This window comes from Ruditapes philippinarum, unplaced genomic scaffold (assembly GCF_026571515.1).
Source record: "Ruditapes philippinarum isolate M1 unplaced genomic scaffold, ASM2657151v2 ctg2150_1_1_1_1, whole genome shotgun sequence".
Lineage (NCBI taxonomy): Eukaryota > Metazoa > Mollusca > Bivalvia > Venerida > Veneridae > Ruditapes > Ruditapes philippinarum.
The window spans coordinates 193,712-265,800 of NW_026865590.1; the positions used below are offsets into that span (position 1 = coordinate 193,712).

Consider the following 72,089-nt stretch of genomic DNA (forward strand, 5'->3'; position numbering starts at 1 on the left):
GATATGTGTTCTCATATTTCTATAAAAAGATGACAATGCATTCGAAATAAAAAGAAATCAGATAGTATTTTATGAAATTTAATGTACTCACAAGAAATGGGAGGCGATTTTGATATTGAAATGATAGCGTATCTCTAGTGTGATAAGAAAATTGTAATTTCTGCATCTTTAGTCGTAAGCCCACTTTAAGTAATGACACCTCTCGGTAAATGATAATTCATTCTGTTTCTTGTTTAAGAATTCCATATATGGTAATTGTAGAGAAAAACACTACTTGTAAGAACGCTTGTCAAACAGACAAACACTCGTGTTACGAAGGGATAAAAAATCAAAGTAGAATTACGGTGCCATTTCTTTTTCACTAACAACTAACTTATATACTAACAGTACAGACATTTTAGATTTTTTTTGTTCTTTACATTAAATGATCACATATTGCAAGGATCAGGAAATATCAGTTTTCAATACGTAAACGTCAGAAACAAGACAACCCAACAGCAAAAAATTATGTTAAATGAAATATCGCTGATGATCAATTTATTTCCGTCTATTATTTTGTTATCCTTTTAAAACGAGAATAAAACAAAAACACACCTTAAAAACTCAAATATACTTGCTATTATTAGTGCAGTTGTGTACACAAATTATCAAAAAAATATATAACTAAATTTTTGTCTTATCTATAAATGTATAACATTTCTGCTGTTCTTCGGATATTGTTCATGCATCTTCTCTGCACATACTTTGGAGTTATTTATGACTTTGGCGTAAACCCTACATATGTAGTCAGGAAATTGTTTCCTTCCATAGACTTACTCTGGTTGTTTCTCTGCCCTTTTGGTCTTCTTAAAATATCAGCAACAATTAATACCATTACTTCACTTAAGCATTTTAGTTCATGTTGTATTTGGATGCAAATAAATAAATAATTAAAATCAAAAGTGTAGTTATAAACAATGTATATAAAGTTACTAAGAAAGTGTATTTTGACCCTCTAGATGTAGTTTTTGCATGATACTAATAAGACATCCGTTAAACATCACATTGTGCAAAAACATTTCCAGTGTTCCTTTACCAACTAATGCATTTTAAGGTATTCACTTCCATGACATCAAAATGTGTGTTTTAATGTCTAACTGCCTGAGGTAAGTAGTCAGTGATTATGTCTTTTTTTCTGATTCTCCATTATGTACAATTTGTGCAGCTTTTAGAATATCAATGAAATAAATAAAATAAAACTCATTTTTTAACTTAAGATTATTCATCGATGTTTGTTAGAATCAGTGAAAATTGAAATATTATCTAAAACATGCTACACATAATTTCAATTTCATTTTTATAACAAAACTTTAATAAAATGGTAGATCTAAGCTAAAGAACGATCATTAGAAGTAATCAATCTACAAACATTTTACGGCTATAAATTTAAATTTCCAAAACTTCATGTCGGTAACGCCTGTAAACTCAGTTTTCATTATTGCCAAGAAAGATAAACACCAGACAGTGTTTATCGCAGTAAGATTTGATCTCTAGCATGAATATGTCATAGTTGACATACCACATTAATTTCTGTAAAAATAATACGTGTGTGATCTTAAAATTAAAATTACTGTTAGGCAGAATGAAGCAAAGAGGGTTAAGTTAAAGAAAATAAATGTTGTAAAGAAATCATGTTATAAAAGGACGAGTCTTGCATAATTACATGAATGTAGGACATTTAAAATAACTGAAATATTGAAATATGAAATTATTTATTTTATACTAATCCCCCAGTTTCCTTTTTGCCACGCCAGATTTTGACCAATTCAATCCATATTTCTATTCGCTTAATATTTTGTTTGTTTGATCGGGTTTTACGACACACCGACACATTATCGGTCATATTGCGACGTTCCAGCTTTACTGGTTGAGGAAGACCTCAGGTGCCCTTCCGTGCATTATTTCATGCACAAACCTGCACCTGAGTAGAACACCGACGTTCCGTAAGCTAGCTGGATAGCTTCGTCACATGAAATTATCCAAAGTCCCTGTCGGGATTCGAACCCACAGGGGCAAGTGGTTTGAAGTCAACGACCTTAACCACTCGGCCACGGACGCCCCGTTAAAGTTGTTATATGATTTAAAAGGTTCTAGAGTGAATGTTTTTCAATTTTCAATCTTCACTATTATTTTGGTAAGATACATGCAAGCGTAATTGGACACAACGTAAACACCATGTTCCCTTTAACATTTTTTATATCGACTGGGTTGACATATTGTTTTTTTAAATCTCCTGTACATACTGTGGAATATCATCTGTTATAATTGTGTAAATTTATACATATATCATGTTTGATTTGTATAATACGTAGTACCCGCAAACGTTAGAAATACATACTATCATTTTATGACTATAACTCGTCCAACGATTTCTATCACTAACCCCTAGCAACATGTTCAAATAAAAATGTGTATTTAATTTTACAGTGTTCAGAGAGTCGCAAAAAATTATATAAAAGTAATGTTATTTAATAAAGTGAAAACTGAATGGGTTATAAGGTTATTCTAATACAGTGAAAGATTATGCTCTTTTAAGTCATTGAATAAGTCGGCTGGATTGTGTCGGGGGCCGCGTCTTGTGAACGTTGCATTTGCCTTGTTGATCTCTGCTCTCATTTTGTTAAATCAACGAATTAACCATCGGCAGGTTCAAGAGTGAATGTTTTTCAATTTTCTATCTTGTAAAGATACATGCAAAATCTGAAAGCGTAATTTGGACTTCAATTTACAAACATGAAATTCCGGGCTTTATGAATTTCCTGCAAAATCATATCATTTTACCTAAACGCTTATCACTTTCGATTCGTTCCAGAGGGAAGGGTAAGAAACGATGTCACCAAAAACATTTATCAGATTTTTTTTGTAAAACTTAACAAATTGTATTTGAAAAAAGACACATCATAATAACGGACGTTTCGGTAACTATACATGGCTTAAAATCAGATCTAGCATATATCCCGATATATATTCATTTTGTTTAATGAAACAAAAGCACCGTATGCCCTTTTAACGCTCGTCTGTTAAAATGACCACATAAGACAAAACTTCTGTGCCCAAAACGGGGCATTACCAAATAATATAGCTTTCAGAACCATGCCCCTTTTCTAACAACTGCTCCTTGTAAAGATTACAAGTATTCCTTGTTCTGTAGCGATCACAAAAGCTTGACTTTTTCTCCCAAACAGGAGGAAAGTGTTTCAGATAGTGACAAATATGTGTGCTCAATTGATCTTGATTTTGTACAGATTTTTTTTAACAGAACTTTTGAATCTAATTGGTTGATTTCTTTCCGTAACAATCTATTTTTGAACCCTAAATTAAAAGGTTTGTACTTTTAGGAACGTTTGCTTGATAGAGAAAAATTTGAGTCGTCAAAGCACCTGCCAAATACACTTGACACGAATTAATGATTAATGTCATTTGCAAACAAAAAGTAAAGAAACAAATGTTAATGGTAATGTTAATTATCGAATATGCTAAAGCTTTATGGGTTATAAGTCGTTGATAAACTTGTAAAATGAAATGTACTTAAAACATTTTGTTGTTTCACAATATGTAGAACTGTAAAAGTATGTACAAAATATTTACTACAAGAATCAATAATCTAAAAACAACAACAACAATAGGAAATTTTGGTGCAGACAGTTTTGAAAAGGGAATGTACAGGTCAACCATACAACCAATATTTAGGGTATTGTGAGTGATGCGACCAAAGAATGTGCCCGCTTAAAATGTTGCAGTATATGAATAATAAGACATTATCAATAAATATTTTTGTACATTGATTCTGTATTTTGTATATATTTTGGGACTACAAATCATCAGGTGACTGTCTGTTTGTCAGGAAAAATATAAGAGCTTGTTTAGAATAACTATTTACTTGTTTATTGTTAAAATGAGTAACATATGGAGATTGTTTGCTTTCTCTACGACAATCGATCTGTACTCATTACATGTAGCTAACATTATTAAGTATCGGTGCATTTCTACTGATAATGAATTTGACCCAGTACTTCATTTATGACATCTATTCCGTTTTTCAATAAAAGTTTTCGCTTGCATTTGACAAATGATACGTTAATCTGAGATGACATATATTCTACTATCTAGACATTGCACACCGTAGCAATGTTTGCATCTGTTAATTTATAAACTTTACTCCTACATTAGATTTAAAATTAGTCAATTTGACTTCAAAAATATATATTTCAATATTTCCAAATTTAGATCTTGTAGTAGCATTAACCATGGAGCATCACAAAGTGTCATTAAACTTAGATTATCATACCATATCAATCATAAATAAGTTTTCATTCCTAAAGCAAACTTCCCTTAAGAGATATTGATGCGTTCGTAGTTATATTTGATATGCTATGCAATAACTACTTACTTAAAAAAGGTAATGAACGTTTGATCTATATATGAGTTGATGTGTGTGAACAAATCAGAAATAAGAGTTAATCCGATCAAACGTTAACAATTTCAATAGGTACCTTTCTAGTTTCAAACTCAAACGTTTATGGCATAAGCTTTGAATAATGTGTTATGATGTTCTTATAAATTGTTCAGTACAATACTGGATTCTTTTGGACGAATAAATAACTATCAAACTTATATTGTACGAGGCGCAAATAGACTCTGATAAAGCTTTTACAACTGTGTACCAGTCCAATAGAATCAGTATTGTTCTCAGCAATTTATAACGACTTTTTTATTTCACACAACCATGTTTTGACATTTTTACAGACATTGCAAATTCTAATTTAAAGTATTTGTTTTTTTATTTGAACTTTTTGGACTCTGAAAATAACATCGAGGCTATAATGAACATGATATATTTTAATATAAATATTTTGGAATCTGAAAATGAGACTAGAAATAGAAACGAAGCTTAACTGCTAAGATTTGAACCAAAAACGATTATTATTGGAATTGTTTCAAATGCTAAAGGTTCATTGGATATATTTACTAGGTGTGAAATAAAATAATATATACACTGCTTAATGTATGACAGGATTTTAAAGAAACTCCACTTAGATCTTACTTTGGTTCTTTGTTCATAATAAGAATAGGTATTCTGGAAATACGGAATGAGCAAATGATCTTTTTTGATTACAAATCATTGGTGTAGACCTACTAGTTTATCAAATGGAGTATTAATTCCGATTGTTGTCCAACAAAAACAAATAAACAAAACAAAAACTGAAAACACTTAAGGATTATATTTATTATAGATAATCAAAATCCGTATTTTTTCTATACAGAATGTTTGTCGTTATTTTTCTTTTTAAATACAAAATAGAAATATTCTGTTCCGTTAAACAATTGTTTTCCAGTATTATCAATCATAAAGTTAATTAACATTTGATTTTATAATATGACAACATTTTAGCAATAATATTTAGTTGCATTTTGCTAGTAAAGAAAATGTGATAATCATGATTTTTTAATGCAAAAAATAAAAAAGTTTCATATAGCACAAGATAAAAATATTGAAAATGACACCGCTGTGCCACCGTGTATTGACTTAACACTGTTTTAAACAATGATTTTGATGGAGTAAGGCTATTTTCATATTTTAAGGAAATTTATGCAATAATTTAAATAAACCTTGGCTCTCCAAATTCACTATTTTTGTACAATTATCATATTTTTTTAATATTAAATTTCACGAAAGTTTACATCAGTCTGAAGGCATGCTGCTTTACATGTATATTTTGTTTGTTTGGTTTTTACGGCTCACTAACACAGTTTAGCCTACATGTTGCCGAGACTGATAAGATGATTTGGGCTTACCTCGGGTGTTACTAAAAGGAACATCAGGGGTCAAAACCAACTCACCTGCTGATGCTGAGAGATGCATTGCCTCCAGTAATTCAAACCCATTTAGACGTCTCTTACGATAACTTAGGGTTACACGGTGAATGAAATCAAAGTCTGGGACCTCAACCTTCTCCGCCACAAGAGGCATTATTTTTATAAAAAGTATAATGAGCAAGAAAAGGTGTTTATCGTTTATAGATATTTCATTAACTTACAATTTATATATGCATACTAAATATATTAACACTGAATAATTTCCAAAAAAAAATCGGGAAAATGGGTTACCCGTCGGAAGCATTAAACACTAAAAAAACCCATCAAAATTGAAAAATTGGTTTAAATGAGTCGGTACATGACGGATAATGAATACATGCAACATCTCTTACTCCTCCTAGCGCCGACTTTGGCGGTACTGAATTTTTTAACACTCAAATTGAAGGTTACAATCGGAATGGCACCCATCAAAGATCGGGTTATCAAAATGACAAATACAAGAATGTAAACATTTCATAAATCATAGATAATTTTTTTTTTAATTTTGATATTTCAAACTAATCTACCTCATCTAAAAGATATATTATCATTGCAAGAGTTCAATGTATTGGTGAAGAAAAATTCAGTGTCCAACTGGGTACCATACCGGTGCAGACGATGACTGCATTCTGTAAAAGTCGACAATTAAGTGTTGAGAACTGAGAACCGCTCAAGTCGTATGTCGGGAGATTGAGGGATGTCGCAATTTATCAATATCCCTCATGTACAGACCCAATCAAACCGAGTCTGCAATTGTCATGTAATTTTGTTCTGATTAATGCTTCCGAGGGATCATCACAGGGATTCCAGATTTTAACCTTGTTGTTTTTTGTTCTTTGTTTCTTTTATAAGAAAAGGCCAAATCAATAATGTTCTGTGTTACTGAAGCAACCATAACCTCACAGATAATCTAAGGCAAGTTAATACTGAGCGTCTCTGAAGTGTGACAAGAAAATTGTTACTTCTGCAATATTTAGTCGTAGGCACACTTAATGTAATGATACCTCTTGTTTAATGATAATTCATTCTGTTTCTTATTTAAGGATTTCATATTTGGAAATTATAGGCAAAAACATCACTTGTAAGAACACTTGTCAAACAGACACTTGTCAAACAGACAGACACTTATGTCACGAATGCTAAAAAAATCAATGTAGTATTACGGCGACATCTCCTTTTATTACTAACAATGTAAATATAGGAAATAGCAATGACAGGGCAACAGCACAGACATTTTAAGATAAGTTCCTTACGAATAATCACACAATGTTAGGGTCAGAAAATATCATAACATATAAATATGTAAACAGTCCTAGTAAAAAGTGACATTGAAAATTCTGGTTTCAGATAACTGCACTTTCTATAAAGTCCACTTTTTTCTAGAGACAATGATTCTAAACTTCTTTCTTGTATTTAAAGCACCACAAGTCAAGAACATTTGTCAAAACATTTCTTTAGGGATTTAAAGTTACTGTTATAATACTTGCCCATATACCAAAAGCAAAAAAAAACAACAAAAAAAAAAACAACCTAACTATAAATCAATAAACATAAACTTGTTAACTTAAAATGATTTCATTATGATAATAAGAATATCGAAATTCAATGACTACATAGTTTATCTGTTGAAACATAAAACAGTTTTTTTAACAATTAACGAACTACTACACAACTGAATCTTTTCTGTCATTTACTCATTTTATGCAGACAAATTAATCAACACATAAAACATAAAATAAAAGAATGTGAGTTTTTCATCTTAACTTTATTCTCAAATAATGTAAAACAGGATTATTTACTTCATATTCATCATGCTAGAAAGCTTTTCTTTTAAAGTTCGATTTTTAGTAGAGTACATGCTCATTTATAATCTTTTATTTTTAGACAAGAACAGTGAACTTTTAAAATCTTCTTTTTTAACCTGTCCATTAAAGTCTTACTATTTAGTTAATTCATCCATCCTTTTACTAACCTTTCTCTTTGATTATCTTCTTTTCAGATCAACAATATATCACACATTTATGATTCCGGTAGATGAGCTTAACAATATCTACAATTTCATTTGACAGATTTCGGAAACCATAAAAGTGTAATTACGGCTATAAATACATTCAAAGACGTTTTTCTCTTTCATCTTATTGTCTTAAGATTTCATGTTTATCGATAATGCTTTCATGATGAATACTATTGTTTCATGTTACATTTTTCTTTTTGTTCAGATCTACTCTCAGAATACAAGATAGAGCTTATTGTGCTTTGAATCTCTCCCATTTGAGAGAAGCATTTTTGCAGATGATTCAAAACAAATCCTGGAAAATATGTATTTTGTTTTAATCTCAAACTGTTCTTTTGAAAAAATAAAATACTAATTAATTGGAAATATTTGTTGCAATTAATTTTATGCTTATATAAATGTTCTGCTTATTAAAAATCAATGAAGTTTAGTGTTATTGTAAGGTTAAGCTGTCTCCAGATTTTTATCAAAATTCTGGAAACAAAGTGATCCCTCGGAAGCATTAATCACAACAAAATAACATAAGAATTGCAGACTCGGTTTGATTGAGTCTGTACATGAGGGATAATGTATAAGCGCAACATCCCTCACGCCCCCTAGCACCGGCTTGAGCGGTACTCAATTCTCAACACTTTATAGTGTTGGCAAAGCCATACCAGCGTTTAGATGACCGCTAGTTAAATTCCCGCTTTTGCCTGAAATAATACATAAGGAGAAACCTGAGGCTTACCTCAGCCCATAAAGCATTAAAGTTGTCATAAAGTCTTAACAATATAGGTCTTCCATGAATCAAACCAAACAAACCATCGACATTATCATGACTAATTATTCTAATTATTGCTTTCATTTTTTGGGGGTTTCCTTTGTTTGAACTATTATTGTTTTCTAAACAGCTTGTTTAAAATATTATTTTTTTGTTTATTTGTTTTAAATATTATTGTTTTCTTTCTCTCGAAAACATCACTTCCCTCAACTGACCCATATGTATTTTAATTCAACCGTTTGCAATGTTTTTCTAACTATTATTGCTTTCAATATATATGTTTTTAAATTTTTTTTAAAGATTTAATTGTCTCAGCCCTGCATACCCAAAATGTTATTTTTAAAAATTAATTTTTTATCAAATTTAAAAATAAATTAAATTTTTTTCCTTAAAGGGGAATTAAAGCTCATTTTTTTCTTCCCAAATTGAGTGAATTGGGCTTTAATTTTAAAAGATTGATTGTAAAAGGTTTTTTGCCAAAAAATTTTATATTGGAAAAAATTTAGGATAAAATTATAAATTTTGGTTAATAAAAAAAGACTTCTTTTTTTATAAAATTGGGTTTTTTAAGGGTTTTAAAGGAAATTTAAAAAATTTTGTGATGGGTTGTGCTTATTTATGTTTATGTGAGGTTTTTATTATTAAATTTTAAAAAAATTGGCAAAAAAGAAAAACTTTAATTAATTTTAAAATTTTTTAAAACCCAAGGTTTCCAACCCTTTCCCCCCAAAAGTTTCCCCCCTTTGGGGGGGGGGGGGATAAAGTCACTTTAAGCGGAATTCCCTTTTAAAAAATATTGAAAAGGTTGTAAACTATATTTTATATGCTTGCAAAAAATTTAATAACTTAAAAAAGGTAATTTAAAATTTTTATTATTGAAATTTTGGTTTTGAAAAATTTAGTAAAAGGGTTTAAAGATAAAAGTTAAAAAATTTTTAGGGGATTTCTAGTTTCAACTCAAAAGTTTATTTTTATAAAACTTTGAAAAAATTTTTATATTTCTTTAAAATTATTCAGTACAATACTGAATTTTTATTGGGAAGAATAAAAAAAACTATCCAAAACCTAATTTTTAAAGGGGAAAAAAACTTTTGAAAGCCTTTTTCAGCTGTTTTACCAGTCCCCAAAAAAATCAGTATTGTTTCAGCAATTTTTTAAAAGGGCTTCTTTTTTTTCACACAAAACCCTGTTTTTGGATTTTTTTTAGACATTGCCCAAAATTTTAATTGAAAATTTTTTTGCCCCTTTTTTTTTTTGAACTTTTTGGATCTGAAAAAAAATCGAGGCCTTTTTATAAATGAAATTTTTTTAAAATAATATTTTAAACTGAAAAGGATTTGAAATAAAAAGAAGGTTAATGTAAAATTTTTCAAAACGATTTTATTGGAAATTTTTTCAAATGGTAAAAGGGTTTAAAGGATATTTTACTAGGGGTGAAATTAAAAAAATTTTATACACTGCTTTTAAAGAAAATTTACAGATTTTAAAGAAATCCACTTAGATCTTTCCCTTTATTCTTTTTTTATTAAGGGAAAAGAATTCTGGAAAAACGTAATGGGGCAAATGATCTGAAATTTTTATCCAAAACATTTTGGGCTAGACCCATAGGGAAAATCAAAAGGGATATTAACCCCTTTTGTCCAAAAACAAACAAAAAAACAAAAAAAAAACTGAAAAATTTTAAAGGGTTTATTTATTAAAAAAGAAGAAGAAAAGAAGAAAAAATTTTTTAACTTTATACCATAAAGTTTCGTTTAAATTAATAATATAAAAATTTTGTGGTTTTGGGAAATTTTAAAAAAGGGGGTATTAAAAGTTTCGTTTATACAATTTTGGAGAAAAAAGCCTTATTAACTGAATTTTGATATTGAAAACGGGAATTGTTCACTAAAAAGTGGGCTAAAAGTTTTAATATTTAAAAGAATATAATTATAGTCCTTTTAAAATCTAGGATTTTGAATTCAATAAAACGTTTTTTTCTTTTGGCTAAATAAAAAAAATTTTTTAAGGGTTGGGTTTAAAAACAAAATTTTTTGTTTTTATTAACCCTTTCTAAAGGGGGTTTTAATATGGGTCATAAAAAAAATAAAAATTTAATTAATCGAATTCTTAATTAATGGGTAAACACTGCATAAAAAAAATTAAAAAAGATACTTTGTCTTAATCTCAGGGGGATTGACACACTTGGGTAATCTTTCCCGTCTATCTATTTTATTCCCAACCTTTCCCCACCCGTTTGAAATTTTGATTATGCGGGAAAAAATTTTTAAAAGGTTTTACTTCCCTTAAAAAATTTTTGAAATTTTATAGTATTTAAAAAAATTTTTAAAATTTAAAACTGATTTTTGTTTAATTTTAAAAAAGTGTTTAAAAAACCCTTTTTTTTTTGTTGCCTTTTTTTTTAAAACAATCCAAAATCTTTGTTTAAAGTACCAAAAAAGATTTATATTAATTTTATTTGGTTTTAAAAAAACATCTCAAAAAATTTTAAATTTTTAATATTAGTTTAACTTGTATGTCCCAAAAATTTTTACCCATTTTTAAACCCTTTTTTTAATGAGTTTTTATGTATTTTAAAAAAAATATTATTTGTATTTTAAAATTTTTCCCTTTTTTTCATTTTTTAAAATTCTGTTTATATATTTAAAAGGGGATCTTCCCAATTTTCCGTATTTTCAGACTATTGTGGGAAATTTTTTTAAAGCCTTTAAAAAATATTTTTCAAAAAAATTTGGGTGTACCTTTTTTTAAAATTTTTGACTTGAAATTTCCCCTTTCAGGGCATGTTTCTTGAGCCCAAAAAAGAATAAAATTAAATTTTAAAAAAATATTTGGTGTAAAATTCTACCCTTTTTATTTTTTTGTTTTGAAAGGTTTCATTTCTTTTAGGCTTTTCCCAAAAATATATTTATTATTTTAAAAAAAATGAACCCCCATAATTTTGAATACTCCTTGTTAATTTATTTCTTGTTTAAATTTTTATTTTTATAAAAAAATTTTTTTGTTCGTTTCAAGGGGGCCCCCTTTTTTTAAAAATAACGACTTTTTTTTTTGAAATATTAATTTTAAACCCCAGTATTACAAAAATTCTATAAAAACGTTTAGAATGGTTGTAATTTTTCTATTGAATTCCTTGTAAAACCCCTTCATCGCAAAGATTTAAAAATGTGAACCCAAAATTCAAAAATTTTAAAAAATTTATTTGTTTTTTAAATTAATTTTTAAATCCTTAAAAAAATGCAAAAAACCCGGGGAAATTTTTCGGCCCTTTAGGAGAACCCAAAATTTTAAATTTCCAAAAAAAAATCTGAAAATGGTTTTCTTAATTTAAAACATGAAATTTAAAAAAGTATACTTTGCCTGGGAAATTTTTTAAAATTTTTTCATAAACCCCTGTTAAACCTTTAAACCCTAAAAAGGGTTTTTATTAAAAAAGTCCAAAAGTTTTGTTTAATCCCATAAAAAACGATTTGGCCCCGGCATTTTTTGAGGGGAAAACATGTTTTATCACGTTTGTAAACAAATACCGCGTTTTTACTGTTTCTACTACCCCACGAAAGCCAAAATGTGATCTGATAAAAATTTTTTTCAAAATTTTTTTTTTTTAAAAACCCAAAAAAAGTTTTCCAAATTTATAGGGTTATTCCCAATTTTTATTTGGGGTATTTTTTTGGGCCCTTTTTTTTTGTTTAAAGGCAAAAGCCTTTTGGGCCCAAAATTTTGGGGAAATGACCAGAATAAATTTTTTATTTAAAAATCTGAAATTTCTCCAAGAGATATTTTTTGTAGAGATTAAAAAATTTTGGGTTTAAAAAATTTTCCCTTCGGGAATGATTTTTTACTTTTAAGGGCGTTTAATTTTCTTACAGTTTCCTCATTAATGTAAAGGGGAAATTTTAAATTCCCCGAAGTTTTCATTATTGAATTGAATTTTTGTTGCTATTTTAAAATTTTTTTGTTTTGAAAAAGTGTTTGGGGTTTTCAGTAAAAAACCCTTTTAAAAAATTGCGGGTTTTCCCTAAATTTTTGGCGGTTTTCCCCCGCTTTTTTTTAAAAATTCCCAAAAAGGGTTTTTTGTTTTTGACGGGTAAGTTCTCTGCCCTTTAATTTTATTGCGCGTTTTTTTTTTACGTTTCAAATTTTTTTAAGATTTTTTTTTATTCAAAGGGAAAAACCCAGAATTCCCCCTGTTTATTATTATTAAATAAAACAAGCATCTTTTTTTATTCGTTTTTGCCCTTTAAAAATAAACAAATCCGTATTATTTCTATACGGAATGTTTGTCGTTATTTTTCTTTTCAAATACAAAATAGAAATATTTTGTTCCGTTAAAATGATTTCTGAAAACAATTGTTTTCCAGTATAATCAATCTTAAAATAAACTAACATTTGATTTATAATTAGACAACATTTTAGCAATAATATTTAGTTGCTAGTAAAGAAAATGTGATAATCATGATTTTTTAAAAAATAAAAAAGTTTCATATAGCACAAGATAAAAATATTGAAAATGACACCGCTATGCCACCTTGTATAGGCTTAACACAACTGTTTTAAACAATGCTTTTGATGGAGTAAGGCTAATTTTCATATTTTAAGGAAATTAATACATTTATGTAAATAGACATTGGCTCTCCAAATTCAATATTTTTGTACAATTCTCAAATTTTTTATATTAAATATCACGAAAGTTTACATCAGTCTGAAGGCATGCTGCTTTATATGTATATTTTGTTTGTTTGGTTTTCACGGCTCACTAACACAGTTTACCCTACATGATGCCGAGACAGATAAGTTGATTTGGGCTTACCTCGGGTGTTGTTAAAGAAACATCAGAGGTCAAAACCAACTCACCTGCTGAAGCTGAGAGATGCATTGCCTCCAGTAATTCAAACCCATTTAGACGTCTCTTACGATAACTTACATAGGGTTACACGGTGGATGAAGTCAAAGTCTGGGACCTCAACCTTCTCCGCCACAAGAGGCATTACTTTGATGAAATAGTACATTATAATGATCAAGAAAAGGTGTTTATCATGTTTATAAATATCTCATAAACTAACAACTTATATATGTATACTAAATATACTAACACTGTAAAATTTCTTTAAAAAAATCTGGAAAATGGGTTAGCCGTCGGAGGCATTAAACACAAAAAAAAAAACCATCAAAATTGAAAAATTGGTTTGATTGAGTCTGTACATGACGGATAATGAATACGTGCAACATCTCTTACTCCTCTTAGCACCGATTTTGGCGGTACTGATGTTTTAACACTCAAATTGAAGGTTACAATCGGAATGGCAACCATCAAAGATCGGGTTATCAAAATGACAAAATAAAAGAATGTAAACATTTCATAAATCATAGATAAATGTTTTGTCTTTTAATTTGATATTTCCAACTAATCTACCTAATCTAATATGCAAGAGTTCAATATATTGGTGAAGAAAATTCAGTGCCCAACTGGGTACCATGCCAAAATTGAGTCGATGACTGCTTTCCTGTAAAAGTCGAAAATTTTAAGTTTTTGAAAAATTGAGAACCCCCTCAAGTCGTATGTCGGGAGATTGGGGGAAATTTTCGAAATTTTTATCAATTTTCCCTCATTACAGACCCAATCAAACCGGTTGAAATTTTTCCATGAAAATTTTTTTTTTCTGTTTTTAGGTTTTCCGGGGGATCATCACAGGGATTCCAGTTTTTAAAACCTTTTGTTTTTTTTTGTTCTTTGTTTTTTTTATAAGAAAAGGCCAAATAATTTAATTTTTTCTGTGTTACTTGAAAAAACCCAAACCTCACAGATAATTTTAAGGAAAATTTAAATTTACTGAGCGTTTTCTGAAGTGTTGACAAGAAAACTTTTCCCTTTTGCAAAAAATTTAGTCAAAGGCAAAATTTAAATTTGTAATGATCCCCTCTTTTTTAATGAAAAATTCATTATGTTTCTTTTTGGGGATTTCATTTTTGGAAAATTTTGGAGAAAAAAAACATCACTTGTAAGACCATTTTGTCAAACAGCCCATTTTGCCCAAAACAGACGGGCACTTATTCACAAAATGCAAAAAAAAAATCAATGTAGTATTACGGCGACATCCCTTTTTTTACTAAAAATTTGAAAAATTATAGGAAATAGAAATGACAGGGCAACAGCACAGACTTTTTTAAGATAATTTTCCTTCGAATAATCACACAATGTTAGGGTCAAAAATTCATAACATAAAAATATTTTAAACAGCCCCTAGTAAAAATTTGACATTAAAAATTTTTGGGTTTTCGAAATAACTCCCTAACTTTCTATAAAAGTCCACCTTTTTTCTAGAGACAATGATTTTTAAAACTTCTTTCTTGTATTTAAACCCAACCAAAAATTTCAAGAACTTTTTGGTCAAACATTTCTTTGGGGATTTAAAGTTACTGTTAAAAATTACTTGCCCATAAAACCAAAAGCAAAAAAAAAAAAACCAAAACTATAAATCAAAAAAACATAAACTTTTTTAATTTAAAATGATTTCTTTAAATAAATAATAAAAAATATCAAAATTTCAATGACTACATAGTTTATCTGTTGAAACATAAAACATTTTTTGGTAACAATTCCCGAAAAATACTACAAACTGAATTTTTTTTTGTCTTTTAAACTCTTTTTATGAAAGAAAAATTAATCAAAAACAAAAAAATTAAAATAAAAGAATGTGATTTTTTTTCCATCTTAACTTTATTCTCAAATAAGAAAAACCCGGGAAATTTTTTACTTCATATTCATAAAATGCAAAGAAAGCTTTTCTTTTTAAAGTTCGTTTTTTAGTAGAACATGCTCATTTATAATCTTTTAAATTTTTAGACAAAAACAGTTAATTTTTAAAAAATCTTTTTTTTTAAACCTGCCCATTAAAGTTTTTACTTTTTTAGTTAATTCACCCATCCTTTTACAAAACCTTTTTTCTTTGATTACCCTTCTTTTTCAAAATCAACAATATATTCAAAATTTAGGGATTCCGGTACATAAAGCTTAACAATATCTTACAATTTCATTTAAACAGATTTGGGGAAACCATAAAAGTGAAAATTACGGCTAAAAATACAAAAAAAAGACGTTTTTTTTCTTTCATTTTATTGTTTTAAGATTTTTTTTGTTTATCGAAAATTTGTTTTTCATGATGAATACAAATTTTTTAAAATGTTCATGTTTCTTTTTTTTCCAGATCTACTCTCAGAATACAAGATAGAAGCTTATTGCTTTAATCTCAAACTGTTTTTTTTGAAAAAAAAAAATTTGCTGATAAATTAAAAAATTTTTGGGTTGCAATTAATTTTATCTTAAAATTAAATGTTCTGCTTATTTAAAAATAAAAAATTTTTAGTGTTTTTTTGAAAAGGGATAAGCTATTTTCCAGAGTTAATCAAGCCATACCAGCGTTTAGATAAACCGCTAATTAAATTCCCAAGTTCGCCTGAAATAATACAAAAAGGAAAAAAACCTGAGGCTTACCTCAGCCCTTTTTTTAAAAAAGCTTAAAGTTGTCATAAAGTCTTTACAATTTAGGTTTTCCCTTTGAATCAAACCAAAAAAAACCATCGAAAATTATCATGAAAAATTTTATTCAAATTTAAATTATTGCTTTCTTTTCTCTTTTGAATTTTTCCCTATTGGCGGTATTTTTATGTTTTTTTTTTTAAATACATTTAGTATTTTGTTTTGAATAGGCCTGGGTTTTGGCGTAAATTTTTAAAATGCGAAGGGGTATCTCTATGCTTTTTTGTTTGCAAGAACAAAACGGTTGGAATTCAGATGTGCAGAATGAAACCCCTGCACGCCGAATAATTTTACAAAAAAATTAGTTATAAAAAGGCATTTTTTGTATTTTAAACCCAAACGGAAAAAAAAAAGTAAAAATATATTTCAATTCAAAAACATGTTTACCCCCTCTAAAATGGGAAATTGTAAAACATCTTTTAAAATACATTGCGAGCATAAGTAAATGTAATGACGTTATTTGATCTATTTGCGTCACATCTGATATCGTATATTAGCGTTCTTCGTTCTGTACAACTTTGTGTTATTATGTAGAAATCCGTTTATAGAAGTTATAATACATTTTATTTTTCATTTCTTTGTTAACATTTTCGTTTTAAATGTTAAAAAGTTGATTTTTTCTTCAAAAAATTGAAATTTACAAAAATTTTTTATTAAATGGAAAAAATTTATTTTGACTGATAACCTTTTCAAATTTTTTTGTTCAAATTTTTTAAATTTTTCTGAGGACATGCCATTTCACTATCTTTAAATTGGGTTTTTTTTTCATTCTTGTATTAGAATTTTTTGGGAAAATTTTTTTGTTATCCTTTTTTAAAAATAAAAGCGTTTAAAAAAAAAGCTCTGCGGGCAATATTTGGGAAATTTAAAAATTGCAAAAATCCTTACCCAACCCCATTCCCGCGATAAATTTAAAAAATTTAAAATTTTTTATTAAGTGCTTGTTTAGATACGCAAAGCCGTGAATTTAAATTTAAATTTCGTTTTTTCTTTTTTTGCCATTTGAAAAAAAAATTTAGTTTAAAAAAAAAAAGGTATGTTTATAAACGTATTTGGTTTAATTTTTTTCCAAATATCGTAGAAAAGAAAATTTTAATCTTAAAAGGGAAACCGATTTTTTGTAAAAACAGGTCACCAAATTTTTTGGGAAATACAAAAGAAAAATTTTTTTCATTATAAAAAATTTTTTTTTGGCAAGAATTTTTGGTTTCCAATAAATTTAATAAGGTGTTCCCAAATGATTTAAATCCTCACTAAATGCATAACATGTTTGATGCATCTTTCGCTGCAATACAAATACCTGAAAATGACTATATTTTTATTTAATTGAAACAAAAAATGAAACAAAATATAAAATTTGCAATGTCATATCACAACACAAACACACACGCACGCACATAAAACAAACAAACAAAAAACATACCAATTTCATGGAGTGTTATTTGATTAAGTCGATAAATAATTTAAACGTGATTATATAACATATGATGTCAAGTATAAATTAAGTAAATTTAATAAGATTTAATAATTTAATATTACAGATACAATGACATGTGCTAGTTCATCAGCTTTAAAATAATTATATCATATTGCAATATGAGAATCAAAAGTAAAATGTAGATACTCAGACGATCATAAACAAAAAACACGAACTTAACAGGCACTTCTGTTCTTTTTTAAATTTCGGAGAAGCTCCCGCAAGCCATAATATCCTTGAATATTTTATTGTATGGGAAACTTTTTGTTGTAGATGACCAACTGAACAAACTTGTTTTGATATCGTTTGTTTAAAAAATTGAAATTTAGCAAAATGTACCATTTACTAAAATTTTCAAAAAAGTTTTAATTTTAAATTTGATAGATGTGGTATTTATAAAATGTGCACTTCTGTGAACTGTCATGAGAAATTTATAAAAAGAAAACAACTTTGCCTTTGCGTCATTAAGATGCATATATCTTTATTTGTCGTAATATGTTCGCAAATAAGAAATGTCAATGACAACCTTAGTGACGAACATAACATTTAAGAATATGACTTATACATACAGTTTAAATTGCATTTGTTATATTACATTAACAACCCTAGAAACCATTGCTATGAAAATGGGCAACTTAAAACCTTATTAATGAAATGATATAATGTTTTAAAGCGTATTTCCTTTGAATCAGCTAGAAAGGATCGAAACATTGGATCAACTGATCTCACCAATCGTTTGTTCTCCGGAAATGATAACAAAAAAGCATTTTGTATTGTGGTCAGCGTTTACTTGCTTACCTTCAGTATATTCTATTTCGGGATATAATTGTGAAATAAGTTTTCACTATAAAAAATTCTTCCACTTTGAAATAGAGCTTCAAAAATATAGTTGTGCCATTGTTGAATACAGTGTTTATTGTAAGCGTTATTTTTAAATTTTATTTTCAATACTTAAACAATATGATAATTTCTTTTTATTATTATATCTGCATATGATTATCAATATTCTACAATTAATACTGCATTACAAATTCGAAAGGTGGACTTTGTGTATACAAATTTTTCTAATCACTTACATAATTATTTCAAATTTTAATACATTTATATTATATTATGATGAACTCATTTATATGAAATGAATATTATGTAATTAGCAAATGCGGCTCCTTATATATGCTGGTTATCAAATAAACAAACGCTCCCACCAGAATCTCGTAGGTTGAGCAACCATGACCTAGCAAAAAAGTAATATATGTTTTGTAACTTTTAAGGAACGTAATAAGTATACTTCTGCATGCTTTTCTTCGCATATTTAAAAGACTGACACTTCTTTTGATAATGGTTTTTCACATTTTTCTTCCTCAAATGTTTCATTATAGACATTAGGAAGATAGGCCCTACTTTAACAAAGCACTTGTTAAAAACAGTTGTCTCGAAGGGATTACAAATCATCGTAGAATAACGACGCCATCCTGTTTTGCGAAACAAACCAAAGACATAATTATCGATCGTGTAACTTAAGCACGAAGGTTGTTAATCTTGTTTCCAAAAATTATCACAATTGAATTGTCAGAAAAAAAATCATCGTTTGAATTCTTTCAATCATTACGAAAGATGTGTAGGTAACATTGTGTTCAATAAGTCATTGCAAATGATCACAAATTTGTCCTTCCGTTCCTTTGTCAATTGCTTTGTTACGTTACATTTGTTTACTTTAGAACAAAGATGATATTCACTATACTTCTCAGTAATATTCTTTTATCTTTTAACAACTTTCGAAATCAATAGCACTATAATTACAGTTATTATTACATGTAAAGACTTTTCATAGATACAACGTCTCTTTCATCTTGTTTTTTTTAACTTTACCGATAATGCATCCGTGACTGATAGATGTATAATTTTCTGGGAAATTTTCTACTTTATGCTTTACAGCTTATCATATTTTGCTAAATTCTTAATAAATAAATCCTTCTTGAAATACGACAGTATAACATTGATTGAAATGTTTTGTCTCTTTTGTGATAATTATAGCAATGTTTAACTTTATTAACAGATGATGTAACGCTCACAAATTCTTTGCTTCTGAAGCCTTCATCATACAATTTAATCATGATACATGACAACACTAGTAAATGCTTGGTAAAACAGTTAAATTAATAATACAATTACTTAAAATAATATGGAAGCTGGAAAGTCGCCATGTGATAATGTTGGTTTGACGTTAAACCCAACAATAAAAGTAAACTTTTAAATATTCGCAAGTTTATATTAAGATACTTTTTTAATTGAAAGCGCTAATATTATTTTGGTATACATTATTAATTGTGCACGTTTTCACAACTCTCTTTACTCAAATTATCTATATGACGTCAACATTATTGTTCTTTTCATAAACAAAATATTTCTAAAAATAGATTACCTTTGAAATGAAAAGTTTGCGTCACACAACTACCGGGCAAACGTCATCATGATTCATCTTAGTAAAATTTCATATGAATTTATGCAAGGTTACGATAGTTTGCTGAATGTCATCAAAAAGATTCAAAGTAATATTAGGAAAAAATTACGTTTACCCTAATTTCTTTCTAAAATTAAAATGATTCGTTTAAGGAGAGCGTTGGCCTAGTTGTTAAGGTGTCTGCCTTTCAACCAAGGTATCATGGGTTCGTGCCCTAATCAGCTTACCACAGTGTTTGAACATTACATAACATGTTAAGCCTATTATAGCATTCAGCACGATATGGACATTTATGTGTTGACGTGCCGTAAAAAATCCAAACAAACAAACAAACAAACATATGAAACCAGTGCTAGTTGGTTCCGGGAAGCGGACTCGACAGTGCAAGAACTTTTTGGCAATCGAGCTTCAAAAATATGTTCAAACCAAACCAAATGGTGAGCCCAGATTAAAAGATTGATACGTCAGTTTAAGGTGGCAAGGTTACAATATACAAATCAGATATAAATTCCAAGCAGTTGTAAAATCGTGTCCAATTATTGTAGGCTAATGTCATATCTTTGTTCAGTGTACCTATTATTTGTATCAAATAATTGCCCGGACTGACGTATCGATTTCTGAATCCACTCGAACCATTATGAAGCATTATCTGGTACAATATGTGATTGTATTTGTTCTAGGATGGGTGTAATCACTTAATGTTTTCTATAAATCTTACCACGATAGTTCTTGAACCTACAGATGTATTTGTTCATTTGTATAAAAGGTACACCTACATTGAAATACCTTTTGGATAGGAATAATTATAGAAGATTGCATTTAACCTTCTCCGATGCATCGTTCAATCAGAATGTAGAATTCATTTACGTCGGTATGCTATTGTCAATAAGACTTGTAATGTCTTCCATAATAGAAAAAAATCTTATATATTAAAAAGATTGATACTTTAATAAATATAAGTTAACATTTATAAAATACATGACACGAAAATTAACAAGGACTTTGAAAATTAATATATCAATGACGTTTTTTCAGTATACTGACAGTAATAGTGAGACTTCTGAGATCTTTTATAGATATATATTGTTTCTTTGGGATTACGGCTCCCTTACACAATATTGCTTGTATGACGCCGAAAGAGAAATGATGGTTTTGGCTAATCTCGGGTTTACATGCTTAAAGCAAATCAAGGGGCAAAACTACTTCACCTGCTGGAGCTATGAGATGCATAGACCCAAGTAGTTTGAACCCATGTAGTCGCCTATTACTATCACGCAGGGTTAAACTGTGGCTGAAATTCTGAGGCCCCAAACCATTTAGGCAAACCGTCACCCAAAAACGGCTTGAAGTTTATAGGTATGAAAAACATGATGATCAATATTAATGTTTTTTAACATATGTTTATGAACGTGTTTATGAGAGTCTTACAAAAATGCTTCTGAAACTAACGTATTATTTCTGCATACTAAATATACTAACATTGTAATTGCAAAAAAGAAATCTGGAAAAAAGGAAGCATTAATCACAACAAAAATTGCAGGCTTGCTATGATTGTCTGTATATGACGGATAATGAAAACGCGCCATATCTCTTACTTCCCCTAGCACCGACTTCAGCTACATATAAAAGAACGTATACTTTTCAAAAATCATAGATAATCTTTTTTTAATTTGATATTTCAAACAAATCTACCTAATCAAATAGATATTTTATCCTTGCAAGAGGTTAATGTATTGGTTAAAATCTTCAGTGCCCTACTGGGTACCTTGCCGATGCGACTGGGTTATATCAAGGACTGTATTCTGTGAACGTCGATTTGGCTTGTTGATATTTGTTTCATGTTTTTAATAGAAAAGGACAGTTCAATAATTTTCTGTGTTACTGAAGCAAGCAACCATAGCCTCACAGAGAATCTAAGGCAAGTTTATACCGAGCGTCTCTGAAGTGTGACAAGAAAATTGTTACTTCTGCAATATTTAGTCGTAGGCACGCTTAATGTAATGATACCTCTTAAATGATAATTCATTCTGTTTCTTATTTAAGGATTTCATATTTGGAAATTGCAGAGAAAAACATCACTTGTTAGATCACTTGTCAAACAGACAGACACTCATGTCACGAATGGCAAAAAATCAATGTAGAATTACAGCGATATCTCTTTCTTTAACTTGCAATGTAAATATAGGAAAAAGCAATGACAGAGGAACAGCACAGATATTTTAACATATTATAAGTTCCTTACGAATGATCACACAATGTTAGGGTCAGAAAATGTCATAAAGTATAAATAATCAAATAGTTCTAGTAAAACGTGACATAAATTTTTTTTCAGTATAACTGCTGATTTTCTATAAAATCAACTTTTTTACAAACAATATCTACAATATCATTTGACAGCTTTCGGAAACCATTAAAGTGTAATTCCTGCTATAACATACATGCAAAGACTTTTTCTCTTTCATCTTTTTTGTCTTAAAACTCCATGTATATCGATAATGCTTTCACGGTGTCTGCTATTGTCATGTTTCATTTTGGTCAGATCTACTCTCAGAATACAGTTAAAGCTTTTTGTGCTTTGAATCTCTTCCATTTGAGAGAAGCTTTTTTGCAGCTGATTATTAACAAATCCTGGAAAATATGTATTTTGTTTTAATATCAAATTGTTCTTTAGAAAATAATAAAATACTTATAAATTGGAAATATTGGTTGCAATTAATTTTAGGCTTACATAAATGCTCTGCTTATTAAAATTAATGACGTTTATTGTTATTGTAAGAATTAGTTGTATCGCATTTTATATCCAGCCAGACCCGCTTTTGCCTGAATAAAGAGAAACATGAGGCTTACCTCAGCCCATGAAGCAGTAAAGTTGTCATGAAGTCTTAACAATATAGGTTTTCCATGAACCAAACAAACCATTGACATTATTATGACTAATTATTCCAATTATTATTGTTTTTATTTCTCTATATTTTTCTATAAGGGGTTAAAAATTATGTTCTGTTTTTATACATTAAGTATCTTGTTCTTGAATAGGCCTATGTTTGACATTTTTGTAAAAACTGCTTATTGTGTCTCTTGTGCCTGCAAAAAAAACGAAAGGTTAAAATCCAGATTATGGTAATGTAACTACGCACGCCGATAATATACAAAACATTTGAGTTATAAAACAGGCATTATTGTACTTCAACGGAACGGAATAAAAACGTGTAATATATATTTCAATTCTTACATGCTTACGCTCTAAGAATGGGTATTGTGAAACATCTGTTAAAATACATTGCGAGCATAAGTAAATGTCATGACGTTATTTGATCTATTGGCGTCACATCTGATATCGTATATTAGCGTTCTTCGTTCTGTACAATTTTGTGTTATTATGTAGAAATCCGTTTATAGAAGTTATAATACACTTTATGTCACTTCGTGTTAATATATCGTTTTAAATGTTAATAAGTTGATGTTCTTCAAAACTTGAAATCACAAATTTGTTATTAAGTGAATAATTTATTTTGACTGATAACTTACAATTATTGTTTCATTTTTCAGTATTGCTGAGGACTATGCCATACACTATGTGATTGGTTTCTATTTCATTCTTGTATTAGAATTTTCGGAAGATGTTTTGTATATCGTTATTAAAACTAAATGCGTTACAAAAAGCTCTGACGTGTCAATATTGTAAATTGAAAGTTACAAAAATCCTTACCTAACACCATTCTGCCATATTAAAAGATAAATTGTTTATTAGAGTGCTTGTCAGATACGCATGCCGTGAATTAATTAATTACGTTTACTTTCTTGCCATTTGAAAACAAATGAGTTATAAAAAGGTATCGTTATATAAACGTATGGTAATTTTATCAGTATCGTAGAAAAGAAATGTCAAAAATGTTTTATTTGACTCTTAAAAGAATCCGATTTGTTGTAAAAGCAGGTCACCAAATTTCTTGGTAAATACAGAGAAAGTTAACATTATAAACATTTTTTTCTGTGCAAGACCTGGTATTCCAGTAAACGGAATAAGTGTCAAATGATTTAATCCTCACTAAATGCATAACACATTTGATGCATTTTCGCTGCAATACAAATACCTGAAAATGACTATATTTTTTATTAATTAAAATGAAACAAAATATAAAAATTTGCAATGTCATATCACACACAAACACACACGCACGCACATAAAACAAACAAACAAAAAACATACCAATTTCATGGAGTGTTATTTGATTAAGTCGATAAATAATTTAAACGTGATAATATAACATATGATGTCAGGTATAAATTAAGTAAATTTAATAAGATTTAATAATTAAATATTACAGATACAATGAACTGTTCTTGTTCATCGATTAAAAATAATTGTATCACATTCGAATATGAGAATCAAAAGAAAAATGACAATACTAAGACGATCACAGACAAAATATCAGGTACTTCTGTTTTTTTTTTTTTAAATTTTTGACAAGCTCCCGCAAGCCATGATATCCGTGAATATTTTATTCTTTGGGACAACGTTTTGTAACAAATGACCAACTGAACAGATTTGTTTTGATACCGTTTGTTTTACAAAAATAAAATTTAGCAAAATGTTACTTTTACTAAAATTTGCAAAAACAAATTTTCATTTTAGAGTTGATAGATGTGGTATTTATAAAACGTGCTCTTCTGTAAACCATGCCGTGAACTGTCATGAGAAATTTATACAAGGAAAACTACTTTGCGTCATTAAGATGCATATATCTTTATTTGCCGTAATATGTACACAAATAAGAAATGTCAATGACAGCCTTAGTGACGAACATAACATTTGAGAATATGACTTGTACTAACAGTTTTAATTACATTTGTTATATTAAATAAACAACTGCTATATTCATGGAATATAGGCAACTTAAAACGTAACTAATGAAAGATATAATGTTTTGAAACGTATTTCCATTAAATCATCTAGAAAAGATCGTTTTGTTGGATGAACTAATCTCGCCAATCGTTTGTTCTCCGGAAATGATAACAAAAGAGCATCAAAGCATCTTGTATTGTGGTCAGCGTTTACTTGCTTACCTTCTGTATATTCTATTTCGGGGTATAATTGTTAAATATCTTTTCAAAGACATAATCAAACTTCACCATACAATTTCTTTCACTTTGAAATAGAACTTCAAATATATTGTTTAGCCATTTTGAATACAGTGTTTCTTGTAAGCGTTATTTTTTCAATTTTATATTCCATATTCCAACAATATGTTTATGATTTTTAATATTATATCAGCATATGATTACATGTATCAATATTTTATAATGTTATACTGCATTACAAGTTCAAAAGATGGACTTTGTATATACAAGTATATCTTATTTACATACATATTTCAAATTAAAAATTATATCTTGTTATGCTCGACTCATTTATATGAAATGGGTGTTATGTAATTAGCAAATGCAGCTCCTTATATATGCTTGTTATTTAATAAACAAACGCTCCCACCAGAATATCGTAGGTTGAGCAATCATGTCGTAGCAAAAAGTCTTATATATGTTTTGTTATTCTCAAGGAACGTAACACGTATACTTCTGCATATTTTCTTTAACACATACAAAGGACTGGCACTTCTTTTGTACATGGTTTCCTCAAAGGTTTCATTATAGACATTGTGAAGATAGGCCCTACTTTAAAAAAGCACTTGTTAAAAACACTTGTCTCGAAGGGATAACGAAGAATTATCGATCGTGTAACTTAAGCGCGAAGCTTGTTAATCTTGTTTCCAAAAATTATCACAATTGAATGTCAGAAAAAAATTCATCGTTTGAATTCTTTAGATCATTACGAAAGCTGCGTAGGTAACATTATGTTCAATGAGGTATTGCAAATGATCACAAGTTTGTCCGTCTGTTCTCTTTGTCATATTGCTTTGTTACGTAACATTTATTTATTTAAGAACAAAGGTGATATTTACTATACTTCTGAGTAACATTCTTTTATCTTCTAACAACTCTCGATATCAATAGCTGTATAATTACAGTTATTATTACATGCAAAGACTTTTCATAGTTACAATGTCTCTTTTATCTTGTTGTTTTAAACTTTACCGATAATGCATCCGTGATTGATACGTGTATATTTTTCAAGGAAATTCTCTACTTTACAGGGTACAGCTTATTATATTTTGCTAAATGCTTATTAAATCCTTGTTTTAATACGTCAGTATAACATTGATTGAAATGTTTCTCTCTTTTATGATAATAATAGCAATGTTTAACTTTATTAACAGATAATGTAACGCTCACAAAGTCTTTGCTTCTGAAGCCTTCATCATACAAACTCAGTTCTGATACGTGACAACACTAAAAAATACTGGGTAAAATTATAAATACTATTACTTAAAATAAGATTGAAGGTATGACGTTTACAATGTTCGCAAGTTTATATATACATGTAGATACTTAATACTTGTTAACGCGGTGAAACCTGTGAATTGTATAATTCAGTTATTTTACTCAAAACTTTTCATAGTACAATTCTCTTTTATCTTGTATTTTAAAAAAAATTTACCGAAAAAAATATCGTAAATTGGTTTTCACGCGCTATATTTTTCAAGGAATTCATATGATTTACAGGACAGTAAATTTCTAAATCTTATTAAATCCTTGTGTTTAATACGCAGTTAAATTTGAATTGAAATGAGTTCTCTCATTTTTTAATAATTGAATGTTTGTTTATTTAACGTTGGTAAGGTCAAAGTCTTTGTTCTGCCTCATCTACAAACTCAGTTGATACGCGCGCCTAATCGGTTTACGACATGTTTCTTCATATGACCCCAGTTCTGATTGGATACAGGAAGCGGACTCGAAATTGGTTAATCAAAGTTGCATGAACTTGTTTCGTTATCGAACTTAAAAAATATGTTTAAACCAAACCAAATGGTTTGTCCTGATAAAAAATGGAATTTAGGAGTCAGATTAAGGTGGCAAAGGTTAAAATGTACATATCAAATAGAAACTCTAAGCAGTTGTGAAATCATGTCCAATTATTGTAGGCTAATGTCATATCTTTGTTCAGTGTACCAATTATTTGTATCAAATAATTGCCCGGGCTGACGTATCGATTTCTGAATCTACTCGAACCATTATGAAGCATTATCTGGTACAATATGTGATTGTATTTGTTCTAGGATCGGTGTAATCACTTAATGTTTACAATAAATCTTTCCACGATAGTTCTTGAACCTACCGATGTTTTCGCTCATTTGTATAAAAGGTACACCTACATTGAAATACTTTTTGGATAGAAATAGTTATAAAAGATAACACTTGATATTGTTCAGTGCATTGTTAAATCAACCATATGTCCTGGCATGCTATTGTCAATTAGAGTTGTAAAGTCTACTATAATACATTAACAAATCCATATATATTTAAAAAATGGTACTTAAATTAATATAATTATAAATATTAGGTAACATTGATAAACTATGTTTTGTAATTTTAAGAAACGCGATAAAGAATTTAAAAATGAATATGCGGTTTGAAAGTATACTGTTTGTAAAAGAGATATTTTATAAAATTCATAGCATTTAAAATTAAGGGCACATAATACAATATGGTTACGCAACAAAACAACATAACTAAAAAAAAGGAAACAAAATATCTCATCACGATTTTTGTATTTGTATAAAATTGTTTGCATTTTTTTCACATTTAGGGATATGTTATAATATACGAGTATTTGTTTTAAAGTCACACAATTGTCGCTAAAATCATAAATTAAACACCTAACCTTTATTTTTATTTTTTTATCATTTTTTTTATTTCTCGAACAATGAATGTTAGAATAGGTATATACTTATATACTATAGCATCTACATATACTCTTATAATAGTTGAATTCAATATTGATTGATTGATTGATTGATTGATTGAATGCTTGATTATTTTGATTGCTCGTTTTACTGACGGATTATTTTTACAAACAAATACCTACTCATTTGAAATACAAGAATAGTTTTTATGTTTTCTTAAACAATTTCAAATATAATGCCACAGAAAGAACATATAATTAGATCTCTTTGAAAAGAGACCAAAAAATCAGTTCGGTTTCATTTCGTAAACATATGAAATTTAATAGTTTTACATTAAGACACATGTGTCATAACGTAATTGTCAAAAAATTTTGGCGGGAAAATAACTCCCTCAACAATAATTTATTGACATTGTTAATTTCAATGGAACAGAGGAATGTAAGCAAAAACAATCGGATATAAATAAAAATTCCTAATAACCTTTCACATTTTGATGTTGGCAGATGTTGAAATGATTCATATGATAATGTATGTAGATATATTTACATAACTTATAGATAGTAAAATTACAGGGTGGTGCAATGAACGCGCAGATATTATTAATAATTGAATCTTTGCATCGCGACGTTTACTCTGAAAGTGACTCTAAAATAATTTCAGAGAATACATACAGCGTCCGGTTTTCACAACTTTCACTGTACATGTATATTTTAACCGCTTTTTCCAAATTAAATTATATGAAAATTGCCTTTTTATGGACACCGAATATTATCAATTATTGTGCAGTTGAAAATATAAATGGCGAAAGAGTGGCAATCATTTGCATATTAAATACAATAATAATATTTCTCATTTTAAAATATGTAACACAAAATATACAAAAGATCAAATATATCTTAAATAAAATGATATTAAGAAACATATATACATAACTTTCAGAGACAAAAAGAAAGAGAGTAAGAATCAGCTTAGTTATAGGTTTAATATTCAACAAGTGAAGGAAATAAATAGCTTCTTTCAATTCGCTGTTAACTGTGAAGTAAATAGTATATTCTATTTTTAACAATCAATCTATCTGATACGTGATATAAAGGATATTTCTTTCATTCCATTCTTTAAAGGCAGTTGCTGTTTGATTATTCTTCCCGTATAATCTCTATCGTTCATAGGATCGACCGGAAGTTAATTCTTATCTCGTATTGAAAATTGTAGGAGTAAACTGGCCAATCATAAATACTAATCCGCGCTCAAAAGTAGTTCGCCTCATGCCAATTGCTTGGTATAAATACGTCGTAAAACTGATCGGCTAATGGTCATAACTTGTGAGAAATTCCGATAAATTCTATTAATTTAATACGGATTCACTTAATTGTTTTTTGTTCCTTTCGTGTTTTGTTTCTTGTAACGGCTTAACAATCTATTTCATCGGAGAAGGTCAAGAGTATCTTCAAATATTTGGATAGAGAAGAAGCAACGTTTAATGAAAATACCAGGTGCTGTTTATTTCTTTTATTTTTTCTAAATATTTTGCTTTATTGCATGTTTTACTATATGTTAGCGACATTTTTGCTTGTTAAAAGTTAGTTTTTTTTATTTTATATCGTATTATTATAATTATCGAACAATGCAAAGTAAAATATAAATTTTGTTTTGATTTCTGCCTTTTTGTGACGTTAAAATGCAATTGAAATAAAAAATTGCCAGCGTGTCTTTTTTTAATGCAGTCTGTAAATTTGGACTTTTTTGTTTGCTAAAGGTATAAAATCTTTCATTTATTCTTGTAAAATTAATATTTTCTCAGGTGTTTATATGGATAATATTTGTCAAGAAAAAAAGTTAAGTTTTCTAGATAAGATATTAATTTTCTGTAAGGAAAATACGTCTCGTCTCCAAGCAACTGTATTTTTTGAGGACACAAGGAGCTATTAAAGTAAAATGTTGAAATCGATGCCAGAATATTGACATCTCCGTGGTTGTAATAAAAGATGCCAATAAAATAGATTATTAGTGTCAATATTAAAATAAATCAAATATTAAATAAACATATTAAACCTCAACATTAGGAAATGTTCGGTAAAGTTAATTATGGTTTATGTTAAGTTGTTTTTGCTATATCAATAAATGTCTTTTTACCAAAATATATTCTAAACGAAAACGTTCAAACGAAAGTGGTCGTAATGAAAGATCGTCATATCTATTAAATGATACATTCTTTAACCGTTTGTTTTTATGGATATTTTTGTTTTGCTTTTATGCACTCAACTTATCATTGTCAAAGGATAAACGTATTTATGTAAAAAAATCTTGTTGGAAAATAAGGCATGAACTAAAAAAAATTGTCATTCTCGTTAGAACTTTATAATTACTTTTAACTCAAGTAAGGAAACTTTATTAATTTTTCGATCTTTTATAAATGCAAAATTATTCATTTGCGTTTTATACATATCTATATAGACACTTAATTCATCATTTTATAAGTTTAGCTAAAGGTATGATATTATACCGATATGCTAAATAATTACTGAAACAAAAATTAGCAATTTTCAAATTAGTCTAATGGTCATATGTTAACACTATTTCATCAATCATGTAGGGATTAGTAGCCGTTCACTTGTAAATAAGTGGATAATTACTGGCTAGTTTTCTAGGAAAGGCGGTTAACTAAACTGGCCCAAAATTATGAATAAAAGAGAGAGAAAATGTGATAATAAGGATAATATAATCTTGAATTGTATTCAGCAAATAGATAAACTATATATTTTTTTAACATTATCATCATTTATTAAACGATGTCTTAAAATCGACGTAACACCAAATAAATCAAATTTGATAGAAAAAAGTGTTTGACAATTAAGAAAATAAAAATGAATAAAGACTGCGCTATTCTTCTATATTTTCTATGTATCTAATAAATTGAATGTCTATGTGAACTTGTATTCAAGTGCAGTACATTAATATAAGAGTGTAAACTGAAGCTGCAGTCGAAGTAAAGTAGACAGAACATAAATTTAGATCAAATAACAACTACCAGATATAGCTTTATAAACGTATTTTATTTAACACACCGTTTAGCAGAGTCATTAGATAGATTGTCAGTATAAGTGATTTATCTCGATTTTTTGTTCGTTATCAATACTCGCAAGAAATTGTCGATGTTAAAAAAGGTATTATTTACAATAATGTGATTATAATCATAACAAAAGTGTCTATAAAACGTTAAAATAATGTTCACAAATGTAATAATTCTGTTAATTGGTATTATACAGTAAATGATTACGATAATACAATGTACCACAAATAACACACCTTAACATTGGAGCAGAGTGAAACTGTCAAAGAAGATATTTACCTTTATCATAATAATTTTAAATTTATCGTTCAAATGTTCATTTTGTTATCGTCCATGGCCTCTAATTATCTAACACCATTCAGTTATTCTAAATAAGTTTTCATTTTATAACAAAACAAAAATAATATTAATAACTAAAGAAAAAAGCAAAATATTCAAATAATGATGATTAAGAAACAAGTTGAATTAAAAAAATGATAATAAAATCTTAAAATGTATTCAGCAAATAAATACTATATATTTTTTTAACATTATCATTATTTATTAAACGATGTCTTCAAATAAAACAGTTTTAAGGCGAATTTTGCATTGAATACTGAAAAATAATCACACAAAAAAAAAACAAAAAACAAAACAAACCAAAAAACAAAAAAAAAAAACGGTTGGTAATTTTCAAAAGAAATTATATTTAATTTATAGCATGGATAAAGTGTGATATTAGTAAATGGACGAATTGTTAATTGTTTTAAATTGACAGTAATCTGTTCTTTATTAACATCTCTTTGAATTGTTTCTAACACGTATTGTCTGAAATATATCAAACGCTGTGTGAATTCGTCACGCCGACTGTTACCTTTTCATTTAGGTATAATCGCAGTCAAAGCCTTGTACAGATGTACAAAAATGAATAAATGTGATTAAAAAATACAGAAATTACAGACGGACTTCACGTGTCAGCTGGTCATTACTTTTTCTACTTTGATCTTTGCCGCTATCAGGAAGCATTTATGCGATATTCCTCGATTGAAAACCTTTATGCCTGATCAAATGGTTTTGACGCTGTCACTTAATACATAGCTTTGTCGGAATCGATTACTGCGACTATGATTAAAAGAACACTTCTCTAAAAACTATTGTCTAACAAGACAATTATTACATAATTAAGTTCAAATGTAATGAAAAGTCGATTGTGACATATGTTCTATGTAGGTGTTCAAAAGTGTCGGTCCCATTTGTTTCATCAAAACATTTTGAAATAGACTCATGACGTTTAACAAAGTTGTAAAATAACGAAAATAGGATTAAACGCTTTAACTTATTTATCGACTTTTCAATAAAAAGTCAATTTAAGTTATTTTATAAAGTTCATTGCTGCCAAATAACAATTTATTTTCATCATAAAAATGAACATAACTAACAGCTTAAAAGACAAAAAACAATAAAGGTGCATATGATGTGAGAAAATACACTTTAATAAGACAGGAAGACATTCTGATATATCTAGGCAATGTTAAAATCAGCATTGGGATTGAAAAAGTGAAATATGTGGCAATGATTGCCAAATCGAAAATATAATAGATAAAACTTGGCCGTTCTTGAATGAATTTATGAATATTCTATTCGTTATCAATATTCTTTAACGCAGACATATAACGGTTCTAAAATCTACTTGCAAATTTTATCGTATATCTGTAAAACTTACTGAACGTCTTTGTTTCTTTGCTTAATGTGTTTACAATATAACAGCTAAATATCTTTAAAACATCTTAGGTTCTATTCATTTTGTACAAAATGTAATTGATTTATACCAAACAAGATGTACTGATGGATAAAACAGTATATTTTCAACACGTTAAATTAAATGGTCGTGGGATGTAACTGCTGCAAGTACTGACATGATCATATTCAAAGATATTCAATATAATTTGAAACAAAAATCAGGAAGAGTCCTTGAAAACAATATAGAAATGAAAAGGTGAATTTGATTGAGTCTGGTTAGGGTTTAACACCTTTCATGTCGCATATTAGTTTTTGACTTAACCCATTACTGCATGAGCATTTTGTGAAAAATGGCTACTTTCATTGAAAAGTCTCCCGTTTCATGTTCAAATTTCTATAAAACTATAAAAACTGCTTTAATACTTAACAAACTTGGCACAAATGTTGCCTTTGTAACAACATGCTCAGTCTTAAAATTTCCTGTTACCATGGCAACGAGGGGACATCTCAAAAATGCAAAAAAAACACTTTTTGCGTTGATTTTTTTCATCAAAATTAATTTCAAAGTGCTGCAACTTCTCAGTGGATTGAGATAGAGTCAAAGACTTTTCAGCGTTGGTTACACGTTACCTTATGATCGACCTGGGGTCATTTTTAGTCTTTCACAAGTCCAAAATTTTCTTTGCGATGAGGTGGGCTACCGCCCCCTTCAAACCCCCAAACAGAAAGGGGCAACCTCCTTTCTGGCAACCCCATGATGTATCATTTCGATAAGGGACGGCGCCGAAAACGTGGTAACTTTTTTAAACAACATTTCTCAAACAAAAATAAGTGTTTGGGGTCTAAATAAGGCATTTTTTCACCATTTGAGGCAACAAAAAGGGTTGGCGTCAAAAAGGCGTTAAAAGGCGTGTATATCTGGTAATGGATTAAGTACAAACGGGTTCGAACCAATTACATATTCCGGAGCACAAAGAAGCGGAATAAAACCTGAATGTACGGTGCAACTTTATTATAACTACCACTCAATACTCAACGCATACCATAATCATTATTAAAACCATTAATCATGTTATTTTATAGAATGACATGTTAAGACCTCCATCAAATGATAAAAAAATCTCAAAACGTTATTTTCAGTCCCGTCATGTCAAAAAACCTTAGTGGAGTACTTTGGGGAAAAAAAACAAAAGTAGGTCAACGTGCATGCCCGTTTGCTCATTTGTTAGGATTTTCTATGGTATCACTGTCTGCAAAAAAGTCGTTATTTAAAGGCATGAGGAACACAACAAATTGAAATCAGTAGGATCTGAATGTAACATTAGTGTTTTAAATACAGATCGTATTAATGACAAAACATTGAATAGACATCCAGATTGCGCCGTGAATTAATAAATAACAATCACTATCTTGTCTATGCACTTCCTTTGGCGAAGAAGGATTGCTGCATGTTAGTATTGGCGAATGAGAATCAAATGTTCGTGACAATGTAATGTTTCTGATTTAACGTCAACTGATAATAAAATTAATGTTACAGAATTAATTCGAAAACCCATTCTCTCCTAAGTTGATAGTGTAAAAGTTAAACAACACATTTGTTGGAAATTAAGGATCGATTCAGTCTGCCACGATCAATGGGTGTTAAATTAATGGTTAATGTTGACAAACTCTTCAGAGATTTTTTTATGATTTCTAACATATCAAGTTCAAAAGAAAAAGGCGTAATTACACCAAATTTATAGCATTGTGGTGACAACTTAATAAGTCTATGATTCTTAAGACCAGTGCGAAATTGGCGCATTTCTGGCTTAAACGATTTCAAATAAAGTGTGGTGTTTATTCCTTTTTAAATTAATACAACGAACAAAAAATTTTTTTAATAACTAGTTGATTTTAACAAAGAAGGTTTATGTTAAATAAGATACGAAGACAAACACCAGACAAAATATATTTATTGTAGATATTATTTCATTTATTATTTTGACGCCACAAAGATAAAAGTTATTAAAATATAGCAATAGTATCTATTCAATTTAAGTGAATTTCTTATCTTTTTACGATATGATAATCCTTATTTGAATTGATACTTCATATTCCTGACAACTGATCATGGTATGCACTTGTTGCATTTCAGTAAGTTCTTTTTAAAAATTGATGAATAATCTTATCTTGATTGAAAGATGGAAGGTTGAAGTGGCTGCATGTCCGAGAGGTTCACGCGTCGGGCTTGTGATTAAAGGATCGTCAAGGGCAAACCGTTATTTCCTTGAGCAAGAACTACACTCATTGTTTAGTACTGGTTAGTTCAAAGATCGGATTTGAGAGTGTGTCTATAAGCTTATAGCCTACACAATCGATATATAATAAATTCTGTAAAAGATTAAACGAAATATGAAAGATTAGCAGATGAACAAGGCATTTATGATATTTTGCCTCGTAAGGTGTATTTAATTATATTCTAGGAAATATTTACAACCAATACTTGTGTCCTCCTTGTACAGAAGTTCAAGTAGAGCTAATAAACACAGCTGCTATTATTTGCCAATTTCTCTCAAAATGTTACATTATTGTGTAGCAATATATCAGAGCCATGACTTCATATTAATCGACGTCACGTGAAGCTAATGAAAAAAAACTTGATTTTCCCTTTTATTCTCAGAATTCCGTAATTATGCTTCGCAAAACCTTTGCGATACATCATTTCAAATAATGATATTTATACTGTGAAGGGGTATCACGAACAATTTACTTTAATTGAATTAATATAGTTCACAAAAAGAAACTATAAATCATTCCTACATAATATTTACAAGGGAAACAAGATGTATAATCTACAATATAAAAGCTTTTTTGTGACTAACGTCAAATAGATACATTATCCATCAAGAGTTATCACATTGTCCAAGTATGCGTCAGTTAATCTGGATGCAGTATATTAAGATAACATTAATATTAACATAAACTAATTCATCATTTTTGCATGTTTATTAACATAAACTAATTCATCATTTTCAAATAGAATTAACATTTGATACCGGTAGTCTATGACTGACATATATTCCCTAAGCGTTATTACGTAACTCAGATACATTAGTATTTAATTAATTCAAATGCTAATAGAACCGATTCATTTATCTATAAGAATTACATTGTTGAAATCGGTAAATTGGAAACGTGTAAAATTGACTGTAAGAACTAAAACACTTTACAATTACAATTGCTTTAATGTTTTTTCTAGTCGTAACTGGTAAGAAAGCATTCGAAAAATTCAGATTTGTTGTAAAAAACTTATACCCTTTAAGGTCAAGAAAATTTTATACTTACATATATGAAATAAAATGTAATTAAACCTGTAATTAAAGAGGCAGCGATTATCCTATTTTTATATTTATATCACTGTTCTACAAACTTGTTCTTAATACGTGTTTTAATAAAAAAATTGTTTTTGTATTGTTCCAAATAATGATTTTTCAAGAATATGAATGCAAATCGTATGGTATATAATTAACACGTATATCCATCGGTCAAAAGCCGGTCAAAAGTTCTTCCACATTGACAAAAATAATGGGATATAGAGGACATATAAAGACTTTTTTCTTCCTTTGCATTGTTAGGCTCTTCTAAAGATAATGACAAATAAATGAATTTCTTTGATTTGTTAATAACTATATGAAATATTTGTTTCTTAAAGAGTGTTATCTTTTATTTACTTTCTTCTTACTTGTCCTACTTAGAAATGCAAAGGCAACCTAAAATTGAATTTCATGATGATATTTCTTTGCTTATTTGCTCGTGCCTCTTGTATTAACCTGACTTTATAAGGGCATAAGTTACGTCGCAAAAGACACTAACATTTTTTAAGAATATATTAGTATTTTTCATTAGAAAAAGAGAAAAGTTTCAATACTTGATATAGCGTATGGTAATAAATCGACATGCTCATAAATTTTTATCAAATACCAGAACGTCCTCAACTGTTCGTTTCCATATATTGTAAGCTAATACTTTAACGATATTTATATCTCAAATAAGTTTCATTTCATATAATGAAAACAGTGTTAGCAGCTGATGCTCAAATAGATTTAGTATTGCATATCTTCTGTTAGAATGAGGACTGTGAGGTGAAAACAATGTGAGATTTATATGAAAGCACATGTTTCACATTAAAAGCAAATAAGTTTACATTACATTGTTCGATGTTTTTGCATTCCTTTTTTTATTTTTTAATCATTGTCATCTTAAACGGGTATTATCTATGAATCATATTTTTTTACAATTTGACCCTTTTGTAGTTGACTGTCAATCGAAAGGTGTATATTTTTGTTAAAAATAACATCTTTTAAATGTGCGCTTTTAAAGCATTTTAATCACTGCAACACATATTTTGTAAATCTATGATTTAAGCCGCGCTATAACAAAACCAACGTTATGCGTTTGAGACCACCATAGATCCAGATCAGAGGATTCATTCTGTTCACTATCAGTTTCCCTACTAAGGGTTTGTAAGCGAACAACATGGATCCTGATCATTCTGCGTGGATGCGCATGCTGGTCTGGATCCATGCCGATCGTTGGTATTTACTATAAAAACACTAGTTAATGTATCGTCATGGAACAAAATAAATAAAATCGTCATACCGCCATTTTAGCAATTAATAATTTATTGTTCACTGACATTGCATGCGGAGCAAATTTCGCAAAAAGCACTGGGAAAAGAATTGCCAATTACCCGTATATTTTTCTATATTATATTCTATCTGGCAAAGAGCTTGTTAATATACCGGAAATCAAGTAAAAAACAATGATAGGTCAAACATATGTTAACCTTTGGCATTCGTTTGTTTGGTGCAAATAAAAATGCCTTATCAACATTTCAGAATAGATTTCAATTTGTTTATTTATTAGACCCAACTAATTATAGTTTAGTATCTACATGTTTTGTTTGAATTACTTGTCAAATTGTTAAATGTTTCTGTGTGATTTATAAATTGACATACCTTTGTAAACAAAAATAATACAATTTCAAATTTCAATTTAATATTAAATTAATTATTTACAAATGAGAAGGAACAAATGATATCTCGCCAAAATATGTGGCTTGCTCCAAATCATTCTTTTCACTATGAGCACAATTAAAACGGATGGGAATGGCAGTATTAAAAGTAAATTTATATTGCTATAATTTGACAATTTGAGCAAAAATATTATTCAATAATTATTCCTTCTGTAAGAAAAAATGATATATTTAGAGTGCATTATCCAAAAATATTGCAAGATTCTTGGCCAGAAGCGTAGTAAAATCATAACAGAGGCCTAAGTCTTGATTACAAATCACATATTTCATTTATAAACAGTTTTATCTTATTAAAATGTTATAACATTAATGTTTCTATATATACACGTAGTGGTAAGAATCAATATGTTATCTCATATTTACCATATTCTTTTTTATATTACAGTAATTTGTTCAACAAAGTAGTCAATAGCAGTTATAACAAACCATTAGTCTATTTATTAAATCTTAACTTACTCATAAAACTCCTCGAACATAATTGAAAATATACAGTAAGTTTCATTTCCATTACAAGATTCATATATATCAATTCGTAAAAAGGAATGATCCATTTAGGAAAAAAAGGTTGGGTAAACGTAACCTCAAAAGACGTATCAAGATTGCCAACATGTGGGGTTGTTCTTTGTTGTTTTGATCTAGCAGTTTTAAGAATCTACCTATAAAGCATTTCAATTTTACTTACATGTATCTTAAAGACTACTAAATCATCAAAATGTGCTTTCCCAGCTAAAATATTATAAGTCAAGAATGCATGTACGTTAACAATGTTTGATTTTCATTTAGTTTGCAATGTAAATTTCACCTTTGTTTCAAAAGTTTTCTTTTTTCTACTCCTTCTAGTTAATAATGGGGCCAATGTGTTCACTTTCACTGCCAAACTTAATACATTAGGCATTTGATATGCACTTTAAACTGACAAAAAATAGAAATAATGTTGCCATTGTAATTCTGAACCATGTCAAGTTAGGATCTGTCGAGGTGAAAAATTGGGTATAACAAATACATGATGATTTATAAATTTCCCTTAACTTATGCAATGTGTGATGCATAGATTTGGTGTGATTTAAGATTAATTTGATTAATATACACTTTGATTATTTGGTGACTATCACAAACCAAAACATTCAACATAAATTATTGTTATTAAGCATAATTATTCATCACTTTCACTGAGCATGATGTAGTGCATTAATGAAATGATACTATTTGTAATGCAACAAATGCATTTGTTGAAGGCTGATGCACGCTGATCTTGTCATTAGAGTATTGAATGTAACGTGGAATGTATGAACATTTACGATCACATGATACGATGACCAACATTTCCCTTTTATCTCTGTGTGATCTTTTTATGCTCGAGGTGATGAGGTAAATCGGGGTGTAGATAAGACAATATGCTTGACTTGACAACACACAAATTGGTGTACTAATGATTCCCAGATTTCCTGCAATAGGTGTGCTTATCAACGGGTTAAAAATAACTCGTCTGGGCAAATCAAATGTGGATATTTTTTTTAAACAATTTATATCAATTTTATATGGAAGTCTTGTCAAGTATGATCTGCTTGATATTTTATTGTCTAAGTTTAATCACTTTAATTTTTGTATGTCAACGTGGAAAACGTTGAATGTGTCTGGTATAACTTCCACTTTTCTCATTTTCTGTCTATTCTTAGGATTTAAGTTAAGCGGAATTATAAAAATAACAAATACTGTAATCTCTTTGCGCGGAAATAATTTACCATAAACATGTATGTACAAAAGTATATATAAAGGAATTTGTTGCCTACTTACTAATGCAATTCATGTGTATCACTGGCATAATTTGAAAAAAAAATAACTCATTCATGTGCATGTATATAGATTATATGAAATTTGGTGTGAACCTAATACCAAATATACGGACATGTGTTATTACGCACAAACACACGTTTCTGTTATTCTCCGCTTTTCATTTTCTCTCTATGCATTTATTTATTCGTATTAGTGCATTATCTGCATCCATCATCAAGAACATGAATTGTCAAGTCAAACGTAAATCATGTATATAGTTTGTGTTTTTATTGATTTTTCACTTAAGAAGAGAGTATTGTGAAGGCGGCCGGATAGTTAAGGTACAGCCGCAGAACGGTAGCTGTGAGGGTCCCCTGTGACAATAATAAACGCTCACGAATATAATCATGAGCAAATTTTTATCTATGCAAACCACATTCAGTTTTTAAAGAAATTGTATTTTTTATGCTTGATTAACTTCACACACACACACGCATGAACACGCCCGCACATGAAGAACACATGTTAGAATCAAAGGTTATTGACATTATCGCTTATTCTGAGCCGTCAAGATACCCTTTGAAATGTCAGCCATAAAGTAATTGATAAATGTAGTTAAACCGTCCGTTACTGATAATGCATCCGAACGGAAGAACCAGAAATATCCGTGCTGATAAATCACGCCGGGTCGATCGCCAAAATCAAAGACATGACGCGCTCATTTCCTTTAAAAAACGCCATTTTATAATTTCACTGACCAGATAAAGCTATAATCAACACGTGAAACTGTTTAACAAATGGTTTCAAATACATTACGAGACTACATGCTGATTTTGTCATTTCTGCTCCGTTAACGCTTGAAAATAAATGATAGAGATGCTTTTAATTTAGAATATGGAATGTGCGGTGTGGATAATGAAGGTTTTGTTGCAAACAATTAATTTGATTGCCTGTTCACTTTACATGACGTCCTAAAACAGAAGTTGCAAAACATCTATCACACACTCTTAATGAAATGGATAGTTTTTAATATAATTGATAATATTTCATACCACGCAGACATTGTTCAACAAAAAGTAGAATATTATAAGTAAGATTACAAAAGCTTGTTTTCTGCACTTTCATTATTATAAGTACATTCCAAATTATTTTCTTAAGAGTTCTGTTAAAGTTTTTCGGATATATTAGATATTTTTATTATTTAAATAATTATTCTAAATCTAGCACAAAAATTTCTTTCATACGAAAAAAATCATTGTTAAAAGTAATGCTATAATAGTTAAAGAAAATTAAATTTAAGAAGGGGCGGTGGCCTTGTTGTTTAGGTGTTTGCCTCACAACACAGGACTGGGTTTGCGCACTATTGGGGTCACAACAACCAAGTTTGTTATAAAGAAGACTGCAAACTTACATGTAAACGTTGAATAAGAAATTTACTACGCAATAATTTTTAATTTTCTTCAAAAAGAAAATATTGTTGTATGTTTGCGTATCTTTTTTAGAAGGATAAAAATCGTGTACATTATTTGCATATAGATTTTTTATCATTTAATAAATAACATTTTCATTTTCAAATTAACTGCATTCAAATATCCCGGTGGCTTAAGACTGCTTGAGATTGCTATGTAAAAGATAAATGAGCCGCGTCACGACAAAACCAACATATTGGGTTTGCGACCAGCATGGATCCAGAACAGCCTGCGATTCCGCACAGTCTGATCAGGATCCATGCTGTTCGCTATCAGTTTCTCTACTTGTTATAGGGTTTGTAAGCGAACAGCATGGATCCTGATCAGACTGCGCGAATGCGCAGGCTGGTCTGGATCCATGCTGGTCGAAAACGCACCCTGTTGGTTTTTGTCGTGACGCGGCTCAAATAGTTGTAAAACTAACACCTATATCATACAAACGAGAGGAACAGTTCTTCAAAACCTAAGTGAGTCATCTCTTAAACAGTCAAATCAACGTCAAATGTCTTTTCTAACAATTGTATTATCTTTAAAGGCCCATTTTGCCCAGAAATGCATTTATTTTCATTTCTCAAAAAGCTTTTTAATTTTAGTGTACTTTCATAGTGTCCTAAAAGTTACTCGTTTGGCAATTATCTGAACCATCTTTTCTATCTGTCTATCTGTCGCTTTTGGAAATAACGAAAGTCAAAATACAACTTTATTTACATTTTGTTACTTTAATGACAAATTAATTTACATTTATAGCTACTTTCTGCATGTAACAAGCATCTAACATTCTCTAAAACCATTATTTAAAAACATTATTAAATTCATGCTAGTCCTTCCCAAAGAAGTAAAAAGTAAAAAAAAAAATCTGAGGCATAATGTGCTTTTAAGCAATGCTCATATATGGCTAAATACATTGAATAGAGTTTTGTATTTCAATTAAAGAAAATTTTCAAAATGTGTATAGACTGAATAGTAAACAGTACAGACCATGATCAGGCGACACAGACTGAATGATCTCGGTCCGCACTGGTCGTATTTATAGATCCAAGCTAATTGTTAATCAAACCCTTGCAGTGAATCGGGCCTTTTTTGTTATATAAAGCATCCATTTATGGTATATGAAGAGTTGTATTAGTTGTTTTGACAGGGCAGACACTAATGTGTACTATTTTAGGATCGATGTCATCAATTTAATCATTCATTCTTTCAGATGATTTACCAAATTATTTCTACAAACAAATAAACAAATACAATGGTCAGGCAATTATTAAGAAAGGAGACAAACATGTTTGTATTGTTTCATCTTAACATTTGAAATGCTTAAAACTAAAAAGGCACATTATGCCTTAGAAATCTTTAGTTGATAACATTTGAACATAACATCATAAAAGCAAAATGTAACCAAAGTAGTACTTTGATTTTCATACAAAATACTAAATCATTTAAACTGTACTAAATGCCAAAAACAAAAGAAGTAAAAGATGGTTCAGATGTATGACATGTAAGTAGCTTTTTGGAAACTGTAACAAGACACCAAAAATGTATCGCTGGGACAATGGGCTTCTAAAGAAAAGCAGTGCTTAATATGAAATAACTTGTAAGAAACCTTAACAAAGTGGCTTTTGACTTCCCTACAAAATACGTGGTCATTTTTAATGTATAAATTGCCGAAAAGCAAATTGATGGCCCAGCTATTTGGACAAACTAGTATCTTTTCTGAAACTGTAGCAGGTCAACAAAAGTAATTATTTGGGGAAAAAATCGTTTTGGGCCTAACGGGCCTTTAATATTCTCCTTTTGTCTAAGTTAATCCGTATCGTCAGAACTCGCTCAAAATTATAAGCAGGACGCCTTTGACAAATGCAAATATATTGACATTACATAGAGGATCTGAGTATGCTTAGAAGGACAGCAAGCTAATTTCCGTTGCTACAAAATCTGTCATGTTTAACAAGGGATTTTTAAAAATTTATTCATAGATTAGTGCCACGTAACAAGGAAACATTTTTATCGAGGGCGTTGTTTTTGAAAACAAATATATTTTTCGCTTGTAAAACATCAAATGTAAAAAAAGTTTGAAAAAAAGTTATTTGTAAAAATTTTAAAGTGATACTGTACTATTTTTGTGCTTAATGGATATAGCAGTTCTTAAGGTCAGATATTTTTTGTACATTCAATTTAGTTTTCTTTTTTCAGGAATAAGTTGTGCATATGATTTCATTTTAAATTCTTTTAACTATTTAATCGTCATACCAATATTTACATTTGTATATAATATTTACCTTATAGCTAGCGTACAATGAAGTTAAAGGTCGCCCATTATACCTCAGAAATGTTTTTATTTTCATTTTTAAAGCCTTTTATTCTTAATGTCCGGTTATGTTTTCAAAAAAAAAATCTAATTTGTCAATTACCTGATCTATCTTCTTCTGTTGCTTTATCGCATTAAGTACAGTTATAGTGAATTAGTATTTTGTATGGAAATAATTTGCTATTTTTGTGACCCAAATTTCACATTCAACACTACTTTCTTCACTGAATATGCTCTTTAACCATCACTTAAATAGAGGATATTGAATGAGTGTTAGATCCATACTGAATTTATTGCACGACTTGAATAAAATTATATTATGCAAGCCTCTGGCGAGCATAATATTATTTTATTTAACGAGTGCAATAAATTCAGTAATGAACTTACACGAATTTGATATTCTATTTATCACAAACCCAAAATAAAGACCGTTTAAAATGAAATAAGAGTCATTTTTCATTGACGCGCCAATATTATAACGCTAACATTTTGCGCTCTTTACACTATTATATATGTTTGTATAACACTAATGACGTCACGTCAAAATATATGCACGTCCGGGTAATACTATATTTACTGAGTCGCAAAATCGGCACGGGTGTGTGATTAACATTATAAAACTCATATTTGCCCTTTTTACAGAAGGAAATATTAATTCGTTTCTCAAGCATAATGTCTCTTTAAACTCCAAAGATTTAGACTGATATGAATAAAGCCGGTTTGTTAGAAAAAAAGCATGTAATTTGTATATCACTTAGCAATATAATTACAATATAATTATTGTACCTGTTATAATTTACAGAATACTCATGACATTGAAACCTCTTTGTTGGGTACGTTCTATATATGTAAACAGCAATTTGTAAATAGAAATTGTCCCGACAAACTAATTGTGCTTTCCTTGAGTAAATCACCTTATCTCAAGACAGATTTCTAACAATTCATTGAACTTTTTAATATTCCCGTGATATTGTTTTTCCCCAAAAATGACTGTTAAATTTCCTCAACTATAATTTAAACGGGCAAAATAGAAAAAAATTGGATAAAGCCCAAAGCTCGAGGCGCGGGCTCCTAAAATTAATCAATTTTAAAAAGCTGGTCGGTAATAAACGAAATACCAGACACTCAGTTATCCACATAGTCGACGGAAAGTCGTTTTTTCATATTTAAGCAACATTTTTTAAATGGCATAATCTTATATGGTTAACATAGATGATTTGGTATCATGGCAAAATTAAAATGTGTAAAACACTGTTGAAATGAATATTTCAATATCTAAATGAAAAAAAGGGGAAATAAAACTAAAATTGTCTTGAGGTTATGCTTATACAGTATTCTTTTTAAAGCAACTGATGTTGTGGATCTTACAATATTTGCATGAAAAGTTGTCATTGAAACTGTATCTCTAAAGAGATTGCAAATTTAGAGATAAAATCTGACAAACCATAAACATTTGCTTGTTAAAATTTTTAAATTTTCCGGGTTTTTTTATTTTTCTTCGCTTTTAACCAAAAATGATTAACGGGGCATCTTTTTATTTTCTATTGCAATTTATGAATAAAGAATTTTAAAAAGGTTGTGTTTTTCTGATTTAGGGATTTTTTTGAAAATTTTAAATTTAAAATTTTTTTTATGGAAAACGAACAATGTAACTACTTTTTATTTGCCGCAAAAAAGCGGTGTTTTTACTTTTTGGGCTTTAAAAATTGTTTTTTAATTTTTGCAATATTTAAAGTTTTTTCAATTCGGAAAAAAGGGGACCCCTAGGGCCCTTTTTAAAAAAGTAAAAAAACATTTAAAAATTTTAGACGCGGATTGAAACTGTACATTTAGGAAAAATGGAAAAAAAACCCAAAACCCCTTTACGCACCCCCGCATTTGCTTGAGCGAAAACTCATTTTAACACTTTAAAAATTTTCCCCCTGAAACCAGAAGGGCCCGAAAAAATAACAAAACTGTAAACACGAAAATAATTGGGAAAAAAATTCCCTCTGTTTTTAACCAATTTTTTTAAAAATAAAAACCCCATGTTTTCTTTTTAAATCAATGAAACTACAAAAATTATCCCTTTAATTAATTATGTTAAATGTTAAATTAATTTTAACAAAAATATTATCTATATCCGTATGTAAAAATAACAAGGGTAAATATTCATATATCATTTGGCCTTTCCAAATGCACTCACAGGATCGTTCAAACAATGAAACGGATACACACTTCTAACAAAACAAGAGCTGAAACTTTTGCTAAAACTATATGGTTCTGTTTCATCTGATTAAATTAAGCTGAAATATCTTTAAATGATAGTGTCTAAACTAATTGGTATAGTAATTGCAAAGTAATTACACTGTAAATGAAACCTATTCAATGTCTGAAGTGGCTATCCTGTTTTGTTTTACTATAAAAATAAACATTGCGATCAGGTGGCCATGGCAAATTAAAGAACACAAATCATGTAGTCATATGATTTGATACTTTAGCAATATGTTATAAATCAAGCACTTAAGACATATGAAATTCATCACCACATGTTAAGTTCGAAACTGCGTTTTAACTCTAAAGATACCACTCTTTTGTACCGTTTTTTCATTTTCAAAAAAAGATAAAAAAAAGTTTTTTTTGTGTGATTATGAAACAAAATAAAACGGAGACGACAACAATCCAATGAAACTGTTCTTAGACTTTAAGATCGTGTGCTTGGGAAAACAATCTTTAGCACGATTTTCACATTGGATAAGATAAATGTTATATAGGTCATATGTCCAATGCAATTTTATAATATGAATATAGAAAAAAGGTACGTTTTGTGACATAATAACTTGAGACTGGAACTAGCAATAACGTTCCATTCCGGTAATTTCTTTTTTAAATATAATATATTCTGTTTAACACGCTGTTCTTTGTTCAGATGTTTAGCAACAATGAGACTGTTATGCTTATTTAGTGCATTAAATATGCAACACAAGTGATTATCCCCAAAGAATAACGATTGTAATTATCTCGTACAATCAATCTTGTAACCTTTTTAGATAAAATAAAAACTTTGTTTTACTTTTAATTTTTTTTTTTCTACTTTCACTTCAATTACTATTTGTCAATAAAAGTTTATCTAATCATTGATTTAAACGTTTATTACAAAACGTTGCAATTTTTCTCTTTCAAAACAAAACGGGCGCAAAAAAAAAATTGACTTCAAAAACAAAAAAATGTTTCAACATACGAAAAAAAAATTTTGGGAAATTTTTTTTCTTTTTTCTTTTTTTTTTTTAATTTTTATAAAATTTTACGAAGGGTTGCAAGCGCTCTTTGAGTTGGGGGACACATTTCTATTTCTCTCACATTTAAGATGCTGCTCGCTTTATTTTCAAACCTTTTATAGGATTAGATCAGATTTGTTTGTATAACTAACAAAATAATATTGTTCTTCTCTTCTTTTTTGCAGACAGATAATGACAACTGCAAGTAAAGTTTGTTTGTTAATGATAGTCGCTTGTTTATGTCTATCACAATACATACAAGCAACATACATAGACTGTTCCATGGAGTGCTTGTTTGCCGCCTTCCGAGAGCCAACAGTTTGTGAATGCAAAAACTCTAGAAAACTTCATTGGGGAAAAAGAGCGCCAAGAAATAAACCACACAGATTACCGACGTTTCGGTATGGAAAACGGGCTGTTTCATTTTCAAATTCGGACTTAGACCAAGACAGGTAAATATATTATATATAAAAGAAACCTGAAATAAATTGAAACAATAACGATAATGAAAGCTATTTTAGAAAAATTAACAAAAATCATTTATTTATTCCTTGCTTTTTAACCAAATATCAAAAAAAGAATATATATATTAATGATATCAAAAATGTTTCCAAATAGACTGTATTCGAATTGAAAGGGAATTAATTATGAACGCTGTAATTCTATTCTGTAATGGCCGTGCTTTTGTGACAGCGACAGCATTGTTTGAGTTGATTTATATGCAGAAGTTAAATGTTTTTTTGTTTAAATTGGTATTTCATAAATATTTGCGGTAAAGATATGTATTGCCGAGTATCTGGTCACATAATTATTGAGAAAAAAAAATCTTACATTATGTTTTCCAAAGAAAACATGCGTATACTTTAAAGGTATTTTAAATCTTTTTTTTTTGTGCTATTTCAAATATCCACGCAGTTACTAAACATATATGTTATCTTTTAATGTAATCACAATGACATACCTCATACAATGTCATATCAATTGACGACAAATATTTAATCCATTAACAAAACTGATTTAACAACAATTAATGAAAATTCACCTTGTGTGAATAATCTGTTTCGAATGGCGGTTTAGTTACTTTCACTTTTGATTAATTCGTCCTGTCGAACAGCAGATTAATTAAGAAATTTGACAAATCAATGTATCAACGTCTAAATGCTGATAATGCACGGAAAAGCTTTTTTAAAGTCATATCTTTTATTAAACAACATTATGACGTCATAAAAACTTAATAATATTTATGCCTACTTGTCGAATGACTGTAATTCATATATTGATTTTCGTATATATGACAATTTGTCCGGGAAATTAGGATGGTGAAGTAGCTAATTGCTTAAATTTGAACATTTTATTACATTAAACATTTAGATGTAAACTATTGCGGTCCAAAAGAGCCCAAATATAAAATTTATAAGTCTTATACATACATAAACAGGACTGGGGCGCTTGAAGCCGAAAAATATGGAAAAGGTAAAGAAATATAAATTCAATTAAAAATCAAGATTTGACTGATTCTTAGCCCGATTTTAATTTCTAGGTCGTTTTGCAAAAGAAACAAATAACAATCTGAAAAATAATTAAATAAATAAACCCCTGAGGGAGCGAATGGTCTGAAATGTTGCACACAAGTTACAAATGCGTTGTTGTAGACTTGCATCAAATGGTATAAAGATTATTTTAGCCAAACCATCATGTTTAAAACCCTCCAATTAATTTTCCTCTAAACCTTTTTAAACTGGGTTAGTGTTGAGGGTGAAAGGTATTTTGGGGAACATTCATAAATCAAGTGCGCCTTTTAAAGACTATCTGCAATGGAATAAAACTTATATTAGGAAGCAGCTGCTAGGGAAATGACACAATTTTAATCATAAGTGTATCAATAAAGACACAAATATGATGAAAAAAATGCGCCGATTAAAATGTCAAAGTAAAGAGATAACGCTGAATGAATGCAAAAAAAATTGTTAACAACAAAATTAAAAATTGATAATGAATATTTTGATAAGAATTATTCATTTGAGAGCAATACCAAGCAAGACAGCACCCGAAAAACATTTATATAACATCTAAAGGCGTTACAGTACTAAATACTTTTTAAATACATTAAAGTAACATTTTGCTCATTTTTTTTCATTGTCTAGTTGAGCTGAATTGAAGATTGACTGACTGTTATATTGGAAATTGTTTAAAATAAATTTTAGATATGATATAAATATTCTTCAAGTATAAAAAGACTGCCCCCACTCATTTTATAAATTGAGCGTTTCAGGTAAATTCCGATGGATATTTACAGAAATGTCCCTTGGGTTACATCAGTTATTTATCGTTCATTGAAAAAGTTAATGGAATTATGACAAATACAAATTTATTTTAAACTTTCACCAGTTCACTCACTAAATACCCTTGAAATGGCATAATGTCACTTCAAGAACAAGGATACGCATACCCTCTTAACCGCATGTTTTTTACAAAAGTTTGATTAAAGTTATTGACCATCTTTGAATATTCAAATCTCGAGTTCCAAACGTTAAACATGTATGTTATAAAACGACTGTATGTAATTGTATGTCTATTAGCTTATAAAAGATTGTTCAATCTGTATTTTGAATCTTTATACCGGTATAACAGGAATATTGCGGTACATGGCGATCAAATGGAAATATTAAGACCACATGAAAGTCCAGCATAAACCTTTTCACAGTCATGTAAAATAAATCTGTTCATTTGAAATGAAACGAAAATGATGACGATATAAATTGACATTGAAATATTGTTTTACAAATATTTATAGATATTTTTCAAATATTTGCGATTTTTTTAAATATAAATTCTACAGTAGATACATTTTATTTTGATATGCTTAATAGAATGTCAAAGATATGTTGATATATTAAAACACGTGTTTCGGTGACAAATGTACTATATATTGTTCCAACAATTTAAAAACCACACATTCCTGCGAAATGTCATCTAAACCGGCGGCTACTGTTGACATACATACTAGATTCCATTCATTTTAAACACTGATGAATTAAAGCAGCATGTTTCATAGATTCATGTTAACTCAAAAGTTAGACCAAAATTATCTCCCAATAAAATAATGGTGATAAATACTGCAAAATCAGTCAGTGATCGCACATAAAATGTATATTATTACTTGAATCTTGAATCATGTTACCTTTTTAAAGGCCCATTATGCCCCTGATATGTTTTTATTTAATTTTTCAAAAACTTTATATTTTTGGTGACCTGTTATATTTTCCAGAAAGTTACTAATTGGCCATTTATCTTAACCATATTTTGCTTTGGAAATTAATAAAATTAAAGCGATTAAGTATTTTGTATGGAAGTCAAAATACTACTTTGTTTACATTTTCCTACTTTTGTGAAAAATAATTTCGATTTCAGCATTCCTTTCTTCAGATGATAAACAACTTGCATGCTTTAAAATATTTTTTAATAGTAATTTCACTTATATTTGCACTTTATAAAGAAGTGACCATTATATCTGAGGTGTTTCTTTTCGTTTAATCAAGTCTGTTTTGTAAGCCGTTTTATTCTTCTCGTGAAGTGAGGCAATAGTTTTCAGCTTCTAACTGTGTTATACAATGTTAACAAAAAATCAATGTTAAGACTCTGCTAAAAACAATAAAATATAAAATGAAAAAAAAAAGAAGAAGAAAATACGAAACTGTTAAAATTTATGAGGCTTTGCAACATTTTTCTTTTGTTTTTCAATGGTTTGACTTTATTTGTCCTTTTTGTTGCTTATCACGCTGTAACTTCCCAGTTTTATTTGATGTGTGTTAAGTACCTTCCACTCCTAACTGAATCATTATCTAGAAATATCGTGACCGTCGTATTTAAATCAGCTTAGTATTGGCGTCCATATGCTTCAAGTGCCAAGAAACGAGTTGTTATCGTGCCATTGCGATACGATGTGACCGATTATATCCAACGCTCGATGCCACGGATAAATGTTTGCCGTACTATTTTCACTGTCCGTTTGTTTGTGACGGATCACGGCTTTTCACTATTATTCTAATCGATTTACACACAGATAAATTAATGGATTGTAAACGCGACATATTTGGGCAGTAAACGTTATGATACATTTAAGATAGCGACGTACATGATAACTCCATTATTCCAGTTCGTATTGCATGCACTTTATTACATAAGTATGGTAATTCGTAAAAGATACAATCGTTTGATTTTACAGCGTCTCTGATGTTAAGTGCAACACGAACATGATTGTTTGAATGTCGTTGTAGTCTCGGAATTAACAGATACAGATACGGTGTATATAATTGAATATTGCTTTCCTTAAAGACAAGGATAAGTGGATACAAGCATAGTTATATGTAAACTGCAAACATGAAACGACTTTTGTATAGATAACAAAGTATTGTACAAGATTTTAAGGGTTGTTTTCTATCCTCGATTTAATCACTATTTTTTCTTTAAAAAGACAAAAAGAATCAAATCAGGCGTAAAAAGAATATTTTAGGTAAAGTTGGTAACCTTTTAGATACAATCACAATTACACAAAGATTTATACGACGTGTTTTCATATATAAAAATAAAAGCATTTCTAAGATGTAATGGGAGTCAAGCTTGTTTTGTGAGCATTATATCTGAGGTGTTACTTTTCGTTTAGTCAAGTATTTTTGGAAGCCGTTTAATTAACGTGCTTTGTTCTAGTGAAGTAAGCCAATGGTGTTCAGCTTCTTACTGTATTATACAATGTCAACAAAAAATTAATGTTAACACTCTGCTAAAAACAATTAAAGATAAAATGAAAAAAAAGAAGACAATACGAAACTGTTTAAATTTATGAGGCTTTGCAACTTTGCAACATGTTTCTTTTGTTTTTCAATAGTTTGACTTTATTTGTCCTTTTTGTTGCTTATCTCGCTGTAACTTCCCAGTTTTATTTGAAGTGTGTTAAGTACCTTCCACTCCTAACTGAATCATTATCTAGGAATATCGTGACCGTCGTATTTAAATCAGCTTAGTATTGGCGTCCATATGCTTCAAGTGCCAAGAAAACGAGTTGTTATCGTGCCATTGCGATACGATGTGACCGATTATATCCAACGCTCGATGCCACGGATAAATGTTTGCCGTACTATTTTCACTGTCCGTTTGTTTGTGACGGATCACGGCTTTTCACTATTATCCTAATCGATTTACACACAGAAAAATTAATGGATTGTAAACGCGACATATTTGGGCAGTAAACGTTATGATACATTTAAGATAGCGACGTACATGATAACTCCATTATTCCAGTTCGTATTGCATGCACTTTATTACATAAGTATGGTAATTCGTAAAAGATACAATCGTTTGATTTTACAGCGTCTCTGATGTTAAGTGCAACACGAACATGATTGTTTGAATGTCGTTGTAGTCTCGGAATTAACAGATACAGATACGGCGTATATAATTGAATATTGCTTTCCTTAAAGACAAGGATAAGTGGATACAAGCATAGTTATATGTAAACTGCAAACATGAAACGACTTTCGTATAGATAACAAAGTATTACAAGATTTTAAGGGTTGTTTCTATCCTCGATTTAATCACTATTTTTTCTTTAAAAGACAAAAAGAATCAAATCAGGCTTAAAAAGAATATTTTAGGTAAAATAAATGTCACTGTTCAGAAGTGTTCACTTTTTATTTTCTCACCATTTGACATAAATTTGACTATACTCATTGTCTATAATATTCTAATTTTTTTGAATACTTTTTTTAATTGAGCAGTAACTATCTAAACACATCTCTAAAATCATCTTCTTCACATAGAAATTCGATACGAAGCCAATTTTAAAGACCATTTAATATTGAATTTGAGTAATAAAATTTTTATAATTTGTGCAAGTTTGAGGAGACCAAAATACAAAAACCATAAGGTTTCTTTTATCTTTGAAATAGTCAGTAACCCAATTAATTGTTAGACACTGAGGTTCAAAAGCCTAAAAACATAACATTTGAATTTCTTACATAAATGAGCTGGGGCGCTTTAAACAGAAATACATGCAAAGATAGTAAAGAAATATACTTTGAAATAATTGAAAATCGTATTTTTTATGCTTTTCTAAGCCCCATTTGAGTGAAAATGTTTAAACGCTTTTCATTTTGGGTCATTTTTTTACAATTTGAATAATTATTCTGGAAAAACAAAGTGCGCGAATGATTTGAAATTTTGCACAAAGATTAAAGGTCTAAACTTACATCAAATGGTACATTTATCTGGAAAAAATAAATTCAGTCCCATCATGTCAAAATATCTCAATGGAGTGCCTTTAAGACCAGGTCAATCATTTAGTACAATGCAACAAGGTGATATGAGAAACGAGTTAAAAAATAAGTTTAATACATAGTTTAAACCAGGTACTGTTAAGGATTCTTTATAAAAAAAATGTGTATTAAGAAATAGCTTCAATTAATACTTTTGCAGACCCATCATGAAAAAATGTTTGAAGTCAGTAAATTTTAAGCTTATATATCACGATGCCATCAATTAACATAGAAGATACTTGATTGTTTTGCATTTAAGTGTCAAATACATTTCACTGAGTGAAAATCAGATGCAATATTTTCACGAGTGGCTTAGCCACGAGTGAAAATAGAATAGCTGGTGTTCACGAATGCAAGCGTTGCAAAGCCTTTTACTCAAATCTGACTTGGAATAGTCAATTTATTTCTGAGTATATTTTGTAATTATCTTTGCATATCTTTCTGTTTTGAGTTCCTCATTTGATCTACGTTAGAAATCTAATTTTTATGTTTTTTTAGGCTTTTGCACATCATTTGAGTTCCTTAATCTAACTCACCCTTTTATTATTTATATTTTTCAGATTAAAAACGTTACGGTCAATCCAAGATACGTTACTCTCGGGAGAGGTCTCGCCATATGATTATGACGTATGAACAACAACAATGGTGCCACCTGCCACATTCTAAAAGAGAGTGATGGACAATAAAATAAAATAAACGTCAATTCATTTTTGAAGACAAAAGGTCTTTTCATTAGGACATCATATCTTTCAATATATATGTATATATATAAATCAAATTTTAGACCAAACCTTATAAGTTCTCGTGCTTTTTTGGCAGTGAATTGTGTAATAAAAAATATAAATCTTTAAAGAAAAATTTACTTTAGTGTATTTCAAACGATAAGCAAAAAAAATGTGAAAGTTTCTTTTACATTTGATAGTAAAAACTGATTTTGATAATATTTGTTTTAACAAGTATTATCTTTATTTGAAATTGATGTAAGATTTCTTTTGTTAACTTGCACATATCATCATGCATAACACGATACTGTACTGTATGGATGCATACACCCACTGGACACCGTTTTCCTATTAATTTCAGATACTTACTATTAATAACGGATACTGAAATGTCTGTTTTTACCTACATTAAGTTTTAAGTTAATATAGGTGAAAAAAGGAAAGAAAAACGTTTCAAAAATTTTCAAATTGATGTGCATAGTTCTTACGGTCATGCAATATGCATTTGTCTCTATTTATATCAATAATTTAAAAAATAATCTATATGTATATATTTTGAATTCTTTAATTTATAAGTAAAGTTGATGTTCATTATGTAACAATGAAAACTATTCAAAACATGTTTTTGTTTCAACTTTTTTTGTCGTTTGCTGAACATCTCTACTTTTGGTTTTATATTTTCCCTTGTAAATCAAACATTTGATCTGCAAATAATAAATTTGTAGAAATAAATGTTGATTCAAACAAATAATTGATAGAAAAAAAAGCTGTTCAAAAATAAAATGAAACTGAAATAAAATGTGTTCCGTTGCAATCAAGACATACATTGTGGAGACCACAATAACATTGAGTTATACAAATAATAACCACTTTATTCTATTTTTCTCCATATCCGGTTTTAGTCTGTACTTTCCGCTATTTAATTAAATATCTCTTTCCGATGTTCCAATTGTCCTTTCCGCTTTATATTGAACAATTATTTAATGTCTCGTTTATACTGTACAGATGGTAATTACAATCAAAGGGAAACGATTCAATACCAATACTTCTTATAACTGATCAGTATTACTTCAGAACTCTATCTTATCATCTTCCAAGGCGGCGCCCCACTGTGTTCCTCAGATGTATGTCTATGTTGTTTCATACTGTTTTGGTGACACTTTTGCTTGTGTCCCTTGTTGTTTTCTCGTCTACGGTAAGTATCTTCCCCATTGCCTCTAGTGTTTATTTCTTTGATTAACCCCCCCCCCCCCTTCCCCCGGTCTCCTGTCCCCTTCCCCTTTGTGGGCCTATTATTATTTTCTTTGAATTCCTAATCAGTTACAAATTATTTATCATTTAATGATTAACGTGTCGTTGCCCTGTCCTTTTTATGTTTGGGGTCCGCCTGGGCTCCTTGCCATTGGTTCTTGTTGCTGGGTCATATGGGGGTTGCGTTCATTGAACGCCGCCTTTCCTTGTTGATCTTGTTTTTCATATTTGATTGATATTAAATTACATAGAAATTATGTTCCGAAAGAAAATATCTGACATAATAAATACTACATTCCATAGCATAAAATGCATTTCCGAAAATTCTTTTTTATTAGATTTTACGTAGCGCCAAAACACAATATAGTAATCTGGAAACAAAATGATCCCTCGAACGCATTAATGACAACAAAATTACACGAAAATTGCAGACTCGGTTTGTGGAGGAAGACCTCTGTTGCCACTCTGTACATTATTGCAGACACAAACGGGACCCTGAGTAGAACCACCGACGTACCGTTGCTTTCTCACATGTAAAAATCAAACGATGCTTAAACGGCTCGAACCTTAAGCGGTGACATGTTAGTGGTTTCAATGAAATGGTAACATTTTGAGTTCTACGTGTTCTATATTTACATATTGTGTTTTTCTCTCTGAAAAGCATACTTTTTCGCAGCTAAAAGTACATTTATATCAATGCGATTGCGAAATTCATATAGAAAAAAAGAATCCCCATAGAACGCCCTAAACGGCAAAATTGAAAATGTCGCAGGCTCGGTTTGATTGATCCGTACTAGAAAGTTTTTACATTTTGTATCAAATTGATATCTGATGATATTCACTGATAATGGTACGTTGTTTTTAAACAAATACACGAAACTAGAAAAAAAAACCCAGAAAAAGGCTTTATTTCATGCAATTAGAATTATAGAAAGGTTATATTTTGTTGTTTCAAAAGGGGCATCGTATTACTGCTAAGACTTCTTCAAAACAACGTCTCGAGAGCTATTTATAACGCCAACGCACCAGTGACGTTGATTCTAAATATAGAAATCTGGAAACAAAGTGATCCCTCGGACGGAAGCAATATTCACAAAGAAATTATATGAAAATTGCAGACTCGGTTTGATTGAGTCTATACATGAGGGATAATGAATTAGTGCACCTCACGCCCGATAGCACCGGCTTGATTCTTAACACTTAATAGTGCTGGCATCAATGATTAAAATATAACAACACTGAAATGAGGTACGGGGCAACTTTTTACAGCTGCCACACAGCACTTGACACCTGCTGTTGTGAAGTATAAAAATCTGGACACAAATGTCGGGAAACGTATCGGCCGCTTTACTTATTTAAATATAGAGAGCGGACAAGTAGATCGAGGGGTTTCCTTATTGTTTATATATTTTGTCGTCGGCAAATTTGATCTATTGATTTGACAATTATATGAAACGAATTATCTAAAAATAACGTATTTAACTTTTAGAAAAGCTGAAGGCCGCTTTAAACCACGGAAAGTTCCTCATTACATGTAAATATGGAAAAACAGCAGTAACGTTATTTGTCTCCATGGCGATTAAATGTGTTTTTTGTTTTCTTAATAAGGATCTATAATGTATCGCCTTTGATAAGATAATTGTTGCAGCCAACATTTATTAGAAGAATTCCTTCATGCATTCATGGTGGCTTCATATGTGAATACACATTTAAGTTTTTTTCTATAGAATGTATGCTTTAAGAGCTTAATAAATAAAACATTTTCAATAGCACTTCTAATCCATTAGACTCTGTAGAATCATTTAAACAGTTTGTTAAATCAAATGTCAAGAAATGTCTCTAAAAATAATGTTGTTATATTTTATCATCAATAACTTATTTGACACTATTGTGTAATCAAGATCATTAATGTGACATGTCTTAGTTATTTGTGTATACCTTTTCCAAATCCTTTGTGTATACTTTTTCCACATCCTTTGACAAATTCACGATGAATGGCATGCGTGTCTGTCATAAGAGATTTTGTGTAACTGGCATTCACCTGAAATTAAACACATGTAACAAAAAATGAATTGCGTAGCAATATTTTGAGCATAACATAAATTTTAAATTTATTTCCTTTCCTTATCAAAGACATTTGCAATTACGATGAAGTATAAGAATTATAGTTACCTATTTCAATAATATTTTTTTGGTTGGTAAGATATTATTTAAACAATACGGAGGGGTCAATGAAAAACGTAATACTGTATTAAGAAGTCTAAGATATAACTTTTGTTAGAAAAGTATGGATAAAATCGGAAGTGACTACCAAAAGCTTAGTTAGATTGAAATAGAAGAAAAAGAAACCGTTAAAGAACGCCCAAAATGACACTACTGTAAATATTGCAAGCTCAATTTTACCTGTTCATGGACGGAAGTAGTAACTGTAATCTACCGTTCACGCCTCCTAGCACCGGTTGTTAAAACAAACAAACAAACAAATAAATAAATAAATATTTGAATATTCAATAGTGTTAATTTTAGAAATTTGAACATATCGCATTAAGGTTATACAGTGTATAAGTTGACATTGTAAAGTATCTGGAAAAAATGAAGATCCCTTGAAAGCATTGAAAATAACAAAATTGCAACATCGATCCCTCATGCTCCCTAGCACCGACATAATCGGTTTTTAAGCTTCAACATTTATTGTCCTTGCATAAATAATCACAAAGAACCAGAAAATAAAATGTTTCAACACTGAAGTGAAATACGAAATTTTTACAGCTGTCACACAGCAATTGACACTTGCTGTTGTGAAGCATAAAACTGTAGAAAATGGGATATCTCTTAGAAGCACTGAACACAACAACATTTCATGAAATTTGCAGACTCGATTAAACCGGGAAACGGACAAAAGCCCTCACGTACGTGTGTGAATATTCCTATGATTAAAAACAAAACGGATGTGGTAATAAATTGTGACTTTGTATTACATGCAACATGTACATTATTTCACACAAGCTTATATTTAACCAAAATGGTGAAAGTCATTCTAAGAAATTTAAAGAATAATTATGTACTCCATGTTCATTTAAAATAGTTGTTTTGTCGCTCTTCGAAGTTTAATATATGTGCAATGTACATTCATATTCATCCTTATACTCTTTTAGAGTTTGTAACATAATACAGGATTATTTAAAATAGTGAAAAAATAGAATCCCTAAAGAAAGCCAAACACTGCAAAATTGAACATGTTGCAGACTCGGTTTGATTCAGCCTGTGCATGGACGGCACTGTTAATAAGCAGAATTCAACATTAAAATTAACTGGCAAATTTTGAATTTTGAAACATCCGCAGATGTGTTCATGTGGCAGTTATCATGAACCTTCAACGAGACAATTTCTTGCCATTCCTTGAAAAGCGAATTAAAATAGAGAAAAACAGAATCCCTAAAGAAAGCCCAACACGGCAAAATTGAAAATGTTGCAGGCTCGGTTTGATTGAGACTGTTCATGGACGATACTGGAAAGTGCAAGTTACCGTCCACGCCCCCTAGCACCGGCTTAAGCTGAATTCAACATTTAACACGAACTGGTACAATTTGGAATTTTGAAACATCCGCAGATGTGTTCATATGACGGTTATCATTGAACCTTCAATGTGACACGTAAGTGCCATTCCATGAAAAGCGGCATATGGTCCCCAAGTAAAAAAAATGCGTGTGCCCTAAACGAGAAAACAATGGGCGGAACTAAATAAAATGGAATTTTGAAAGGGGATCATCTGAGGTTATGAAGCCTGCATATCACAGATAAGACGTCAAAATACAATTTAAAAAGCAGGCAACATATCCTAAGGGTGATTAGACAGTATTCAAGTTGGAATACTGGAACCACCCAAGTTGAAAAAAGCCAAATAGAAGAAACTATAAATACCACATAACTTGTATACACAACAATTATGTCGTGCTGAATTCAACCGTCACGTCACATCCGTTTTTCACTTTTCATTATTCAGTCAGAATTAATTGAATATTTTCCTTAAAATGACGTATGGTTTTGTCCAGATAAAAAGATGGACAAGTGCAATATAAATATTTAGCGTAGTAAGGGTTAAGGAATATTGGCCTCGTCAGATTTGCTTTTTAAACAGTCGAATTATTTTTTATACCGGGGGATTGATTGAATATTTAAGTTAAAGGCAGAAAGAATTATTTAGGAGGACTTTCAGCTTCATGTTTTGATCTATGTGTGAATGTTAAATGAAAAAGGATTATAGTTTTACATTAAAAAACTGAAACTCATCTTCATTATAACACAATAGAAGTTTTATGAGTTTATACTAAAAGCCAATTGTTGCTCTAATACTTCTCGAGTAACTTTAAGTAATAATTGAATTGAAATTCATCCTATCTCAATGACGAAATCTCTGCTTAAATTATGCGAAACATCAGATTTTGAAGTGCGATGAATATTGCTGTAACATATAAAGAATGGTAAAATTGAAGAAAAACTAAATTATTTGCGTAGGAAAGAATATTAAATATCAACTTCTAACTACATTGAACGATAGAACCACTTGTTATGGCATTTCTGTTATTCATGAAAATTTTTAAGTAACACATAGTTCTTATGGTCATGCAACATGCATTTGTCTCTATTTATATCAATAATTTAAAAAATAATCTATATGTATATATTTTGAATTCTTTAATTTATAAGTAAAGTTGATGTTCATTATGTAACAATGAAAACTATTCAAAACTTGTTTTTGTGTCAACTTTTTTGTCGTTTGCTGATTATCTCTACTTTTTCTTTTATATTTTTTTATGAAGGAAACATGTCATCTGCAAATAATAAATTTGTAGAAATAAATGTTGATTCCAACAAATGATTGATAGAAAAAAAGCTGTTCAAAAATAAAATGAAACCGAAATAAAATGTGTTCCGTTTCAATAAAGACATACATTGTGGAGTGAGTTATACAAATAATAGCCACTTTATTCTATTTTTCTCCATATCCGGTTTTAGTCTGTACTTTCCGCTATTTAATTAAATATCTCTTTCCGATGTTCCAATTGTCCTTTCCGCTTTATATTGAACAATTATTCAATGTCTCGTTTATACTGTACAGATGGTAATTACAATCAAAGGGAAACGATTCAATACCAATACTTCTTATAACTGATCAGTATTACTTCAGAACTCTATCTTATCATCTTGATTGATATTAAATAACATGGAATTTATGTTCCGGAAGAAAATATCTGACATAATAAATACTACATTCCATAGCATAAAATGCATTTCCGAAAATTCTTTTTTATTAGATTTTACGTAGCGCCAACACAATATAGACAAATCTGGAAACAAAATGATCCCTCGGAAGCATTAATCACAACAAAAATACATGAAAATTGCAGACTCGATTTGATTTAGATTTTCAAAATTCCATTTTATTTAGTTCCGCCCATTGTTTTCTCGTTTAGGGCACACGCTTTTTATTACTTGGGGACCATACGCCGCTTTTCATGGAATGGCACGGAAGTGTCACATTGAAGGTTCCATGATAACCGCCGTATGAACACATCTGCGGATGTTTCTAAATTCAAAATTTTACTATTTCATGTTTAAATGTTGAATTCTGCTTAAGCCGGTGCAAGGGGGCGTGGACGGTAACTTGCACTTTCCAGTACCGTCCATGAACAGGCTCAATCAAACCGAGCCTGCAACATTTTCAATTTTGCCGTGTTGGGCTTTCTTTAGGGATTCTGTATTTATCTATTTTAGTCTGTACATGAGGGATAATAAATAAGTGCAACATCCTTCAAATAGGTCATATGGCGACTTTCGAGCTATACTGGTGAAGGAAGACCTCTGTTGTCACTCTGTACACAAACGGGACCCTGATGAGAACCACCGACGTTCCGTAGCTTTCTCACATGTCAAAAACGGCTCGAACCTTAAGCGGTGACATGTTAGTGGTTTCAATGAAATGGTAACATTTTGAGTTCTACGTGTTACATTTACTATTGTGTTTTTCTGCTGAAAAGCATACTTTTTCGCAGCTAAAAGTACATTTATATAAATGCGATTGCGAAATTCATATAGAAAAAAGAATCCCTACAGAACGTCCTAAACGGCAAAATTAAAATGTCGCAGGTTCGGTCTGAGATCCGTACTAAAAAGTTTTTTTTACATTTTGTATCAAATTGATATCTGATGATATTCACTGATAATGGTACGTTTTTTTAAAACAAATACACGAAACAAGAAAAAAGCCAGAAAAAGGCTTTATTTCCTGTAATTAGAATTATAGAAAGGTCAATTTTTTGTTGTTTCAAACTAAATATCTTGAAAGGTGCATCGTGTCACTGCTAAGACTTCTTCAAAACAGCGTCTCGAGAGCTATTTATAACGACAACGCACCAGTGACGTTGATTCTAAATATAGAAATCTGGAAACAAAATTATATGAAAATTGCAGGCTCGGTTTGATTGAGTCTATACATGAGGGATAATGAAGTAGTGCAATATCCCTCCGGTTTGAGCGGTACTCAATTCTTAACACTTAATAGTGCTTGCATTAATGATCCCGAAGGACCAGAAAAATATAACAACACTGAAGTGAAGTAGGGGGCAACTTTTTACAGCTGCCACACAGCACTTGACACCTGCTGTTGTGAAGTATAAAAATCTGGAAACAAAGGTCGGGAAACGTATCGGCCGCTTTACTTATTTAAATATAGAAAGCGGATCGGCAGATCGAGGGGTTTCCTTATTGTTCATATATATTTTGTCGTCGGCAAATTTGATCTTTTGATTTGACAATTATATGAAACGAATTATCTATAAATAATGTATGTAACCTTTAGGAAAGCTGAACGCCGCTTTAAACCACGGAAAGTTCATAATTACATGAAAAAACAGCAGTAATGTTTATTTGTCTCCATAGCGATTAAACGTGTTTTTGTTTTCTTAATGAGGACCTATAATGTATTGCTTTTGATAAGATAATTGTTGCAGACGACAGTTATTAGAAGAATTCCTTCATGCTTTCATAGTGGCTTCATATTTGAATACACATTTAAGTTTTTTTGCTATACAATGTATGCTTTAAGAGCTTAATAAATAAAACATTTTCAATAGCACTTCTAATCCATTAGACTCTGTAGAATCACCCAAACAGTATGTTAAATCAAATGTCAACAAATGTCTCTAACAATCATGTTGTTATATTTTATCATCAATAACTTATTTGACACTATTGTGTAATCAAGATCATTATTGTGACATGTCTTAGTTATTTGTGTATACCTTTTCCAAATTCTTTGTGTTTACTTTTTCTATATCCTTTGACAACTTTATGATGTATGACATGCGTGTCTGTCATAAGAGATTTTGTGTAGCTGTCACACACATAAAGTTAAACACATGTAACAAAAAATGAAAAGCGTAGCTATATTTTGAGATTAAAACAAATTTTAGTAATCAAAGACATTGCAATTACGAAGAAGTGTAAGAATTATAGTAACCTATTTCAATATTTGTTTGGTTGGTAAGAAATTGTATAAACAATACGAAGTGATAAAAGAAAAACGTAATACTGTACTTAGTAGTCTAAAATATAACTCTAAATGTAAGTTTTATTAGAAAAAATATAGATAAAATCGGAAGTAAACACCCAGAAGCTTAGTAAGATTGAAATAGAAGAAAAAGAAACACTTAAAGAACGCCCACAATGACACAACTGTAAATATTGCAAGTTCAATTTTACCTGTTCATGGACGGAAGTTAAAACAAAACACCGGCTGTTAAAACAAACAAATAAATAAATATATGAATATTCAATAGTGTTAATTTTAGAATCTTGAAAATTTCGCATATAGGTTATACAAGGTATAAGTTGAAATTGTAAAATATCTGGAAAAAGGAGTATCAATTGAAAGCAATGAAAATAACAAAATTGCAACATCGCGCACGCTCCCTAGCACCGACATTGGCGGTTTTAAGCTGCTGGAATAAATAATAACAAAGAACCAGAAAAAATGCTTCAACACTGAAGAGAAGTACAAAACAGCTTTTTACAGCTGTCACACAGCACTTGACACTTGCTGTTGTGAAGCATAAAAATCTAGAAAAGGGGATATCTCTTAGAAGCACTGAACACAACAACATTTCATGAAATTTGCAGACTCGGAAAAACCGGGAAACGGACAAAAGCCCTCCCGTACGTGTGTGAATATTCCTATATTTAAAACAAAACGGCTATGGTAATGAATTGTGACTTTGTATTACATGTTACATGTAAATTATTACACACAAGCTTATATTTAACCAAAATGGTGAAAGTCATTCTAAGAAATTTAAAGAATAATTATGTACTTCATGTTCATTTTAAATAGTTGCTTTGTCGCTCTTCAAAGTATAATATATGTGCACTGTACATTTATATTCATCCTTATAATCTTTAAGAGTTTGTAACATAATACAGGATTATTTAAAATAGTGAAAAAATAGAATCCCTAAAGAAAGCCAAACACTGCAAAATTGAACATGTTGCAGACTCGGTTTGTTTGAGCCTGTGCATGGACGGCACTGTTAATAAGCAGAATTCAACATTAAAATTAACTGGCAAGTTTTGAAACATCCGCAGATGTGCTCATGTGGCGGTTATCATGAACCTTCAATGAGACACTTCCTTGCCATTCCTTGAAAAGCGTATTAAAATAGAGAAAAACAGAATCCCTAAAGAAAGCCCAACACGGCAAAATTGAAAATGTTGCAGGCTCGGTTTGATTGAGCCTGTTCATGGACGGTACTGGAAAGTGCAAGTTACCGTCCACGCCCCCTAGCACCGGCTTAAGCAGAATTCAACATTTAACACGAACTGGTACAATTTGGAATTTTGAAACATCCGCAGATGTGTTCATATGACGGTTATCATGGAACCTTCAATGTGAAACGTAAGTGCCATTCCATGAAAAGCGGCATATGGTCCTCAAGTAAAAAAATGCGTGTTCCCTAAACGGGAAAACAATGGGCGGAACTAAATAAAATGGAATTTTGAAAGGGGATCATCTGAGGTTATGAAGCCTGCATAGCACAGATAAGACGTCAAAATACAATTTAAAAAGCAGGCAACATATCAAGGGTGATTAGACAGTATTCAAGTTTGAATACTGGAACCACCCAAGTTGAAAAAAGCCAAATAGAAGAAACTATAAATACCACATAACATGTATACACAACAATTATGTCGTGCTGAATTCAACCGTCACGTCAAATCCGTTTTTCACTTTTCATTATTCAGTCAGAATTAATTTAATATTTTCCTTAAATGACCTATGGTTTTGTCCAGATAAAAAGATGGACAAGTGCAATTTAAATATTTAGCGTAGTAAGGGTTAAAGAATATTGACCTCGTCAGATTTGCTTTTTAAACAGTCGAATTATTTTTTATACCGGGGGATTGATTGAATATTTAAGTTAAAGGCAGAAAGAATTATTTAGGAGGACTTTCAATTTCATGTTTTGATCTATGTGTGAATGTTAAATGAAAAAGGATTATAAATTTACATTTGAAAACTGAAACTCATATCCATTATAACGCAAAGAAGTTTTATGAGTTTATACTAAAAGCCAATTGTTGCACTAATACTTCTCGAGTAACCTTCAGTAACGATTGAATTGAAATATATCCTATCTCAATGACGAAATCTCTGCTTAAATTACGCGAAACATCAGATTTTGAAGTGCAAAGGATATTGCTGTAACATATAACAAATGGTAAAATTGAAGAAAACCTAAATTATTTGCGTAGGAAAGAATATTAAATATCAACTTCTAACTACAATGAACGATAGAACCACTTGTTATGGGATTTCTGTTATTCATGAGAAATTTTAAGTAACACAAATCAAATCTGTGGTCGTTGTATCAATATTACTTAATAATTCTATAGATAATAGAAAATACAATGAAATAGATATAAACATGTAAACAAATAATATGATGTGAATGTTTTATAAGTATCCATAACGCATTAAGTTTTACAGCCCAGAGGCTGTCATTCAATTATATATTAATAATCATGCGTATTATTTAAAGGCCCTTTATGCCCTACACATGCTTTTATCTTTATTTCTCTAAAGTTTTTTTCATGTTTGGTGTACTTTTATAGATTCTAAAATGTAACTCATTTTCCAAAAACCTGAATCATATTTTTCCTCTGATACCTTTTGATAATTAGTAAAGTTATAGTGATTTAGTATTTTGTATGAAAGTCAAAATATCAAGTTGTTTACTTCTTTTATGAAATTTAGTCTCCGATTTATCACTATTTTCTTCAAACAAACATCTAACATGCTTAAAGCCATTTATAAACGCTATAAAATGCATATTTGCCTCTTTTCTAAAGAAGTTAATATTTATTCGTTTCTCTGGCATAATGTTCCTTTAACACGTGTAATGTTTTTACTCATATACAAGTGATGTAAAAAAAAGGACTAATAATATTGAAATATATACAGTGTTGCACCGTTTGTAACAATCGGACGCACTCTCAAACATAAACATATTTGAGCCGCGTCACGATACAACCAACATAATGGGTTTGCGACCAGCATGGATCAAGACCAGCCTGCGCATCCGCGCAGTCTGATCAGGATCCATGCTGTTCGCTATCAGTTTATCTACTTGTTATAGAGTTTGAAAGCGAACAGCATGGATCCTGACCAGACTGCTCGGATACGCAGGCTTAGCTGGATCCATGCTGGTTGCAAACCCATTATGTTGGTTTTGTCGTGACGTGGCTCATATGCCTGAAGGTCATCTCCATGCCAACTGTTTGCTCCTGTGAAATTGATAATACAACACTTTGGGTGCAAACATTACTCTAATTGTTTAGAACACGTGGTCCGCACCGTGACTCTGAAGTCAATGAAACCGATACAAATAATGTAAGAGCTTAATAAATATGAGCATAAAGATTCTTAATACACGCTAATAGTTTCTTTAAGTCATATAAAGAGTACTATTTTCTTTAAAGTGGATTCGTCTACAATAGGCATCTTTCCAATAAATATTTCAAATAATGGTAATAGCAATAGAAATGTATTATTTGGGTATTTGACAAAATTAATATGGTTCAACATGTAAGTAATTAAGTATGAACAATTAAATGATGAAAAATAATATTTTGATCTAAATTTTTTTATTATCTGCTGCTATATATAGATATGTAATGTTAAGTCATACATCTAACACTTTGATGTCAACGACATTAACCACTCTGCCACGGACGCCCCATATAAATTATGAAAGAATGAAGAAGTTACTGACATATTATATGTTTTGTCAAACAAGTAAAACCCACACTGATATATTTAACAACACCGACATATCTCCCATAGGTGATTTAAAATGAATTGGTCTATAATGGATCGCCTGTAATTCAACGAAAAGGTAGGTTGATAGTATTTAACAACGAATCATTCATGAAGAGAAACAACGAAGTATTTATGTATGGATGTTGTTAATTGTGAGATACATGATCTGATACGAACATATCTTTATATAGTAGCTGATTATGAATTGAACAAATATTATTTTTCATCATATAAATGTCCATACAAAAGCATTTAGAACTTTCTTCAAAAAATATTTTGTTAAAATATCCAAATGATTCATTTTTATTATTTTTTTATCAATATTTAAAGTACCTATTGAAAATTTGCTCATTGTACATTAAGACCAATTCACTTTAATGAAAGTCAGTTGCGTTAAGCATAGCAATAGTGTTCTTTGACTCAATTGGGATTTGCCTTATACTTATAACAAGTTAAGAATTACAATTATTAACTACGTTATTAAGTTGGGTCAACTATATTATGGTCATAACACACCCGTTTCATCTTCTGTAGATTTGGAAATGTTTTCTTGAATTTCATTATCAAAATTCTAAAATGCTACTCTTTCTTGGTGTTTGTTTGTTTCATCTTGCAGTAAGTAAACAATTTTAGGTAGATAATATGTGTTTTGAAAATCTAAATTTTCAGGAATTATATTAACTTACTATCAACTAACTGACATGTTGATCATAGGGACATTCTCTAAATGCATGGTTCTAAAGAACATAGAGAAAAATAAAAGTATCAAAGCACCAACTAAAGATGACTGTTAAGGAAGCGTACCGTTTAACCTCAAAAGTTCTTCAAATGGAAATCCTTGTTAACATGTATTCTCACATACTAAGCTCTTACGCATTTCTTGGTAACAGTTTGTTACGTTTTGCGTCTTCTCACAATATAAAAAGACCAGCGGTCAGTAAAACTCTCATATTAAACTAAGAAAAGTGTCGGACAAAGTAATCTAGCATTTAAGGTAAGAAATATTGCTTTTAAGTTTAGTTATTATATATTTTACAGTATAAACAAAGGGATTCTACTAATTATTTCTTTTGAAAACTTGTATATAATTTGTATACAAGTTTATGTCATTTTGTCTACATGTATATGTAAAACATTTGAAATTGGCTTAAAAAGTACAAAATAACTAACACAAAGAATTGCAAAGTGAAATATTCGAAAGTTATTGTTCCTATTGATTAATTAATGAAAATAATTTTATTTATTTATTTATTTATTAGGTGAAATGGCTGATCAAAAGATTGCAACTCTAATTGTACTGATAATTGGTTGTCTCTGGCTGACACACATAGCAGAAGGACGACACTTTACCTGCAAGTTAGAATGTTCTAACAAACTCTTACGCCGTATTACATCGTGTGATTGCACCAAGCGGATAAAGTTATATTGGGGAGGTTTGAGACGGGCAAAACATCACAAAATGCGGGTTTTCCGGTATGGAAAATAATCTATTAAAGGTAAACCTTTATTCCATATATATTTGTTTAAATAAAGTATTATTGTCAACGTAAATGTTATAATACTTTAGAACTAAGACTTACATAACGTGTGTTTTCAATTTATTTTATTTTGAAGAAATATTAAAAGAAATCTTCTTTAAAATAAAAAAAATCCTTGATAAGGGAAAATCCTGTGACGATAATAAAAATATCAAATAATCATTTGTTTCAGAAACCATTTTCTACTTAGACATCATATCAATTACATTGTTAAATAAATGTGACGTCATATGACGTATACTGTGTTAGTGCGACATAAAACAAAACAAATATGTTTTTCGTTTCTTTTCAGATCGAATGTCAGGCTCAAAACAAAACGACCTTTTTCCGCAAAGAGCAAATTGTCTGTGGAAGCCGCGCATTATATTTAAGGCAAATCACCTATGTCCTCGGATTCTCAAATATTTTAATATACAAATGTATGAATGGAATACGACAGATCTAGAAGTGACAAATTATGTGCGTGGACATTAAAAATAACAGGTAATCGCAACGGAGATCATTCGAGACAGTAAAGTACGAAAAGTGGACAGAGAAAACAAGGAAGAAAAACTTTTGTTTACTAGTATTTCGCTGAAAAATGAAATAGTTAAGATGAGTATCCTTCGATGACACGTAAAGTTCAAATGGGTTCACATGAATCGAAAGTCAAATCAATTTCAAATTGTTTCTAACAATTAAAAAAAGTGTATTTATATACTTTTGTACATGTATTTGCAATAAAAGATGTAGAGTAGACCATTTTGATGTCGTTAGTTTTCATATCTCTAATACGCCAAATACAAATGTATAGAGTAACCAACAGTTATCTAATTTCTTTAATGTTAGCTTTTTTAATGGACTTTCATACATGCTGACACCATAATCAATTTTTAAAGAAAACCGTCGTACATTTACAGTATTTCATGTTGCATGCTTAGAAATTATGTACTCACAGGATGCGAGGTCAATGTACTTACTTATGTAATTACACCAAGATGTGTTTAGCTATGAATCAATGACCAAAGAAGTTTTTCGTGTACTTTATCAACGCCAACAACATGCATTTGATAATGACATTATATAGTTGCTCACGCTGAATTGTTCGTGATATCTTCATGGCTAGTACCACGTGATGAAATGGTTCCTGTGGGAATTTCAAAATTAGAGTTTCAAACTGTAAACATATAGAGTTTGTTGCAAATCTACTAAATAGCAAAATTGTTTTCAAACGATCTATAATAATTATCAAGGTAAATAAATAAAAAATCATGTCATAATTACGGTGCCGACGTGCAAGCGGTCAAGGCGTGCGTGTGTGCGTGCGCGCGTGTGTGTGTGTGTCAGGTGTGCGATGGTGAGTTGGTGAGTGAGTGAGTGAGTGAGTGAGATGGTGAGTGAGTGAGTGAGTGAGTGAGTGAGTGAGTGAGTGAGTGAGTGAGTGAGTGAGTGAGTGAGTGAGTGAGTGAGTGAGTGAGTGTGATGATGATACATAACAGTAAATTTATCTTTTGTCAGAATACTCGACCTGTTAAAGGAATCCACTGATATCCAAAGGCGTAAAAACTTTTAATATAAGATGTTAATATCGCTAAAAACGAAAAAGAAAAGCAAAATATAGAAAATAGATAAAAATACCAAAGGCTCATTATGCCTCAGAAATGCTACCAAAGAATATTTTTGGTATCTTGTCATAGTTTATAAAAAATACTCATTCACTATATGCATCAATAATCTTTTGCATCTTTACCTATTTTGGCAATTGCAAATGGTATAATAAATAAGTATTTGGAAGTCAAAATAATACTTTATTTACTTTTTGCATGTTCAACACTGTTTTTTCCAGTTAAAAACATCTAACATGCCCTTAATCCATTTTTAAACAATATTGAACACATGTTTGACATTTGTTAAAATTAAAAGTATGAATTTCTGAGGCAAAAAAAAAATGGGCCTTTTAAATATAATCGTAAAACTACTTATTGCGATACCTAGCCGGACTTTTACTTACTTCCTTTTCAAGTCATTGACACTCCTAAACTAATGTTTTCGGCAAAACAGAGTGAGTGAATGATCATAATATGAAAATTTATATACAAGTTATTGGTATAGACCTACATCAAATTATACATTAGTATCGAAGATATATTTCCAGTCCCATCGTGTTTTTAACTGGGTTAATTCCCTTTACAAGAGATTTGTTAACGGTACGTTTAATGACGTTATCTCATTCTCTTTAAAGAGCTCTTTTGAACATGCATGAGACTGTGAAATATTTGAAAACAATTTTGCCCAAAAATCTTGAATAACAGTAGTCTTTGTCGACTCTAACATAAAACTCATGCAAAGGTAAGTTTAAAAGATGTTACATCTGTCCTTCAGTCAAATTGACTAAAATGAAATCGACATTTATAAATAAATTGTACGGCGGCCGAAAAAATATTAACAATTGAATATTTAGTGATTAGCAAAACAATAGGCAGTGTGATTGTAATAAAATTCAAATGAATTTCTTAAGTGTTTGATAAGTTCACATGTTTTCTTATATTACTATACAAACCGTCACGGGATTATATTTTATATCAAAGAGTTCGGCCTCATATGCGCCCGATTACATCTGTAGTTAAATAAGTTGTATATTGAACAGTAAGTAAGTAGGTAGGTAGGTAGGTAATATTTATCGAGGCTACACATTTGGTTTCCCAATCTTCCATGGGCATGCATCTGTAATTTCTTTCAAAGTCAGAACATCAAAAACCCTCAGAGAAATTCAAGTGGAGGATGTCATTTGCATCATATGCTTATCATGAAAACAAAAATAAAAAAGATTTCAAATGATAGATTATGGAACTTTTCATATTGTAAAGAATCCTAACATTAGAGTTAAATACACCTAAAATATATTAAATCTTTGCAACTAAATATGCAATAACCTTTCTTGTTCATTATTTTATTATTGTGTTAAAAGTCATTAACACTCGATATACCTTCTAAATTAACTACCAGGAACGATGGTTAGGAAACTACCCGCCTATATGACTGAAATACTGTTGAAAAAGGCGTAAAATGAAACAAACAAACAAACAGAACTAAATTAACCCTTAACCTGCTGGAACAGAAAGTCATTAGCCTTTGCTACCAGTATAGAGCCAGGTAACCCTGTACGTCCATACAGTCTGGCCAGGCTCTAGTATGTTGGCAGCTCAATTTTTGTATTTTGAACTTTGAAAATTTCAAATTCAAAGCTGGACAGATCCATTATAGAAATATAGAGGGGACAATTGTATTTAGTAAGAGAATGGGGCAGGCAGATAAATATATTTATCGAAAACTTTTTCTTATATCAACTGTTGTCAAGCACCATTATTATTGTCAATTTTGAAATTTTAAAGTAAATAAAACTACACTTGACATTGGAAAAATGAGCTTAATGTCACTTAAATGTTCTCAATATATGAAGATATATACCATGAGTAATATTGTAAGGTGCAGTTGGGGGTGGCCCTCCGACCCCACTGCACCATTTACGAGGAAAATGGGCTACCTTTGTAAATGAAAATTTAAAAAGGAAAGAAATAGAGGAGGTTATCGGTTAATATTTTAGGAGTTTAGCCAGAATTAGATAATATTTATATATTGCGTGAGTCCTTATATTTTTTCCGGATCATATAAATCTCATTTTGGTCGCATTAATCCCTTCAGCTACAGTAAAATAATAATAAGAAGAAGCAAGCTTAGTCAGTAGTTGCATTTTTTGTAAGTTTTCTTACTATAGAAACATAATTGTGATGATAATAGAAATTGAGAGTTAGAAACATTAACACAAATTCCTTTTCTGTTTGAGTGAAACTAAAAAAAGCTTCATAGAAATGGTGAAGGCAGTTTCTGAACTTTAAAAGCTTCGTTAGTCATATCATTGTAAACATAAACGATTTATTGCTTTTAAATCGTATGATTTACATAAGTTATTTGTACTTTTTTTCTAGTTATAGATTCAACAGTCCATTGACCTCCTGATTTGCATTGTGTTTATTTCTAAGAGTACAGTCACAAAACCAAATACCAGTGTAGAGCACGACAAAAGTTAGTGACATTTCAACAAAGTGCTCGCAGGAATATTTAAAACAGAGTCCAAAATAGGTTCCCGTGAACGTGTCCATGTGATATTAAATATAGAATTGTTTTTCTTTACGTACAGTTCATAAACCCTCTTGTAAATACGTGTTTTCTATGACTCATTTTTTCTTTAAAAACTTCGTATTTTCTCTGATTTTTTCAACATATTTTTAACAAATAATTTA

At 30.0% G+C, this 72,089-nt stretch overlaps 1 long non-coding RNA gene across 1 annotated transcript; it reads left to right on the plus strand.

Annotated features, from left to right (window-relative positions):
- Positions 1-29,103: 29,103 nt before the first annotated feature.
- LOC132729637 (uncharacterized) lies at positions 29,104-54,445 on the plus strand. Its single transcript, XR_009625646.1, has 3 exons — positions 29,104-29,442; positions 46,799-47,065; positions 53,485-54,445. It is a non-coding gene; the product is annotated as an uncharacterized LOC132729637 (long non-coding RNA).
- Positions 54,446-72,089: the final 17,644 nt, after the last annotated feature.